This window comes from Magnolia sinica, chromosome 16, assembly GCF_029962835.1.
Source record: "Magnolia sinica isolate HGM2019 chromosome 16, MsV1, whole genome shotgun sequence".
Taxonomy (NCBI): Eukaryota; Viridiplantae; Streptophyta; class Magnoliopsida; order Magnoliales; family Magnoliaceae; genus Magnolia; species Magnolia sinica.
In genome coordinates, this window is record NC_080588.1 from 50,513,123 (window position 1) to 50,585,211 (window position 72,089).

The 72,089-nt window shown below is 40.6% G+C and overlaps 1 protein-coding gene and 1 non-coding gene across 2 annotated transcripts; one reads left to right on the forward strand and one right to left on the reverse strand.

Moving 5' to 3' along the window:
- Positions 1-11,396: 11,396 nt before the first annotated feature.
- Positions 11,397-37,998, reverse strand: LOC131228544 (uncharacterized). Its single transcript, XM_058224276.1, has 2 exons — positions 37,491-37,998; positions 11,397-12,239 (listed from the first exon to the last, which is right to left on the reverse strand). The coding sequence occupies exons 1-2, from the start codon at positions 37,773-37,775 to the stop codon at positions 11,973-11,975; spliced, it is 552 nt and encodes a 183-aa protein (XP_058080259.1). The 5' UTR covers positions 37,776-37,998; the 3' UTR covers positions 11,397-11,972.
- Positions 37,999-68,754: 30,756 nt separating this feature from the next.
- Positions 68,755-68,861, forward strand: LOC131229933 (small nucleolar RNA R71). Its single transcript, XR_009163669.1, has one exon. It is a non-coding gene; the product is annotated as a small nucleolar RNA R71 (small nucleolar RNA).
- Positions 68,862-72,089: the final 3,228 nt, after the last annotated feature.

Below are 72,089 nucleotides of genomic sequence, written 5' to 3' on the forward strand. Positions count from 1 at the left end.
TCCCTGGTTTGAATTCAGTAGTAACGCGTGAGGACAGGTCTCTGAAGCAAGACGACCCCTCATTGATAGATTGGCGGCCTTGGATTTGGTAACCCATGGTAGCCTTGTGCTCCCCGCGAACTCTAGAGAGTTACTGTGGCCAACTCTGTGTGTAAATCTTATTGAGTACACTGCCCTAGTAGCTTCATTGGGCCCTTCTGATGGATCGCGGTTTGTAAACTCTCCGGCTGCGATAAGTCCTGTGAACTCTAGAGAGTTATAGCGGCTATTTACGTAAGACCAACTCCAACTACTTATGAGTCTAAATTGTGATCGCTCCAACTACTTACGAGCCTAAACTGTGTGTGCAACTAACTGAAATTGGAACCTAGCACCACCCATCCGAGATAACACCATATAGGTAATATTGTATTGATAACAAAAGAAGATAACATGCTAATAAAAAAGACGCTATTATAGAAAAAGCATGATTGGAAGAACTGATTGTTCATGACATTTATTCATAATACTCATGGTTATCAAAGAAAAGAAGAAGAGAAACAAGCACGAAAATAAGTCATAGCAAATATCAAAAGAAATTCTATATGTCCTTTGATATTCCTAGTGCGAGCATGTATCATCATAGATCATCTTTTAACTGAACATCGACAGCTGCATTTTCAACTTCAGCGTCAACGATGAGCTTGATCTGATTAGGAGCGTCAATCAACTCTTATTCCAAAGAAATCATTGCCTCATCTCTCTTCGAAATCTCCAATTGCTCAAGACTAGTTATCTGCCTGTTGACTTTAATATCGACTTCAAGTTTACTAGTTCTCGAATCCGCTTCACGTTGCTCGACTTCTAAGTCCGAAATCTGCTGCCTGAGGATCGCAATGTTTTCAGTAATAGCTATTGAAGAACGCTTAGAAACCTTTACTTGTTCTTCTAGAGAGTGAAATTCTTTGTTGTAGCCAGAGATCGTCGTCATTGCCCTCGAGACTTTCTCTTTAAGCTGTGACAACTCTTGCTGGCTGGCGAGGATTTCAAGAGCAATGGTCATATTCTGAGCATCTCTTAGCTTGCGAAAAGTTTCACAAAAATGGGAAAGAGACTCACGCAAAGGAGATATATTGATCTTGGCAATCCGTGCTGCATTCTCCAAAGATGACAGCATTATTTTTAGATTTGACCATTGACCAGGGTCCTTAAAGATGTATATAGCTACCGACAATGAGCACCTCAATAAAGATAGTACGGGAGGGGAGATTTTCTCTAGGGGTATGACGTTTGATACAGTGGCGATGGAATTGGAGCTTGTAAAGCCGCTGGAGACAGAGCGAATTATAAAATATGAATAAAAAATACAAGTTAGAAAGTGGATTGCAGGTTATCATTATAAAGCAAGAAAATAGAATAAAGTATACCTGCAGCTGTTGAGGGCACCAGAGCAAGGATCGTTGTTTCTGTGAATTGCCTCTCTTCTAGAAGAACAGATGGTCCAGGCAAGTTAGAAGCCATGTTGACAAAAGATGGTGCCTGGTTTTTAGTACTTGAGGCCACAATAGTCAGAGTAGCAATATCGGTTGGTTCTATTGGGAAAATTATTCCACGGACCACTTTGCTGGTTTTGATTAGAAGCCTGGGAGCTCCTTAACCTTTTTAGCGGAGCGCTTGCCGAAAGCAGGAATAGGCAAAGCAACATGAGTTACGCCCATAGGAACTGGAAGGGTCTTTGGAGGCATTGTGACATTGGCTGGAGAGTTTAAAAGTGTCGTACGTGGGAGAGGAGAGTAGTTGCTGCTAAATGACAAAGTTAAGTCAACCCTGGATGTGTCTTCATATTCTCTGTAGTCGAGGGACTCTTCTTCCTCGTTAACACCCTAGTAGTGGCAGGGGGGATGTTTTCTTGGGGAATCTCTACATCGACCACAATAGTTATGTCGATTCGTTCATTATCACCCACATCTACCTCTCATTCTTCTACCTCATCCACATCTACTTCTCCTTCTTTCGCTACTTTTATTTCTTCTCTCACCTCTTCATTTGCATTCAGTTCACCCTCTTCCTCTGAATCGTTGGAAGACGACTCATGATCAGTAGAAGGGGAATCACTAGAGAAGGATCCTTCGTCTTCTTTTTCCGAGGACGACGAAGATGATGACGAGTCTAGAGATGGTTCTTCAATGACTACTTGCTTCCCCTTCCTCGTCAATTGACTTTTTTCAGTAGATGTGAGAGCTTCTGTGGCAACGGTTATTGGGGATACGGAAGACCTCGCCCGCGTTTGTGATCTAGTCACCGATGACGAGGAATCTCAGCGAGCGGATGGTGGTGGTGGAACAGATGGAGGCACCTCTTGAGCTTCTAAAGGACTAACAGCCTCTGGAACAGGAGTAGGGTCTATGGAAGCAGAGACATGGGGCATTTCGACGGCGTTCGTAGGAGCATCTTTCCTACCGGCATGTTTCTTTTGAGTTTTAAAGTGCGTTAAGGGAAACCTGTGAGCGATCCAACCTTCGAGAGTGTTGGCGGGCTTAACCTCATGAATGGGCTCTTCCATAGAAATTTTTATACACACTTTGCCAGGAGCGGGGGCATGATCTCATTCAACGAAGTAGCCTATTCCTTCTATAAGATGGCGTTTTCTAATCCGAGGAGCATGGATCCATATATGCGATTCTACCGGTAAGTATTGGCGAATGAGGAATGATTGATGCGCCCACCATTGCATCCATGGATAAGTCGTGCGGACGAAACATCCAAAACTCGGAATGATGAATTTTGAGTTGATTCGGGCTGCAAGTAGCTGTCTCTAAATTAGCCCCCAATTGTAAGGCCCTACGCCATAACTCCGCATGGTACGAGTCACCACTTCAGAATGTTTGGGGATGGTCTGATCGTATCTGAATTGCCGCGCGAACCTACTTGGATAGTAGGGCTCCCTCTAAAATTAACTACATTCTTGTAAAGGTTGGCTGTTAGATCGTATCGAGATGAAAAAGGCTCGCTCGGCCGAAGGAAGATCTTCGTCGTCAGTAGCTTCATGATCCATAATATATTAAGAAAATGAGAATTGATAGAAGTCGATAGCATTTATCGACTCGATTGTGTCGGTCACCCACTCATACATCCTCTTTGGCATTATTCTCCACTGATAATGGCATAATGGAAGTCATGAGGGATGGACGTAAGCTTTTTCGGGGTCGTCATATGTTCATGGGAAATATACACCCAGTCACCCCGAAAAAATAATGCCATAGAGTAAACGCCGAGCTGGCCTCGATAGATGGATTCTGGCAATGCGTAGCAATGTCGCCAAAGGCCTGTTATAGTGAACAGAGTACAGGGGGTGCTAACGAGTATTTTCGTCTTTCCGCCAGTCCTCCTGCAATGACGAATACAGAAGGTCTGATATCATTAGCCAATTTAGAACTTGGTAGCACGACGACACTGAGCCAGTATGCCAGGAAAGTTGCTAATTCGCCCTTGGGCATGAATTCTGAGGGGTTCTTCACCCTATGGAGGGCATTTTCCAATTTGTCAGAATGACTATTCTTAAACTTGCAAGAGAAAGAAAGGGATGAATGAGAACGATATTAGTAAAGTGCGCGAAATCATATGTAAGAAAAAAAGAGAGCGATATTAGTAAAGTGCGCGAAATCATATGCAAGAAAAAAAGAGAGAGAGAGAGAGAGAGAAGAAAGAAGATATACCGCAGCTCTTGGGAAAAGTGAGCTAGCCAGAGGAAGTGGGGGATCTTTTTGATATCAGGAAACTTAGATATTTCCTTGAAGAGTTCAACAGAAGCATTTGACACTAATGCTTGTCGCTTGGAAGAGGAGAGGTGTGAAAATTCCTCGTTGGTGGGAATGTACTCATCGAAGAAGCGACCCATTATGGGGAGTCCCACCATTCTATGTAGGTCCCACAGGGTGATACTGACTTTGCTGAGGGCAAATGGAAAGAATTGGTGGTGGAACACCAATAACTAAGAAACCCTTTATAGATCATATAATCTTTGTAGAAATACTCTGAGGTAGCCTCGATCGCACCATAAAGACCGACCTCCATAAACGTTGCAGAATGTTTGTCAAGGATGGCCTTGGCCCAGTCAATATAGTACTTGCGCGATGTTTAGAAGCAACGTGTACGGAATTCATCATTGCCCCATAATGATCTTCTTTTTCTGAAACGTTGGCTCACCGTTTCGCAGAAAACTGTGGAAAACAGCTCATGTGGATTGTAACAAGGGATAAGAAATCGCATGGGATGGACTTCACCGACATGCTGTCTCGATCCCTTTTCTTACAGAATGCCTTCTAACATTCTAGGTTCTCTCATCGACCAGTTTAGAGTGTACATCATTCGGCTCTTAGTCGTTCGATCTGTCGACTCGCTTCGAATGATGGCCTGATGAAATCGAATATTTAATGGGATCATTATTAACTCGTTCCTGAAAGGATTATTGAATTTGATATAGCCATCCTGGGCCTTCACAGTGTCCTAAGTGTTCGGGAGCTTTTTCTTCTTATGCTCCTTGATTTTCTCTTGAAGTTCCTGACTCTTCGATCTCTTTCCCTTCTTTTGAGAAAGTGATGGGGGTGGCGTATCTTCTCTCACAGGAGATCGGATGATGTCTGTGTGCAAATTAGCTGTTAGTTTTAGCCAAGATTCCTAGTCAATTTCACGACCTTGCTTCAGAGGTCCCACTATTTCTCCGAAAATGATTGCCTGACATAGTAGCCAGGACAATGTTTTGATTCTATTGGAAAAGTCAAGGATGGGCAGGACTGGCTCCTTTATATATGCGGGATGTTTCTTAGTCACTTTGATTCATTTTCGCAGACGGTCTTCATGTGTCGGAGGGGAGGAAGTGGTTATCGGAGCCGTAGATGAGAGTGCGGGAGTTGGAGGAGCTGAAGAAGGTTCAGGAGTTTAGAAAGAACCTGGAAGACTTGCATGGGAAGGTTGATCTGTAGGTGCTTCTATGAGGCGAAAGGTTCTCTTAGTGCAGGCCATGATTAAAGAGTCAGGAGAAATTGGTTAAGTTCGGGAAGTGAAGAAAATTTTAGTAGAGTTTCAGAACGTAGGTTTTTCGCACTAAATGCTGGGGAGTTGCGCAGATGAGTTGCACGCAAGAGTTTAGCAGAAAAGGGTTTCGATAGAGAGAAGAATTATTTTTTTGAAGTATGGAGTGGCTAGAAGTGCTGATATTTATAGACCAGCGGGACCTGCTGCGAGTTGCACGGGTGGGAGTTGTGCGGACCCGCACAACTTAAGACCCTGAGAAGGAAATTGATCCTTCAAGTTGACTTAGGGTGGTCAAATTTCGAATCAAGGGGGCATCTATTGGAGCATAAAAAATTTGGCTAAGGAAAGAGGCTTCAAGAGGAAGAATTGGAGAGAAAAAAAAGTAAAGTGTAGAAGTGGAAAGAAGTTGAGTTGCGCGGGACATGTGTTACACGGAACATTTGTTGCGTGGGACCTAAGTTGCGCGGGTCCGTGCAACTCGTTATGGTTGCACTGGGCCGCACAACTCTCTTCGAAAATAGATGAATTGGAGGTGCGAAGTGGGGTCCACAACACGGGATTCGATGGTTTACATGTGCGGAAGCCTATAAATACCCCTTACTCCCCTCATTTGCGGGATTGGATGTTCAAAAGACCAGTGCTTCTGACATGTATTGAAGATGGAGAGAAGGAGAGGGAGTGCAGAGTGCAGAAGGCCGGGCCGTGCCACTCCTTGTGAGTTGCGCGGGTACTCTTTGAGGGAACACTGTGCTATATTTTCTCAAGTCCTTAGGCCATTCCAGATGTTTCAAAGTGATTCAAGCATTCCCTTATCATGTCAATGAGGGACGAAGTACACGGAAAGCCCGCACAACTCATCTCCCCTGGAGACATGACTGATATGAGCCGGAATGCTGTCGAAATTTATATTTGAGCCTATTCAATACTTGCACTTTTGTATTTTCTAGAAATTCTATCTCAAAGTCAGAGGATCAAAAGGATGTAAAGAACTCAAAATGAATAAATTCGATGATTGTTCTCTTAGTTCTTTCTTTTTGTCATTACTGAGTGAGATAATTCCCCAAATCAAATGTTTTTCATTTTTGGTCGAAATAAAGCAGATCTACATGAAGCAACTAGAGGGCTATGAAGTTAAAGGGACAAAGAAAAAAGTTTACAGGCTAATGAGGTCATTGTACGACTTGAAACAGTCACCTAAGCAGTGGTATAAAAAATTTGATTCTTTCATAATGAGTCAGAAATTTATTCAGAGTGAATACGATCATTGTGTCTATTACAAGACACTGAGTTATAGCAAATTCATCATCCTAGTATTGTATGTAGATGATATGTTAATCGCTAGTCATGATATGTCTGAAATAAACGTACTGAAGACTAAGTTATCAGGGATATTCGAGATGAAAGATTTGGGAGCTGCAAAGTGGGTTCTCGGCATAGATATTCATAAAGACAGGAAGAAGAGCAGACTTTGGTTATCACAGGTAGAATAATTTGAAAATGTACTGATCAAGTATGGGATGGAACAGGCAAAGTCGGTAAGCGTTCCCCATGCGGCTCACTTCAAGCTTTTCTCATAACAATGTCCTAAATCAAATGAGGAAAAACAGGTTATGTCTCATGTGTCTTATTTGAATATGGTTGGCAGTTTAATGTATGTCATGGTCTGTACAAGACCAAACATTTCATGGGCAGTCGGTGTTATGAGAAGAGATACATGTTAAACCCCGACAAGCAACATTGGAAAGCGGTGAAATGACTACTTCGATACATTCGAGGTACAAAAAACTATGTCTTAATTTTTGAGAAGACGGGCAAAGTTGGTAGGTTATGTGGATTCAGACTACGCAGACAGTGTGGATTCTAGAAAGTCAACTTCAGGATACTCGTTTTTCTAGTGGAAAAATTAGTTAGATGTAGAAGCTTCAGTCCGTAATGGATCTTTCCACAACCAAAGCAGAGTATATGGCAGTGATAGAAGTGATTAAGGAAGGTGTTTAGTTGAGAGGCATAATAATAAATTGAGACTTCAACAGGAAGCTGTGCCGGTTAATTGTGACAGCGAAAGCCCTATAAATTTGGATAAAAATTCTGTTTATCACTCTCGTACTAAACACATTGATATTCGTCACCACTTTATTCGACATGTGCTTGAACAATGAGGTGTAACTCTAGAGAAGATTCACACCAACGTGAATCCAGCAGACATGCTCACCAAGGTTGTTCCTACAGAAAAGTTCAAGTTTTGTGCAACTTCTCTGGGCTTGGTGATGGTGTAAAAGAAGACGGAATGTGCACGAGAAGCATTGATGAAGCTATGAAGCGAGTCAGAGATAAGAGAAAAGGACAAGGAGCTACACGTTTGAAGATTGAAGACATGGTTAGGATTGTTGTATTTGATGTTTTAAATCTAATCAGATTCTACGCAGATTTTTTTTCAAAACTGCAAAATTACGAGATTTGTTTCGGATTTCGTATAGGATTCTTTCCAAGGCTATATATATGGGTATAAACGGGATTGAGATGCATTCCAATGGTTTCTAAATAGTTCTAAGGTTTCAAAGGGGTGTAGCAATGGTGAGATTCAAGGTTGTTCGAATTGGGTAAGCCTTCTCTCTTTGTAATTTCTGCTTTCATAGTGAATTTTTGTTGCTGTGCTGTGATTTTTTTCCGAAAGAGTTTTCCACGTTAAATCTTTGTGTTCTCCTTCCTTTTTGTTTAGTGCTTTTGAATTGCTATCCTAGATGATGGTTAGGTCAACAAGATGTGATCGAGGAAAGCACTAAATAAGGACTTAAAAATTTGGGGGTATTAGACGATGGGGTTATAAATGATTTACAAAACCTAAATCTGGCTATAGCAATGCATTGAATAGAAATGGAAAACTAAACTAAGTTATACTAATCAATCTAAACCTATTATAACATGATGCTAGACAATAGTGGAGAGGCTAAACTAAGATAAGCATGCATCATGTGAGATGAAAGGTTGATATGCGGGGTTGAGCTAAAAAGAGTTGTTTGATTGGATTGGTGAGGGCTTGGAGCTCTTCCCTCTATTGTTTTTATAGACTTAAGTGGTAACCTTGTGTATGGTCAATTGGCTTTCGGGATCGACGTTCACACTCTGATCATCACCCCCTTCTTGTGTTGAGCAACGCATGCTCTTTGGATACTTTGCATATGTATAACATAGTTTGGAGTACCTTTTTTGACCTTCATACATGTATGCCGACACGTGGCGGCATCCTACTTATTGGATTTGGCTGTGATAGGTCCAATGTAAACACTACCATTAAAACCTTCCAGGAGACACAAAAGTTTTGGGTCAGGCCATATCATATAAACATCATCATGGCCCCATAAAGGTTTTAAAGGTGAGTTTTATCATCTCCGCTGTTCTTATGATGTGGCCCACTTGATTTTGGATCTCCTTCCTGTGTTCTACAATACGTTAGGAAGCAAATATACCGAGGGGATATCTCACAAGCATCACGGTGGGCCCCACAGCCTGGGTCATGTTGGTTAGGGTTTGGTGATGGGTGGGAGAATGATAACAACTTTGTCAGGGTAAAGTGGACCCTAGCCATCTGTGGTTGGTGCCTCGCCCATCTCAGGATAACGTGTGAGCATTGCTTTCGAAGACTTGAAAGGCAAGACTTCTAATGTAGAGGAGATCCACCCCATCTATCATGTGCACCACCTTGTGTTTGGACCGGGCTCAAAACATAGGTAGATTCAACACTTGCATGGGCTACACCATGGAAATACTTTAGATGGGACGTTCCGCTATTAAAATCATTCAAATTGTGTGCGGCCCATTGATGTGTATGATCGTGATGGTCATTGTGGAGTTTTCGAGAAACTGATGTCCAACCTATTAGATGGTTTGGATGTCATGTATAGATGAAAGGTTGGAGTTATCTGCTGGTTGGACACCAAAATATGGTCCTGCAAGTTGGACTTTAGACCTCATTAGGGGAAATATTAGTGGACCCTCATGACCCTGGCCCTGATTTTTGATAGGCCCAACGTGACATGTATGTGAAATCTACTCTAATCATCAGATGTGTAGTCTCATGTTGAGCACAGAGGCAAAAACTCAAGCTGACCTATAATTCAAGTAGGCATCCACCCTTAATTTTTATAAGGCTTATCATAATAATTATACTAAATTCACTCCAATCATTAGATACCACGCTAAAATGTAGGCTTAGGGCACAAAATTCAGGTCCATCTGTGATTCAAGTGGGCCACACCAAAGGAAAAAAAAGTTTATAAGGTATCTTTTATATCTACAATATTACTAGTCGTGTGTTCCACTTGAGACACCCATGGAGCTGATTCTTGGGACCCGGGTGTAATGTGGGGGTAACGCCTTGTTGGACATAGTACACTATTAGACCCTTAGACATGATGGATTAAGGGGGCTGCCCCACCCCTGGTCTGATCTTTTATTTGAGCTGGCCGCTCTTATAAACACGAAAAAGAAAAGACAAAAAAAGTTAAAAGAATGTCTAAAGTGGCCTCGGCATTATTTCATTCGCCAGACAGAAAATCCCTCCAGCACTAATATTAAATATAAGTTAAAAGAAAGGAGTTAATGTGAAGGTCTAATGGTTGGGTGGATTCAACATTAACACCATAATAAGGCCCACCTAAGCCACCATCCCTTTTGGAAGTAAGGTTCGAAAAACTTTTGTCTGCCAACATATATTGGATTGATCACTCTCTCAAATTACGCCAGCTAGATAGTTCTCTAAGGTGGGAGAGAATGCCCACCATTGATTTTTTATGGGCCCATCCTGATTTGTATATAAGATCCACTCCGACCATTAGATGTGTAATCCATGCTGAATCTAGAGCCTAGAAATCAGGTTGACATATAATTCAGGCAGGCCATATTAATGGAAACAATTGTGAGAGATATCCACCCTTGATTTTTAGAAAGCCCACCATGATGAATATGTGAACTCCACTCTAACCATTAGATGCCACACCAAAAGGTAGGCCTGGGTCCCACAAATCAGGGCCATAAGGAATTTAAGTGGCAAACCTTTCCTTGTACACTATTTCCAATCATGTGGTCTTCTTGAACCACGAATGATTTTTGAACCCAGGTTCTAACATGAGGTTAGAGTATTTCACATTAACACCCAAGTCGTGACCCATTTTCCAAACTAAAGGTAAAATAAGTCTTTTGCCTATCATTTATTTGTATTAATTAATCTGTCTATTATTGGAACTAGTTTGACGTCCAACTAGTTGTTGATATATGGCATACCATTTCAAGCGCTTGCATATCGAGCCTCATATGCACCAAAGCATCGTGTAACTCAGTAGACTCTTCAACCATTTTTTCTCGTGCTCTCTTTTTTCTCCCAAACTCTAGGCTCCACCTTCCCTCCCTGATTGGTTTCCTCCTCTCAACCTGTGTAGCACCACACGCCTATTATATCATATGTAATGCAAATAGCTTTTTGGACAACTTTACCCCTATTGTTTAGTTTCCTATGCTAAAAGGATTTTGATTATTCAAAGGATATAGAAAAATATTTCAAATAAAAGTATGAGCATTTTAGAAACTAAAAAAATATAGTTGTTGTCAGTTGTATGGTTCATATTTCAGTCATATAATTCATATTTCACCTGCAAAAAACCTACAACGGCATCCACCCGACACACCAAGCAGTGCTCAAAGGAGTTTTCTGTGCGATTAAGAAATGAGGCATGAAGTTTTGTCTCATCGTATTTTTGTAACATCTGCCTTGTGAGGCACACTATGATGACGACATGATATTCACGTCATTCATTTGTCGTGTCATTGTGTCAAACCATGTTAAGATGTCAGCCTATGAAATAAGAAGATTGAATGCTTGAATAGTCAACAAAGTTGGAAACAATTCAACCCCTCAGATATTTCTCTCTACATGTATATGTATGCACTTGCATCTAGCTGCACCCTTTTTCTCCCAGGGGTGCAAACGGGTCAACTCCATCGAATGAGTTTGGTTGTTTGACCTGATAGCTAGTGGGTCCAAATTGAAACATTACAGTCATGGGGCTGCTTTGGTCCAACAGCTTGATCTAGGTTACTAAATGAGTCAGGTATGCGTATAGAGAATATAGCAAAAATTACATTAATTGAACTACCTAACCATTTGATTTTACCAAAAAATCACATTAATTGTGACAATCTAGACCGTTTAGGCTTGGGGAGGCCAGGGCCAACCACACTTGCCGCCACCCAGTCATAATCAACTGATATTTTAACTATAATGCATTCCATTAACCTAAAAGTATGTTAAGAAAAGACTCCTGCCCATTAGGAACCCACGTGCACACAAACACAAGTTACTTGATCCAAAATCATGTAACAGGCACATAAGAACAAAATTGTTCCTTAGGTGGACTGTTCTTTGTAGGGTTTGAAGTTCATAAATCACATTGATGATCCTAACCGTCCAAGAAGAAGACTTTGGCCAGATGAAATAAGACATCATTGATGTTATTTTAGTGTCCATTAGTAGGCTACCAACCAGAGGATTAGCATCATCCAATCAGTGACAGCAAATGGATTTTCCATAACAGTAGGGCCGACCTGTTGGTCGACCTAGATCTTTTTCTGCGTGTTCCATTGGTCCAATTTTGAATCAGACAGTTCACAGGAACATAGAAGACCTCTTTTGAAGATACCGTTGCTCTCTTCCTGAAATGATTTTAATCGCTTTCTGAATCTCACTCTCCCCATCTTTTGTTTCAAGTCACAAGTTACAGCAGCAATCCATGCCTTCCTGGGTGTGCCCAAAGGGGGGTGGATGCTTATATTCTCTTTCAGGAGGTGGGCCATCAAAATTTTGAGTTGGCTAAAATATTCACAGGCCCCATAACTGAATGATGGCTACTCCAAACTGGGACCTGGACAAAAAGGTATCACTACCACACCGAGAACAGATGCCCCACCTATTTCAACTCTTCTTCATCATCGGAATCCTCGTCATTGGAAGACTCTCCTTTAGGTTTCTCTTCCCCTTGAGCAGTCATTTGGTTCTTCTCCTTCTTCCTTTGCTTCTTCTTCTGGCGTTTCAATCTCTTCTTCGCAGTCCGTTCTTCCGCGGCTTTCATTCTTTCCTCCCTTCTCATAGAAAACTCAGCAATCTCTTTTCTTTTCTGGTAGTCTACATCCATCCTCGCAAGCCGATCTTGCTCTTTCCGTCGCATTTGCCGATACTGTTGGACATGAAAGTGGATAAAAATTAATAGAAACACAAGATATGGGAAATCTTTTTGAAAGTTTCTCAAGATACGAGGAATGCCATATAGATTAATGAAAAAGAAGGGATTGATAGGAGACAATGCACATGTTGGTGATCAGAGACAGGGCACGACTTATACATTCAGATTGCTACACAGGAAAATGCAGATGTTGGCACTCAAAGAGGAAATGCGTCACTTGTTTTCCTATTGCCAGACATGAAATGTGTACTGAGATCTCCCACTGTCCACTGGTGGCAGGTGGGAACCCAATAAGCATTCAAATTTCAATTTCTCACCAACTCGGAAAAGAAGAAGAAGACGAAGAAGAAGAAGAGGGAAATATGCATGGGGATTCCCACCCACAACCAATTGATGGCAGTAGATTCTGGTTCACGCTTTTCCCAAATCATACTGCCTTTTAGTTAAAAACAATCCATCTTTCTACAAGGGGCAAAACATTTCATCCATAGATGCAGGACTAACAGCAAGAAACAGAACATTTATCACATGCTATGGGACGTAGGTGTGGTAAATGAGACTGACACAATTCTTGGGGGGAGACATTTAAAACAAAGTTATGTGTATTTTAGGAATTCGAAACAGTGCACACTTAACAACATGCAATAAAGAATTCACTGCAAATACCACTCAAATGTTAAGATTCAACCAGCTTCCTTCACTTCTTTAATGCAGGTAGCCCACAGCAACTTCTCTTTTCTGCACAGCCCGCACAAAAAGGATATCATTTTGTGAAGTCCACCATGTCATTCTCCATCCATCAGGTGAGAACCATTATTTGAACCATACAAACAAATATCAGCCCGTTAAACTACTCATATAGATCACACAAATGGGACAGCCCACCAGACATCAACCTTCCTCTATTATCAAGGCTCTTGCACTGGCCATGGCACAGGCTTGGACACCAATTGCATCCCACCAAAGGTACCACCTATAGAAGCTTAAGAGCATGACTACATCCATATATGTTAGTTACTGTAGGCAGTGTTCGAAGTATCGGTATCGCTACAAGTTTCACTGGCTGGGGATATGGAAACAATATCAATATCGCCGATAACAGGAAATGCGGGGAAACATGGGGCAAACGGTGAATTTTTTCAGTGAAACTTCAGGAGATGCTAAAAATACACATATTTATATATTTAAGAATCAAAAAATTGCAAAAAGAATGCATACATAATAAGTTTCTATTTAATGGGGGCTTAAAAGCATGCATTGCCGTACGAAGTCAGTCCAACCATCCCATTCATCCCATCTATCCATCCAAATATCCATCAATATTTCAGAATATTGACAACACAAGATATTTCGCCGAGAAATCGTCGACAACTAGAAAGGAAACGAAAGATTGTGGTCTAGATATCACCCATGTTATGATAAGGATAATATCATGATATTATCAACAACAAATTGAACATTGCATACAACCATGCACCCATAAAATAAATAAATTTGAAATGATTCTTTTCTTTAATAAACAGATTTTTAATGATATTGATACATTGGCAATGTTACTGAAATATCGCCGATATCTGGAATTTCAGATACTACCAGTGTTATCGGTATCGCTGAGCTGGAGATACGGATAATATCAGGGATATTTCGATAATATAGGGGATGCTTCATACAATGATTATATGCAAGCATGATATAATATTGCGCATTTCTTTTTCTTTTTTGGATGCATCAGTTCAATGGCTTACATAACAGTATTCATCGTTTCATATAACAACAGCAATAACAATCCATGTGTGGTTATACTTGTACTGCAGAACTTAGTAATTGGTCCTGACTCCCAACAGATCAAAATGATCCTATCCTACTAGTTTCCGTATACTAAAGGAAGTATCTATTGCAAGCAGGATGCGTGAAATCAAGATATGACGCCCAAAAGCCCAATTTATGGGTCTTGTGGCCCATCCGCACAGCCCCATGTTGAGTTGTGCGTGAAGATTTTTAAGAGATAAGGATCTGTCTAATTCTAGATTGATTCTTTGAGATCTTCATTTATTAAAGGTTTTGAAGGTTTTTTAAAGAGATCAAGTCATTAATGGTTTTATATTTTAAGCGTTGTCTTAGAAGATCTTTAAGAGGATAAATTAATATCTTGGGGGATCTTTAATCCCTGTTCCATGTATTGGCGATACTAGGCGACCCCATTTAGGTGGGATAAAGCTTTGATGATAATGATGATAATGTACCAAAGATACATTTGACAATATCAGCCCACATTATGGGCATCTCACCCTACTGACACGAAACATGGGGGTAATACAAAAGTAGCAAAATATCGTGGACAATATTGATAATATCGGACGATACATGCCAATATCTCATGATATTGAATATATCATGAGATATTGGCTATTTCCATTTAGTATAAATCCACTGTTGCTGATACATAACGGTAAGTCTTGAAAAATAAAAATAAGAAAATCCAAAAAGATAAAAAGAAATCATCAATCTTTTGGATTTTTTTATTTTTGGAATTTTTTCCCAAGGGTGGTTTTAACAACTCCACTTGAGTTGTTAGACACGAACACATGATTTTGGGGGAGAAATATTTATTCGATAGCCAAATCAGGGCTGGAACTCAAAAGTGAGAAAAAGTTGTTTAAAATTCTCTTCTTTCTACATATTACCAGAGATATTTTAGAGAGTACATTGCCTGGTATCATCACCTCATGAGCTAGGCATAATATGACTGATAAGGAGCAACAGTGTCATGGCCACCCTGGAGAGAGAGAAATGATGACTTTGCATTGCCTCCATGTGAGTCTGATGACAAGGTATATTTGTGGTTCTCTTTAGTTTGTGATTATATTCTTTATGTTTTATTACTTGTATTGCATGGCATGGCATTTTAATGATATACTTTTTATTTTAAAAGCGACATTTTAATGATATAATTGCACCACCTATTGCTCACATCACATGTTTTGTCCCTAAACAATCGAAAACTACTATGCATAGTTCTCCTTTTGATCATTGGAGTCCTGAGTGTGTAATCATGTATGTTTAACATCTCATAAAGTTTCACTGAAAAATTCCACCATTTCCCTAATTTTTCCAAAATGTTTCCTCAAACAAGGATATATTATATCTACAATATGAATATATGATTGATAATATCAATACATGTTTAAGCATAAGAGAACAGACGGGAGAGAATTTAGGTAATGACTTTACACACATGCACAAACAGACATACAGGGAGGTCTCAAGCCCAATTATTTGAACCATAAGGTAGAGTCCACCCAGTAGATAACTTCCGACCTATTGAGTGCATGTGACATTCAACCCTTTCAATATGTTGGATCATGAGAATAAAGTTCTCGTTGGATCGCATAGATCACATGATCAGGCCATTGATCGCGGATCATCCACATCAGTTTTTTAGATTTTATCATATTTTAAGACTTAGTTTTGATTATTTTATGTTTGGACACCTTTATGAGTGATTTAGTAGATTCTCTTTAGACTAGGGCCATTTTTATTAAAATTTTATAAGACAGTGTTTTTTGTAATTATTGCAACTTGGTAAAGCTATAAAAAGAGGGTGGGCGTGTGACTCTCTCCCTCATTAGGTTTTGTGAAAAAAGAATAAGAGGCTTTTGCTCTTTTCTTCTTCTTCTTCTATCTTCATGAGATTTGAAGATGCTTCCATGTGATTTGGAAGGAAGATTGGTGTGAGGCTAATCTTCATCAACGGAGGTGCGATGTCTCCATCTATCCTCACAGCATCACCCTTTCATTATCCATCAAGGTATTTTCTTCAGGTCTTCAATTCTTCCATCCCAAATCTCCATCTTCTTCTAAACCGCACTTTCCCACACCCATCAATAACCCTAAACCTAAAATCCTTAACTTTTCTTATACTTCCCCAATTCCCTTAACCTTAATTTTACCCTAGGTTGTGTTAGGTCCCTATGCTAATTGGATGTCCCTACATCCATTAGATCATAGTTTCTTTTTATTTAACAATCTTGTGTTATGATGTTGGTAACTTAGGCTAGGATTATACATGATGTTCTTTTAGTTTTGTTCTTAATATTTGTGGTGTTTATGGCAATGTTTACTTTTTTTGTTAAATATCTTAATTTTGCTACTTGATCTCACATAATATTTGGTTCATGCATTGGTCCTGCATCACATAGGGGTTGGCCTGGTCCATTGACAACCCTACCCACCACATCATAAACAAAGTCGTGGGGGATGTGAGGCAAAGGTAGTTGATTAAAAGCCACCCGATAGAAATCAACTGAGGTGCTAAAAAATTTGGACATCGTTCCTTTTAAGTGTTTGGAAAGGAAATTCAAAGACGAAGTTCAACTAGGAATAAGTAATATGATCGATGTAACAAAGGAAAGTGATGGGGACATCTCGCGCACATGCACGCCCCCCTTACGCATGTACACAAGGAGGGCCCCACCTTCAGTCTTGATCGATGACGACATCCATGGAGGGCCTCGTAGTTAGAAGATTGTATTTTGGTTCCTTGGGGTGGACCCGATCAACATGTGGATCCCATCATTGGATCTCATGATCGTGGCCCACTACCCTAGGTGACCTAAGACTTTGAGTTTTGCTTATTATTATTATTAGGAATATCATGGACGGTTTAGATTGCTTTGATTGGTTGTTATTTTTTATTACTTTGTCTCCAAGTAATAGGGTGTGCACATGGTGCGAGTTTTGGGGTATAAGATTTTATTATAAATAGGCACCCTTTATAGTCTTTTTTCTCATTAAAGATTGAATAAAATTTCTGCGTTTTTCTGCTCCTCTCTGAGTTGTGAAGCCTAATTGGGTGCAAAACCCTCCCTTCTTCGAAGGGCTAACTACCGTGGTGCGAAGCCACATCCATCCCAAATCGCCCCCATCTCCTACCATCCATATTCTTCATCTCTTACAGCCATTCCCTCATCAAATACACCCATGCTTGCAGCTAATCTTTCCCCTAGAGCAGATTTCCAGAATCTTGCCCTACAGGAGGGCTGAAACTTCGGTGGAGCACCGTGTTCAAACTGATCATCCGTTTGGTCTGAAATTTGGAAGGAAGGTGGCCCATCCCTGGCCGACCAGGCCCTTGCTGGCCGATCCCAGATTCGTGGGCCCCACAAACGTGCAGGCCACCATCCATGCACGTGCGTCAGGCCAATTTGTTGTCCACTCGTGCGGGCCGATCACAGGTGCTCTCTTTTCTCTCATTCACTCCTCTCTCACCTGATTTCCCTAACCCTGACCCTAGATTGTCCTAAATCCCAATTTCTATGCCCTTTTTTAACCCTAGGTTTGCCCGAATTGAAACATCTGAATCCCTTGGATTGGGGAAATAATCCTTTGCATGTGTGGATGAATCTACTCGCCTTTGATCATTGTTTGGTCTATACTTTTAATTGATCCAGCCTTAGCATCTGTAGGCCTGAACCCGTATAGATTCTCCTTGTTGAATGCTTGACTTTTTGTGGGATGTGGAATTTTTGTGTGATTATTTCTTAGCTAGTATGATCTAAAGCCTGAAATCTTGCATAACATATCTAAATTTTCATGTCTTGCATCAAATTTGGTATCAAAGCACAAGGTTTTTTTTATAGGGGAATGCATTGCATGTTTAGGGTTTGGTTTATTTTGTCCATGATGCATCAAGTCTCATCATATAGAGCTGTTTAGAGGTCCATAATTCCTGATATAAGCTGCTGAAATTTTTGTTATCAGAAAGTTAGCAATTCACATTGCTGAAATTTTCTGTTATCCCTTTATTTTGACAGCTATATTGTTGAATTTTGGTAGCGTTGTATATTTTCCCTCATATAGAGTCTCATAGGATCATTTAGTCACATTTAGACGCATATAGTCGCATTAAAAGGTCTTTAGTTGAGTTAGTGGTTGTATGCCCACACGTACAAGTCGTGGCTTTGACTTACACCCTACACTAAACATGGAGCAATTGCAAGAATCAATGAACAAAATGACCCAACAGTTTGAGTCTTTGAGCAAGCGCTTGGAATAACGTATTAACCAACGCTTGGATCAGCTTACTATGCATGTTACTCAACTGGAGACCTCCGCCTGGGCAAACCCCAACATTGGAGAAATGGCCAATCTCAGACAAGTGGTCAGGAGGATAGACCAAGGAATGGAGGTGGCCAAAGAATCGGTTATGGGCGCACATCCGTGCACCCACCCTGTGAGAGACATTAAGACCACTATGACCCGATGTGCAACTTCTCAAAGGAGTTAGAGTAGATGCCCTCACGTTTGATAGCCACTTGGACCTTAAAGCTTTTCTAGATTGGTTGGCAAACATAGACCGCTATTGTGAGTGATACGACATGTACGACCTTGTGGCTTGAGAAAGTGTACCAGAGGCTAGTGTAGAGTTACCCACTGAGGCCATTTCGGTAGTGGATGAGTTTCGTGATGTCTTTCCTGATGATTTACCGGATGAGTTTCCCCCTATGAGGGATATACAACACACTAGGACGTGAGACACCGTACTACTTATATCCGAGTTTACGTTTAATGGTTCTGTCGATAGGTCCACAGGTCAAAGTCCTTTTGAAGTCGTTACTGCTTATAAACCTAGGAAATCTATTGATCTTGTCCCTATGTCACTGTCCCATTGGCCATTAGAGTCTGCAGAGTCTTTTACACATCACATTCACTCATTGCATCAAGAAATCAGGCGAAAGATTACTACTAGAAATGAACATTACAAAATTTATGTAGACCAACATAAACGATTCAAGGAATTCAATTTAGGGGACTCTGTGATTGTCCGCATCAGGCCAAAGCGGTACTCTCAGGGAGTCATTCGTAAATTACACGCGGGTAGCACTGGACCATTCAAAATTATAAAATAAAACGGTCTCAATGCGTATGTGGTAGATCTTCCACCTTCCATGGGAATTAGTTCCACATTTAATGTGGAGGATCTAGTTGCATTTCAGGGGACCACTGATACATTGTCCGGCCTTTCACCTAACCATCCTAATTCCCCAGACCTTTCCCTTGATCCATGGCCCCCTCCCGACCCATCTTCCCAGCCTCTACCTCCCATACCTACCCTTCCCACACCCAGAGAGGAGATATAAGATATTTTGGACCATCAGAAAATATCAATGTCAGACGGCGGATTTCAAAAGTTCCTGGTCAAATGGAAGTCATACCCAACTTCAGACAGTACGTGACTCACTAAGGAGCTTCAGAGACTTGATCCTGACGTCTTGGAGAGGTTTAGGAGTTTTATTTCGCCAGTGGCGAAATCTTCGCAACCGGGGAGAGTTAACGGGGACATCTCGCGCGCCCCCCCCCCCCTTACGCACGTATGTAAGGAGGGCCCCGCCTTTGATCTGAATCGATGACAACATCCATGGAGGGCCTCCTAGTTAAAGGACTGTGTTTTGGTTCCTTGGGTGGACCCGATTATCATGTGGATTCCATCATTGGATCTCATGAACGTGACCCACTATCCTAGGTGACCTAAGACTTTAAGTTTTGCTTATTATTGTTATTAGGAATATCATCGACGGTTTAGATTGCTTTGATTAGTTGTTATTTTTTTATTACTTCGTAATAGGGTGCGCACATGGCACGAGTTTTGAGCTATATGATTCTATTATAAACAGGCACCCCTTGTAATCTTTTTTCTCCTTGAAGATTGAATAAATTTTTTGTATTTTTTTGCTCCTCTCTGAGTTGCGAAGCTTAATTGGGTGCAAAACCCTCCCTTCTTCGAAGGGCTAACTACCGTGGTGCGAAGCCACATCCATCCCAAATCGCCTCCATCTCCTACCATCCATATTCCTCATCTCCTATAGCCACTCCCTCATCAAATTCACCCACGTTTGCAGCTAATATTTCCCCTACAGATTTCCAGAATTTGGCCCTGCAAGAGGGCTGAAACTTCGACGAAGCATTGTGTTCAAACAGATCATCCGTTTGGCCTGAAATTTGGAGGGAAGATGGCCCATCCCTGGCCGACCAGGCCCTAGCTGGCCAATCCCAGATTCGTGGGCCCCACACACGTGCGGGCCACCATCCACGCACGTGTGTCAGGTCGGTTTGCTGTCCACTCGTGCGGGCCGATCACAGGTGCTCTCTCTCCTCTCCTTCACTCCTCTCTCACCTGATTTCCCTAACCCTAACCCTAGATTGTCCTAAATCCCAATTTTTATGTCCTTTTTTTAACCCTAGGTTTTCCCGAATTGAAACATGTGAATCCCTTGGATTGAGAAAATAATCATTGGCATATGTGGATGAATCTACTCGCCTTTGATCATTATTTGGTCTATACTTTTAATTGATTCAGCCCTAGCATGTGTAGGCCTAGACCCACATAGATTCCCCTTGTTGAATGCTTGACTTTTTGTGGGATGTGGAATTTTGTGTGATTATTTCTGAACTAGTATGATCTAAATCTTGAACTCTTGCATAACATATCTAAATTTTCATGTCCTGCATCAGAAAGCCCAATGGAGGTAGTGATGAAGAGGCAATCATGGAGGAGCCCATCATATGGAATGTCAAATCTCCATGTACAAAACGTGTTGTCGTCTTCAAAATTTTCAGCATGCGAAGATTGGAGTACAGATGTCTTCATGACAACTTTGACAAGGCAAGGGGGGCGTTTTGGAAATTATGTGCAATTTGTTGAACAACAATGGCAGCTGTGGAAATTGTGTCGAAGATGATTGTAGAAAAATTAAAGATAGACATCAAGAGACATTGGGATGTGGTTTTGGAATGGGAATGAAAACAAGTTAACAAATAATTGCTTGATTTCATTTTCCATCAACAACAAGTACCGCAATGAAGTCAGGTGTGATGTGGTGTCAATGGATATGTGCAATAAATTACTTTGAAGGTCGTGGCATTATGTTTAAGACCCCATGTGGGAAAGAAAAATCCTATACGATTGAGAAGGATGGACAGAAATTCATATTGCATCCAAAGCCGGTAGGCAGCGTGGATCAAATATCAGGAACAGTCATGAAGTAAGCCAAAGATATTAGAGTATCAGGAATGGTTGTGAAGTAGGCCAAATATATTAAGCCATTGAAGTTGATTGATACTTGTCCTTTGCATAAAAGGATGAAAATTTTGACTAGGTCAAATTCCTTCCAACTAGTGGGCAAAAATCCAAATATGAACGACCGTAAGAAGTGTGTGATGAAGATGTGGGCCCCAAAAGCACAATATGTGGGTCTTACGACCCATCCAAATAGTAGTGCAAATGGCTTGGATCGAGTCAAGGGGGTCCTGAACCTGACCCATTTAAGAATCAGGTTAGAATTTCGAACTCAAGGTCCCAAACCCAATCCATAAAAATTTGGGTCGAATTCGGGTCAGGTCCAAGTAAAAGATAGCCAGCCCATTTGTTTAATGAGTCAGGTCTAGGCATAGGTGGGCCCAAACCTAACCCATTTATCACATGGTTGAGTTTGGGTTGAGAATAGAACTACATTTGAGTTTTCACACAAACAAACATGGTTCCAAACCATCCAATTATGGTGACAAACAATTTTAATGGTAAAGAATCTAAAAGCTGACAATCCAAATTCAACGAATAAAATTGAATGGTCAAGGTAGTCCATTTAATGAGACTTTCGATATACTTTCAAGGTTTTGAATAACGATATCGGTGGGTGTATCAGCCGGACCTAAAAATGATACAATACAAAGTGTACTGGGTGTCCCAAAATGGTTATGTATCAGCCGTAACGGCCGATACGTAACAGTAACAGTGGGAACCGTTACGCGTTTCGGGGTCACATCAGCCGATGCCCGATTTTGTACCCCTATCGGTCGTTACGGGCGTAACGGCCGTTACTGACCCATATCAGCTAGCTCGTAACGGTCAAATAACGGTAACCTTTTTTTTTTTCATTTTAAGCTCTGTTTTTGATGTTTTTTTGAAACCTCTTGCTTCCAAACTGTTTCTCACTCCTTCTACTAATAATTTCGACCAACCTTGGCTGGGAATTTGAGATAAAAAACACATTATATTACAGATTTTGTTAAATCAAAGCTCGGTGGGCCATTTTTCAGAAATTCGTCAAAAATAACTATTTATACTTTTTTTTTTAAATATCTTACTGTTTTAATCATGTCATATGATGTGTTAATCATAGTAGAACATGTTAATTTGCATTTTACAGATTTGGGGTGCGATTTAATAATTTTTTTATAATTTTTTCTATTTACGCATGAATTTTGGCCCTTTTTTTAAAAAATTCGAAAAATCAATTTTTAATGGTTGTTTTGCTGTTTTAATCATGTCATATGATGTGTTAATCATAATAAAACATGTTAATGTGCATTTTACAGATTTGGGGTGTCATTTAATAAAATTTTTATATTTTTTTCTATTTACGCATGAATTTTGGCCCTTTTTTAAAAAAATATTCGAAAAATCAATTTTTAATAGTTGTTTTGCTGTTTTAATCATGCCATATGATGTGTTAATCATAGTAGAACATGTTAATGTGCATTTTACAAATTTGGGGTGCCATTTAAATTTTTTTTATATTTTTTTCTATTTACGCATGAATTTTGGCCCTTTTTTTTTAAAATTCGAAAAATTAATTTTTAATGGTTGTTTTGCTGTTTTAATCATGCCATATGATATGATAATCATAGTAAAACATGTTAATTTGCATTTTACAGATTTGGGGTGCGATTTAATAATTTTTTTATATTTTTTTCTATTTACGCATGAATTTTGGCCCTTTTTTATTTAAAATTCGAAAAATCAATTTTTAATGGTTGTTTTGTTGTTTTAACCATGCCATATGATGTGTTAATCATAATAGAACATGTTAATGTGCAATTTACAAATTTGGGGTGCCATTTAATATTTTTTTCTATTTACGCATGAATTTTGGCCCTTTTTTAAAAAAAAATTCGAGAAATCAATTTTTAATGGTTGTTTTGCTGTTTTAATCATGTCATATGATGTGTTAATCATAGTAGAACATGTTAATGTGCATTTTACAGATTTGGAGTGCCATTTAATATTTTTTTATATTTTTTTCTATTTATGCATGAATTTTGGCCTTTTTTAAAAAAAATTCAAAAAATCAATTTTTAATGGTTGTTTTGTTGTTTTAATCATGTCATATGATGTGTTAATCATAGCAGAACATGTTAATGTGCATTTTACAAATTTGAGGTGCCATTTAATATTTTTTTAATATTTTTTCTATTTACGCATGAATTTTGATAATTTTTTTTAAAATTCGAAAAATCATTTTTTAATGGTTGTTTTGTTGTTTTAATCATGTCATATGATGTGTTAATCATAGTAGAACATGTTAATGTGCATTTTACAGATTTGGGTTGCCATTTAATATTTTTTTCTATTTACGCATGAATTTTGGCCTTTTTTTTCAAAATTCGAAAAATCAATTTTTAATGGTTGTTTTGCTGTTTTAATCATGCCATATGATGTGTTAATCATAATAGAACATGTTAATGTGCATTTTACAGATTTGGGTTGCATTTAATATTATTTTAAATATTTTTTTCTATTTACGCATTAATTTTGGCCATTTTTTTTTAAAATTTGAAAAATCATTTTGTAATGAATAGTTTGCTAATTTAATCATAGAATTTGATGTGTTAATTATAGTAGAACATGTTAATGTGCATTTTACAGATTTGTGGTGTTATTTTATAGTTATTTTCTATTTTCGAATTAGTGACTTTATGTTTTTATTTGCTTATATTAAACAGGTTTTGCCTTGGAGCTTTTTAGGGTTTAGTTAGAACATAAAATCATCTTTATTAGCATAGGTCATACACTCATACTCATATCTAATTATCTAGTATTTACCTAAACCTAAAGAAATGTCTGGTTCTGGCCAACAACAAGTGAGGATATTGGATGGCAACATTGTGAGAGGGTTGGTGGTACTAGGCACCAAATGAAGTGCAAGTATTGTGATAGACTAGTGACTGGTAGAATTACCCGTCTCAAACAACATTTGGCACATCAAAAGGGTTAAGTTGCACCATGTAGTAGAGTACCGAAAAAGATAATGCTTTTAATGTAAGCTAGTCTGGATGAGTTGAAGGGTAAATGTGCTGCTGTACAAAAGAAGAAAGATATTTTGGATGCAGCTCGACAGGAGGTGTTTGGTCCTAAATATATGGGCGTTCGTGATGAAGATATTATTGATTCTGACGAAGATTCAGATCGAGAAGTAATTATAGTTAGGAGAGAAAGCTTGCGTCTAGCTCGTGAAGAGGAAAAACGTCGCCACACGTTTGGCACGCATGGGTCAGTGCGTGATACAAAGGGGGGGGGGGGAGGTTTGGTGGGTTACGACGTGTGTTTAGGAGCCGACGACAGACATCTTCACGTGATGCCCTTATACGTTTGGATGAAGAAGTAATTGAGCCTAAGAGACCCTCTATTGATCCAATCCTATTTAGGAAAGAATCAACTAAACAAAAGAAGATAAAACAAATGTGGAGTAGAACTTCCATTGAGAAATTAGGTAGAGCAACAACAAAGTTATTTATACATGCCAACATACCTCCTAACGCAGCCAATTCTCCATATTGGCAGGTGATAATTGATGCAGCAGCAGAAGCAAGTGAAGGAATAAAAGCTCTCACGGCTAAGGAGACTAGGGGGAAATAGATAGATGCAGAGTATGCGGATGTGAAAGCATACGTGGCTACCTTTAAACCTGTATGGCAAGCTAGAGGATGCACGATCATGTGTGATGCTTGGACCAGCCCAACCAGACGCAGCATGATCAACTTCATGGTGTACTGTCACTTGGGAACTATATACCGTAAGTCAATTAATGCCTCAGAGGCAACAAAAAATTCTACTTATATTAATGGACTAATGGATAAAGTTGTGGACGAGATTGGAGAGGAGAATATAGTGCAGATTGTGATAGATAATGAAGCAACATATAAGCTTGCAGGACATATGTTGATGGATAAGAGAAAACATCTTTTTTGGTCACCATGTGCTGCCCATTGTATTGATCTTATATTGGAAGATATTGGGAAGAAGAAGAATGTTAAGGAAATAGTCGAAAGGCGAAGAGAAGTGACGGTGTTCATTTACAACCATAATCAAGTAGTCGCAATAATGAGAAAGTTCACGAAAGGAAGAGTTGTTGAGGCCTGCGGCGACTAGATTCGCAACAAACTTTATAGCATTAGAGAGTTTATTCCAGCATAGGGGAGAGTTGAGTGGATGTTCGCTTCCCGAGAATGGCTCAATACAAAACATGGGAAGAAGACATCAGGGACACCGGTTGAAGTTGCAAACACCATACGAGACAACAAATATTGAAAGAAGGTCAAGTCGATCCTAAAAGTGATGGAGCCACTAATGAGGATACTCCGTTTTGTTGAAACCGACGAAGCACCTACAATGGGCTTCCTATACGATGCCATGGATAAGGCAAAGTTGGCAATTCAACGTGATTGTAGAAGCTGGGAGTCTTATTGGAAGATGATCGACAAGAGATGGACAAGACAACTCCATCATGATCTTCATGCAGCAGGTTACTATCTAAATCCTAGGTATAAATATGTGCAATCATTTGTTGAGGATAATGAAGTTCGTGTCGGGCTAAACAATGTTATAAAGAGATTACAGCTTGACTTAGATATGTAAATAAAGGCGTTGAATGAATTAGATACATTTGGAAATCGCCTTGGTAGCTTTGGAGATGCTCTTGCACAGCATGTAGTATCTAGGTTGCAACAGGCCGAACGGCGGATTAATTTCGGAGAGAGTACGAAGGCTCTCCAAAAAATTACAGTAAAAGTTTTAAGCCAGACAACATCTTTATCTAGCTGCGAAAGGAATTGGAGTTGTTTTGCGCTTATTCATTCAAAGAATAGGAATAGATTGCAGACTAGAACATTAGATAGACTTGTCTTCATGTACTACAATATAAAACTAAGAATGTGGCGGCGACATCATAGAAGCATTACAGCTGTCGATGACGGAGACTACTGTCCAATAAACTTGGACAATATTTATGATGAGGATGACCCGCTTCTACCTTGGTTGGAAACAAGGGAAAAACAAATTGAAGAGGATAGCGAAGAATTGAAAATTGATGACCCAGCAATACGTAGAGCGCAACAAGAGTCGTGCAGATGTGTTGGACCCAGTAAGAGGGGCAGCGTTTATGCCAAGTACGAGTACGGCTTAAGATCAACAAAAGAGTACGAGTAATGGTAACGTGACCGTGTCGGATGATGGTGACGATGACCCCCCTGCCCTTGGTGCTGGCACTTCTGGTGTTGCTCAACGCCCTATACAACCGTCTAGAGATAGCGATGCCGATAAACATCGACGAGGTGGTACACGAGGTCGGACTTATGAGTGTACCGAGTCACGATACAGCCAGCAGGAGGGTACATCTAGTGGTGCACCGGGTTCGGGAGGTCCGGAACATCAGCAGGCTCATGGTCTTAGTTATTATAATGGATATTCTTATGGTCAATTGGAATATGATTATGATGGTTATATTGAGCCTGTTCCATCACATTCATGTTGGAGTAGCCCTCCCGATCAATATCCATATGATTATAGATATCCAGATCCAAATCCAAGTTACTCATCACAGCAGACGCACTCTCAATCTCAAGATTCTCAACAGCCTGAGTATGGGCACCAGTATGGCTATTCGACGGGCACTGGTGGATATCCTTTCTCGGGGTCAGAGTCGTTGCCTAGTCAGGATCAGTCATCCTCTGGTTTCGTTGATCTAGTATTTCCTTCTGGCACTGGATATTATGGATATGCAGCACCTACACCTATTGGATAGCTTCAGCCTGATGGTGACGATGATGATGATGTGGAGGTCGAGCAACCACAAAAAAACAGATTTTCATTTTGGTGGTAACTTGTGATTGTGAGTATATATTTGTATTAAGGTAAGTATTTGCATCAGATAGCTCACAGCAGTATTATTGCAAGAAGCCATGCAATCATGCACACGCTTGACACTGCCAAACTTGAATTTAAAATAGCTTCCCCTGACAACCAATCAAGTAATCCTTAATCAAGTTGCAGGGGAGTATATCAGACACTATTAATTATTATTTTTTAATGTTCTTGACTTGAGGATGACAGGTTATAGACAGGAATCACAGTCACGTGCACAGGTATGTTCGAGAAATTCCTCAAAAATAATTGCAAACACCTAATGTAAGATATTTTCATATTATATTCATTCTAATATATCTATCATTGATAGTAGATAGTTAGAAAATTAAATATATGAATTTTGTAGTCAAATTCAGGTTATCTGATTCATAAATTCATCAGACAGTCCGATGCAACCTCTCACCAAAGAGTGGACCGTTACACCACCATAAACATGTTCCAATTTATAAATGAATGCATATTTGGAATGCTCAAAATATTCCGAATTTAATCCATATTTTTTCATATTTTTTTGGCAAAAAAAAATTTTACGCCGTTATGCCCCCGTATCCGTATCGGTTTTGGAGGTCACCGTTACACCGACCGATACCGATACGGGACACCTTGTCCATAGTAGGGATTCAAATTATCACATAACTTAAATATAGTTAGAAAGTTGTTAGTGGAGATATATACACTACAAGTCCATAGACTACAAGAGTACAAGTACCAACTAGTGACAACACTACAAAGTACAAATAATTAAATGAATTATACTATGGATACTAGTTCCCTTAATAGAGTGGAATGGTGGAAAAGGATTCATGTAGTAGACACCAACTAGTTGGGATGAGGCTTGGATGATGATGGTGATATTATGGATATTAGTTATAAGTTATACGATGACAATGATGATAGATATCAGTTAGTACAATATGAGAATTGTCTCTAACATACTTATTCAGCCAATTGACTTACCACACCCGAGGTCAAGACTTTGAGAGGGCTCCTGAACATCAGTATCATCCTCATGGTGTGATAGTGTTTAAGTTCTTAAGTTTAAAAAAATGAAATAATGCAAAAACATTGTGTATACGCATGTGAAAGTGGGATTCATATAACATAACCATTAAGCACTACATGTTTACATCTCTATGAAAGGAGAAAAAAAAAAAAAAAAACCCTTTCGCCCTTCTTCTAAGAGAAAGGAAAAGTCCCACAAGCATATTAATATGCATTGGCCCATATTAGTCCGTATCAGTCCACATCGGCCTTATTTGGCCAATAAAACATGAATTTCAGTCATGGTTGATTCACATATAAACATCAATTTGATAGATTCAGGACATGATATGTGTCAGCCAATACACTATGTATAGACTGATTGTTTGAACCATTACCATGGTTATAATTGATGCCTTGGTTTGTCTCTAGAAAAGGAGTTCACTATTTGATGATGTCAATGCTTCAACATCCAAATTCCCATGCCCAAAATGAAAATTTATACTCAATACACTGGAAACTTCTAGTGACAAATAGGGGGATTGCCAAACCATGTATTGACATCACGATGCCAAGTAATAATTTTCTGTTGCAAGTGGAGTGTCAACACCTAAGCCTAGTGAATCCCTTGTTTTTTTTTTTTTTTTTTTTGAAAAGCCACGATATATATTAGAAAAGAAAGGGATACAAAAGAAGGAGGGAAGAGAGAACGCCGAGGAAGCAATCTCAGCTAGACTCCAAGAAAAAGAAAATCACAATCCTTAAGACCCGCAACATACACAGCCCACTCTATCAATAACCGCTTTGCCTTACTAGCAATAATCATTTCCGAGTTTGAGGTATCCCTGAAACATCTACCGTTTCTTTCTTCCCAAATTGACCACCAAATAGCAACGATTGCCATTCTCCACAAGCGTGTCTCATGATTACCTAATCTAACCCCATGCCATGCTTTTATGAGATGGGACACTGAGCTAGGAAAGCACCACTGAATATTGAAGCGGAGGAGGAATTCAGCCCAAATCCGAGAGATAAAAGGGCAAGAGAGGAGAAGATGATCGATGGATTCTTCATTCTTCATACAACAGAGGCACACATTAACTATGGACATCCCCATTTTTCTCAAGTTATCCACCGTAAGGATTTTCTTGATCCCAACCAACCAACCAAAAGAAGAGAATTTAGGGGGAATAACTCCAAACATAAAAGGGCGGGTGATCATCATTTGGAGCCAGGTCGTGGTCTAAAAAGGAGTAAAGGGATTTAACAGTGAACTTGCTGGACTTGTCAAACTTCCATATTAATCTGTCTTGAGATTGAGTATTTGGCGAACCCCTGTAAGTACGTTCAAGGAGCCCCACATATTCATCAATTTCCCAATCTTGGAGGTTTCTTCTATAGGCTACATTCCACACAATATTACTGGTCGAGAAATAGTAGCGACTTGCAACTTGGATGGCTGGATTGGGGGTGAGGCTGAAGATATTCGGGAAATCTTCTTTCAAGGACGCATCTCCCACCCAAACATCTTCCCAAAACCGGATATTATCTCCATTACCTAGAGCAAAGCCAATACCTTTGAGGACTTCCTTTTTCAAAGTTGGATCCCTTTCCACAAGGCGGAAGCCCTATAGAGGGAGGAGTCTTTGGTCCACCAGCCACCGAAAGATCTGTCGTGTTTCCCTTTGATGATTTTGTTCCAAAAACTGTCATCCTCTGTACCACTTCCCAAAAAGAGCCTTGTTCATGATCTTGAGGTCTTTGATCCCTACTCCACCTTTTTTGAATTGTTTGCAAACCTGGGGCCATCGAACAAGATGAAATTTCTTTTTCTCTTCGTTCCCGTGCCAAAGGAAATCACGTCTTAGTCTTTCAAGCTTGGACAACACTAAAGTTGGGCATTTGAATAGAGACATGTAGTATAAGGGCATATTTGAGAGGGTTGCCTTAATGAGAGTGAAATGGCCATCCAAAGAAAGATATCTACATTTCCATCTGGCCAGGTAGCATTCGAACCTATTGATGACCTTATCCCATAGGGATTTAGGAGGCAAGCCCAAGCACAGCAGAAGACCAACGAAAGAAGTTGGAAGCAGAATCGAAGAACACCCAAATAAATCTGCAAGTATAATAACCTCCTCTTCCTTCAGGTTAACCCCAAATATCTTAGATTTTGCCATATTCACCCTTAAGCCCGACACTGCCTCGAAACAACGAATTGTAGTGCGTAAATTAGCTACCTTGACAAGGTTTGCTTCGCTAAAAATAAGGGTATCATCTGCGTACTGAATATGAGATATTGGGAATGATAGACCTTTCAATTTGATACCACCTATAATTCTGGCCTCCTGACTTGATTGAATCATTCTGGAGAAAGCCTCCCCCCACGATAAGGAAGAGGAAACGGGACAAGGGGTCACCCTGACGAATGCCACGGGAACTCCTAAAAAAACCAAACGGGGTCCCATTTAGGAGGATAGAGAAATGAGCCGATCTTAAACATTCTTCAATCCACCCTCTCCATTTGGCTCCAAAGCCCATCCGCCTCATTATATATTGCAGGACGCGCCAATCCACGTGATCATAAGCCTTTTCAATATCTAGCTTACAACAAATGGTCTTCAAGCCATCTTTGTGGGAGGAATCCAAGCATTCATTAGCTATAAGGGCACAATCGATGATCTGCCACCCTGGAATAAACGCGCTCTGGTGACCTGAAATAAGATTCCCTATAAATTTCTTCAATCTAGAAGCCAAGACTTTTGCCAAGATTTTGTATGGGCCCCCTAATAGACTGATTGGTCTGAAGTTTTGAATAGAGCTTGCACCTGGGAATTTTGGAATTAAAGCTATGAAGGAGGCCCCTAGGCCTTTATACAGACGGCACCTATCATAAAATCAGTTGAAGAAAAGCATGATATCTTCTTTTATGACATCCCAGAAATTGATGAACAAGGAAATAAGAAAACCGTCAAGGCATGGGGCCTTATCGCTGGCTAGGGAGGCCACAACTAATCTCACTTTTTCCATGCTGAATGGGGCTTTTAAGGCTTTGGCATCTTCAGATGATAGGCCGACCATCTGAAGGTGGTTCAGCAGCGATCTTTTCCATCGATCTTCCCTCAACAAAGAGCGGAAATGGGCAATGGCTTCCTCTGCTATTTCCTCTTTATCTTCAATACGGTGACCATTGACTGTTATGCTGCTAATTCTGTTTTTTCTAGCGTGCATGCTAGCTATGCTGTGAAAGTATTTCGAGTTTTTATTCCCCTCCTTTAAACACTTGGCCCGAGACCTTTGCTTCCAGGCAATTTTATTTTCAAAAGCCCTGGCAAACAAAGACTAGATGAGATGAATTTTTCTGGATAAGATTTCAGTCGACACAATCCAAATTGAACTAGCTAAGATCTCAACACCCCACTACCCACGTTGTGCTTATTTGGTTCACTCATACAATCATACTAACATGAACTCGAATATCACATATCACATATTATCCAATCACCTTATCTCTTATTCATGCAAAGGAGTCATACCAAGTGATGGGGACATCACGCGCACGCACGCCGCCCCCTACGCACATACGGAAGGAGAGGGAGGGCCCCACCGTTGATCTGGCTCGATGACGACGCCCAAGGAGGGCCTCCTAGTTAAAAGACGGACTTTTGGTTCATTAGAGTGGACCCGATAATCAAGTAAAGCCCATAATGGGATCTCATGATCGGCGCCCACTAGTCGGATTAAGTTCATACTTTAACTTTTGCTTATTTATATTATTTAGAACATCACGAACGGTTTAGATTTCTTTGATTGGTTTTTATTTTAGTTTACTTCATCGCCAAGTAATAGGTTGCGCACATGATGTGAGTTTTGGGGTACAGGGTTTTCTTATAAATAGGCACCCCTTGTAGTTCTTTTAATTCAATGAAGATTAATAAAAATTGCTGCACTTTCCTGCTCCTTTCCGAGTTATGAAAACCTAATTGGGTGCGAAGCCCTCCATTTTTCGAAGAGCTAACTACCGTGGTGCGAAGCCACATCTATCCCGATTCGCCCCCACCTTCTTCCATCCATATTTCTCCTCCTACAAGCATTCCATCTGCAAATCCATCAATAGTTGCAGCCGTTTTTCTCTTTACAGCAGATTTCCAGAATCTGGCCCTGCAGGAAGGCTGAAACTTTGGCAGAGCACCACGCACAAACCGTGCATCGGATCAAGCTGAGATTTGGGGGTTTTGGAGTCCATCCTTGGCCGACCAGGGCCAAGGTAGCCTTTTTCAAAATAGTGGGCCCCACACACGTGCGGCCGTGATCACACGCATGTGCGTCTGGGCCATTATTGTTGTCCGCACGCGGGAACTGTCTTCCGGTTCAAGTTTTCTTATTTTACCCTTTCATACCAGTTTTTTATAAACCCTAACCCTAGATTGCATTATCCTTAATTTATTTGTTTATTTTCTCACCGTAGGGTTCCTTGAATTGAAATTGGTAAATCCCTTGGACTAGGGACTGATTGCTGTGCATGCGTGGATAATTACTGCTTATCTTTGAGCATCGTTTGGTTTATAATTTTAACAGATCCAGCCCTAACATGTGTAGGCCTGGACCCGCATAGATTCCCCTTAATTGAATGGTTTAGACTTTCATTTGGGATATGAAATTTGCGTAATTGTTTATGAACTAACGTGATCTTAAGCCTGAAATCTCACACATCATATTTAAATTTCATGTCCTACATCAAATTTAGTATCAGAGCTTAGGGTTCTTATAGGGGAATGCATTACGTGTTTAGGGTTTAGTTGTCTATGTCCATTATGCATCAATTCTCATCATATATGGCTGTTTAGAGGTCCATAAACCCTGACATAAGCTGCTGAAATTTTCTATTATCCCCTTATTTGAATTATTTTAGAAATTAACTTAGCTTTCTATTTCTAGGTTTAGAAACTTTCCTTTTCTGTTTTAGAAACTAATTTTTTAGAAACTTTCTTAATCAATTTTTAGAAACTAATTTCCTTTCCTTTTTCTTTTTTAGAAACTAGTTTACTTTTCTTTTTCTTTTTTAGAAACTAGCTTACTTTCTATTTTTAGAAATTTTCCTTTTTTATTTTTTTTAGAAACTAGGTTGCTCTTTAGAAACTTTCCTAATTTGTTTTTTTGAAACTTTCATAATTTGTTTTTAGAAACTTTCCTTTTTCGTTTTTAGAAACTAGGTTGCTTTTTTTTAGAAACTTTCCTAATTTATTTTTTTAGAAACTTTCCAAATTTGTTTTTTAGAAACTTTTCTTTTTTCGTTTTTAGAAACTAGGTTGCTTCTTTAAAAACTTTCCTAATTTGTTTTCAGAAACTTTCCTTTTTCGTTTTTAGAAACTAGGTTATTTCTTAAAATAAAAAATCTTATATTTTGACAACTATATTGCTGAATTTTAGTTTGCACCCTACACTAAACATGGAACAACTGTTAGAGTCACTAAACAAGTTGTCCCAGCAGATCGAGTCTTTGGATAAGCGCTTGGAAATGGACCAATGCTTTGAACAACTTGATGTGCGCATTACCCGACTAAAGACCATCGCCAGGACAAACCCCACCATTGGGGTAGATGTCCAATCTCAGGCAGGTGACCTGGAAGATAGACCAATGAATAGAGTTGGTTAAGGAATCAATTATGGGCGTGCACCCGTGCACCCACCCCATGAGGGACATCAAGACTACTATTTTGAGGGGTACAACATGAGCGGCCTTGTGGCTGGAGAGAGTTCACCAGAGGCTAGTGTAGAGTTACCCGCTGAGGTCATTCCGGTAATGGATGAGTTACGTGATGTCTTTCCTGATGATCTACTAGATGACTCCCCCCTAAAAGGGATATAGAGCACACCAGAACATAGGATACCGTTATACCTACAACCGAGTTTGCGTTTAATAGTTCTGTCGATAGGTCCACAGGTCTCAATCCTTATGAAGTCGTTATTGGTTGTAAACCTGGAAAACCTATTGATCTTGTCCCTATGTCATTGTCTTATAGGCCGTCAGAGCCTACAGAGTCTTTTATGCATCACGTTCATTCATGACATCAGGAAATCAGGCAGAAGATCACTACTAGTAATGAACATTACAAATTTTCTACAGACCAGCATAAACGTTTCAAAGAATTCAATATTGGGGACTCTGTGATGGTCCACATAAGGCCCGAGCGGTATCCTCCGAAGGTCATTCGTAAGTTACAGGTGCGTAGCGCTGGACCCTTTAAAATTATAAAACGAAACGATCTCAATGCATATGAGGTAGATCTTCCACCTTCCATGGGAATTAGTTCTGCATTTAATATGGAGGATCTAGTTACTTTTAGGGAACCATTGATACTTTGTCCGACCCTTCACCCACCCATCCTGATTCCCCAGATTTATCCATTGATCCATGGTCCCCTCCCGACCCATCTTCCCAGCTTCTAACTCTCATACCTACCATTCTCGACCCATTTTTCCAGCCTCTACCTCCCATACCTACCATTCTCAACCCATTTTTCCAGCATCTACGTCCCATACCTACCCGTCCCAACCCATTTTCCCAATCTCTACCTCTCATACCTACCATTTCTAACCTTTCTTCTCAGCCTCTACCTCCTATACCTAACCTTCACACATCCAGAGAGGAAATAAAATATATCATGGACCAACAGATGGTTTCAACGTCGAATGGCAGGATTCAGAAGTACCTGGTTAAATGGAAGTCACGCCCAGCTTCAGATAGTACGTGGCTCACTGAGGAGGAGCTTAAGAGACTTAATCCTAACTCCTGAAACTCCTAGAGCGGTTCAGGAGTTTTATTTCGCTAGTGGCGAAATCTTCGTAGCCGGGAAGAATTGATGGGGACATCATGAGCATACGCGCATGCACGCCGCCCCTTACGCAAGTACAGAAGGAGAGGGAGGGCCCCACTGTCGATCTAGCTCAATGACGACGCCCAAGGAGGGCCTCCTAGTTAGAAGACGGAGTTTTGGTTCATTAGAGTGGGCCCGATAATCAAGTAAAACCCATCATGGAATCTCATGATCAGCGCCCATTAGTCGGATTAAGTTCATAATTTAGGTTTTACTTATTTATATTATTTAGAACATCATGAACGCTTTAGATTTCTTTGATTAGTTTTTATTTTAGTTTACTTCATCGCCAAGTAATAGGTTGCGCAAATGATGCGAGTTTTGGGGTATAGGGTTTTCTTATAAATAGGCAACCCTTGTAGTTCTTTTAATTCAATGAAGATTAATAAAAATTGCTGCATTTTCCTGCTCCTTTCCGAGTTATGAAAACCTAATTGGATGCGAAGCCCTCCCTTCTTTGAAGGGCTAATTACTGTGGCACGAAGCCACATCTATCCCAATTCGCCCCCACATTCTTCCATTCATATTTCTCTTCTCCTACAAGCATTCCATCTGCAAATTCATCAATACTTGCAGCTGTTTTTCTCTCTACAACAGATTTCCAGAATCTGGCCCTGCAGGAGGGCTGAAACTTCGGCGGAGCACCACTCACAAACCGTGCATCGAATCAAGCTGAGATTTTGGGGTTTTGGAGTCCATCCCTGGCCGACCAGGGCCAAGGTGACCTTTTTCTGAATAGTGGGTCCCACACACGTGCGGCCATGATCACACACACGTGTGTCTGGGCCATTGTTGTTGTCCACATGCGGGAACTGTCTTCTGGTTCAAATTTTCATCTTATTTTACCCTCTCATACCAGTTTTTCATAAACCCTAACCCTAGATTGTATTATCCTTAATTTATTTGCTCATTTTGAATTGAAATTGGTGAATCCCTTAGATTAGGGACTGATTGTTGTGCATGTGTGGATGATTACTGCTTATCTTTGAGCATCGTTTGGTTTATAATTTTAATAGATCCAGCCCTAACATGTGTAGGCTTGGACCCACATAGATTCCCCTTAATTGAATGGTTTGGACTTTAATGTGAGATATGAAATTTGTGTAATTGCTTCTGAACTAACATGATCTTAAGCCAGAAATCTCGCACATCATATTTAAATTTCATGTCCTGCATCACCAAGTTAGTGGGCTTGCATTGTGATCTCCCTTGTGTCTTCTCAATGTTCTCATTCTAGTACAGTGAGTTTGGATGCAAAATTTTGAATTTTGACCATTCAGTTCAGACAAGATGAATCTGTCAATTGTAATGATGTTGGTATTCATCGTATGGAAGTAGATCTAAATTGGTTACATTACTTTCAAGCCCATCTAAAAGAAACACCATCACATTGTGAAGGCAAGCAGTTGAATATGAACCATAAGAGATGGGTGATTACAATTTGGTCATTCCCACTTTGCAGCTCAGCTCAATGGTGCATCCAAACACAGCCAAAATATTCACAAAAACCACAATGCTGTCCAGACTATGGTGGTAAACACAGTGTATGACCAATACTCAAATGATGAACTATAATTGCTCAGCCCAAACTACCAGCATTTCATTCAGGCTTGCTTTCTGCACAGGTGAGGTCCATCTTTCGATGATCCAAACCGTTCATTTGGCAGGCCCAACTCTCAATAGGCCAGCCTTCAGAAAAATTCTTGCCTACCGAAACTCGATGGACTATGCTACAAAGGACTCTTCACCAGAAAGTCCTACCAGTTAATTATTGGGTAGCTAAAAGTAATGTAGCCAACAGTCGACACGCAGCAAGAGAAAAGGGACCGATTGTCAGGATGACTGTGACCCTTAAATTGAGACAATTCTCAGTCCATTGCTCATCCAAGGCATGCCCAACCAATTGAATGGCCCAGATCACTCAATTGTGGATCCCACTCGTTGACTCCCACTTAACATGGAGAAAAACAATCTGAATTAGGTTTTTGGACAGGACTGACAGTCAGGATGACCAAGAGCATTCAACAGAAGCAATTCTCAGTCCATCACCCAACCAATTAAATGCCCGGATCACTCAACTCAACTGCGAACCGCACTCGTTAACCCCCAGTAAACATTACACAGAACAGAATGTAGAAAATTTCTCCCAAAACAATCTGAATTAGGGTTTTCAACAGGACTGACAGTCAGGCGACTGAGAGGAATCCACGGAGGCCACACTCAGTCCATCACCCATCCAAGGCATGCTTAACCAACTGAACGAACCTGATCACTCAACTGCAGGCCCTAATCCTTAATTTCCACTTAAAGTTACAGAAAACAGAGAGAGAAAATTCCCACCGGAGGGGAAAAAATCTGAAATAGGGTTTTGGACACTGGAAAACAAATCAGGGGTAGGAGCGGAACCTGGTGGAAGTCGCCAGAGCCGGAACCGGCGGAGCTGCCGGAAGTGTTGCTGACACGGACAGGGACGTGGTCAATGATCCGACGCAGCTTCACCTCCAGGTCTTCGTCGTCCTCCTTCAGACCGGTGCCTTTCTTGTACTCCACCAGGGCGTTGGATTCCGCCCCAGCAGCAGAAGTAGAGGTTAGCGGGAGCGGCGGGAGAGCACTGGTTTTCGTAGGCGGCTCCAGTGGTATTGCTACCATCTGCAAATCCCTCTCCAACTTTCGTTTGGGTCGACTCGCCATTCTCCGAAAACCCTAGAGGCGATGATGTTCGGGACAGGAATTTTCACCCTTTAAAGAGAGTTACAAGCTCCAAGTCACTTACATAGCTTTTGAAGCTTTTGGATTCGTTTGAGAGGTTGGATTTCGAGATACTTGGATTCGGAGGTAATCTGAATCCCCAGTTGAAAACATAGCGTTTGGCATAGAAACCGGAAAGAGAAACGGAGAGAGAGAGACAGGGTAGAACTATGAGTAGGGCGTTTTGTTCGAGTCCTCAGCTCAAACCGGACGCGGATATCCCACTCCGGTTTTTTTGTTAGCTTGTTAGTGCACTGTTAGCCACCCCACTAGGGATCGATACCCAGACCTCTGGCAATTTTCAGCCTGTTTGGGAGCGTGGAATTGGAACCGCCTGGATTCGGAACCCCCAGGACTAGAAACCCCCTCCCCCCGTTGTATTTGGCTCCTTGGAGTGTGAATCAACTTTAATCCAAAAGTACCTGTCCATGGTATATTTATAGGGTTTAAATTTGATTACTAAATCAACTTTAATATCTCTAATTAGTGAAATATGTAATTTTTTATCACAATGGTTGTGATAAACCCGCTGAAATATTTGCTTTGCCTGAAAATGATGAAATTCCAAGTCTCGGATGGGGCACAAGCACAAGATCATGTTTGAGTAACTAACCAATGATTTTTAATTGTTGATTTACATGGACAATGTTTGGACAGTGACTAAGCAATGATTTTTAATCGTTGATTTATATGGACAATGTTTGGATAGTGCTAGATAATGTTTGGACAGTGCTGATTTAGATGGACAATGTTTGGACGGTGTTGATCATCATTAGTGGGCCATATGCCCAATAGAATGATAGTATATAGTGACAGAGATGTTACACCCGCGACTATTGAAATGATTTTAGGTGGAATCTAAGGTCTCACCGTGGATTACAAACCCCCTCAGAGAGGGGATTGGAAACCCCCTGGATTTGAAAACCCCCCATTGCTTTATGCTGCAAAACAAGCAAGGGATTTGAAACCCCCTCCAATCCACAGTGCCAAACGACCCCTCAGTCTACCACTTGAGCTATGGATCAGGGTGTTACGCGTATTGCCCACTTACGCTACTAGTAGACAGTACTATGTGGGCCCACTATGATGTATGTGTTTTTATCCAGGCCATCCATTTATTTTTTTCAGATCATATTGAGGAATCAGTTCAAAAAATAAGGCAGATCCAAATCTCATGTGATCCACACCATTAGAAAACAACAGTGGTGTAATGTTTATTTGCCATCCAACCCGTTGATTAAGTCATACAAGTTCTCGGGCAAAATATTCACACTCTATATTCATGCTGAATATCAACATGACATGAAACATATGGGAGATTGACAATAGTGATTTTGGTGAAAATAAATAATGAGTCCCTTTCCAGTAATTTTAATTGGGCTCTTGTTGAAAGTGTACGATGGATAACTTGAAAATCATAACAAATATTTATTTAAGATTGTTATAGTGTTATTCTAAGTTTAATAATTCTGACTTTTTCCTTCTAGTTGTATTAATATTTGAACATCATACATTTTTGGCCCAAATGCTATCATTATAATGAAAAGCTAGTATATAAACAACAGAGATGGTTACACGAGTGATTTTAAAATGGTCATTGTGAGTAATAAAATTAGATATGAGAAGCTCGTATCAAAAGTACACAAGATTATGAACATAATACCTGAGGAATACGATATCAGAATGAAAGTTATTTGCGCTTCGCTTAGCACCGTATCACTTCGTCCACAAATTATCATAAACGATGACAAAGTCACGGCATATATAATTATCTCAAGCTAGAACTCCTTAGTTCAGTTATTTGTGTTTATAGAGAAAGTTAGACGTATAAGTGCACTCCAAGAACCCGTGTTTATAAATTTGAATGAGCTAATAACAAATGTGGATACCTCTATATATAGAGAAGATTGCACGGGCATTCCTTCACCATATCATGTAGACATCACTGGCCCATCAAGCAATACACCCATTCAAGATGCTAGGCCTGATAGTTTTGACGCGTCGACTTTTAACAGTCCAGGTAGTGAAGAGCGCACTAACATCGCCCCACCAATTGGTACACATGTACATGGCCCCATTAAGTAATGCACATATACATGTTCCGTTGTTTGACGATTTTGATGCGCTAACTTTTCAATTATTGGATAGCTAAGACTGCAGGGACATCCATTCAATAGATCGTGCAGACATCCCAAGCCCATCAACCAATGCACCCATTCAAGATCCGAGGCTCAATAGCTTTAACGCTCCAACTTTTCATTTTTCATCTCATGAAAAGTGCACTAACATCCCCTATCAGTTGGTGCAGATGTACATGGTCCATCAACTAATACACACACACATATATATATATATATATTCCGTTGTTTGACGATTTTGACGCGCCAACTTTTCAATTGTTGGATAGCCAAGATTGCACGGACACCCCTTCACCGAATCGTGCAGACATCCTTGACCCATCAACTAATGCACCAATTTAAGATATGAGGCTCAATAGCTCTGACGCACTGACTTTTTACTTTTGGTCACATGAAGAGTGCATTGACATCCCCCAACAATTGGTGCAGATGTACCTGACCGATCAACTAATGCACCTATACATGTTCCAATGTTCAAAAGTTGGGAGTGGCTATTCACTCCACGGAGTGATACAACAATGGATGTTGTGGTCACACCATCTGAAATGTTGCCAATTAACATGCGCACGAGGATGTTGCATTCATTAACGTAGATTATTCGGGATATCTAGATTTTGTTGACGATCCTAGTGAAATAGTCATCGGACAGATGTACAAGGACATGGCTCGACTTAAGGATGCTATTTGCAAATTTATGATGCGAGAACACCTCCGATATAAGGTTTTGAAATCAAACAAGTAGATATACACAATTAGATATCTCATTGAAAGTTGTAGTTGGATGTTACATGCATTAAGGCTAGATGGTGTTGGTACTTTCAAAAAAGATATAATGATCCGAACACACATGTAGCCAACCTTCCAAGGCGATAGCTTAACTTCAGGCACATTCTGTGGAGAGCGATTGTGATAAATGTAAAGCAACTTTTAAAGGAATGGGGAGACATCATCGACAGACGATCAATAAGATATGCAACAAGTTGCCGTTATTTATGTGAGAAAGAGTCTAGCATGTAGGCCAACCGATATACAAGATGAAATGTTCAATAAATACAAAGTTGATGTCAGTTATTTGAAAGTGTATTGTGGTAATGTAATCAAGCCTAAATATTACAAAATTATCCTCTCAATTGCACTAGTTTTAGATACATTCAAATACTAAATTAACAAATGTCTTCTACATATGAGTTAATTTTAGATCTAAAGTTGAATACATGCTAAAATGGATAAATTAAAGCTCAAAAGGAGATTAAGTTTGAAGGCAATGAAGAATTGGAAATTTGGAGAACAATATTAAAGAATCAATGTGCCAAAGATGAAGAAAAGAATGAAAAATCAAGCTCTCGAATAACATAAATAACATATTGTTTGGTCCCACCTAAGGTTGGCTCGGTCCGACCGAAAGTGTCAAAAACAGTCTAGAAAGAATTAGTGATTTTCATACTTAATTCGGATAAACAATTAAGTGTGACCGAAGTTATGTTCGGTGCCACCGAAGGTGAGTTCGGTGCGACCTAGAGGGAACAAAATTCAGACATATTTTGGAGAAATTCGACTACAACTGAATGAATGTCCGGTTGGAATTGGTTCAACTTCAGACATTTTGGTGCGACCGAAGGCCCACTTCGGTGCAATCGAAGCGTAACAAAAGTGCGGAATTGTAAAGTCGATGCGAAATTTTCCTATATGAAAGGGGTGATTTAAGCCGTTCTAGAGGCGAATTAGGGTTTGAGAGAGAGACTAAGGGGTGGCAGAACTTCTATGGAGCCGTTATTCTTCTTCTTCAATCCCACAGTTCTAGTTTGTCTTTTATTTTTGTTTTAGGATGTTAGCTATGTTAGGCTAAATCTCTTAGCTAGGGCTAAGAGGTGAAGCTTGTAGTTATTTTTAATGTTTTAGTTTACTTTTATTCAAGTTTATTGGTTTGAATGATGAATAATTCATTGATTTTAGTTTGAATAAAACTTTAGTTTTAGTTTACTTTGATCCATTGTTGACTCCAGGAACTTTAGATGCTTAGGAAGGCTAAGATTGTTGGTTTCTCTATTTTACATGTGATCGATTTGTAAAATTCATGGATTTATCGTAGATTACGGGCACGATAGATACTTTGAATTCCCTGCGATCAATAATTTGTGCTTCATGCGAGAACTGAATCGATTGAAGTTAATATTTATTTTAGCTTGTGAATTTTAAATTAATTGCTCTATCATCCGATTGGATAGGATGAGACTTTGATTCCAATTGTGTTATCTAATTGAATCAAGTGAATTAGGCATTAAGAATGGCTAGAAATGGATCATTGGTGCTCTAGTGTTTTATTTTATTGATTTCCTCTTCACATTATTTAGATTTCTATCATTGCTTCTTCTAATTCGAGTTTCATATTTAATTCTAATTTTAGTTCTATTTCTAAAGTGTTTTTGAGAATGCACAAATAAAAGTCCCTGAGGATTCGATCTCAATCTCATCGAGTTATTATCGCATCGTCGCCCTACACTTGAAGTTGTCAACCCTTGGGTTCGATCAAGTTCTTGGTGCCATTGCCAGAGACAATTATACTGAGAATACTTAGGTTTGGATTAGGTTTTGTTTCTAGTTCTAACTTAGGGCTTAATTTTTAGGATTTTGGTTTTAAAAATTCTAGTTAGGTTTTTTGCAGAATTTTTATTCTCTATAACACTAACAACTTTTTTTTTAGTCTTGTAGAATTCTCTAACATTAGTTCTTTTAAATCGTTAATCTCGTTCCCCACCTCTTTTAGTTGCTTTCTAGATTTCTTAATTGTTTTCTAGTTAATTCAATTACCTTAGAATTAATTTTCATTGTAGTAGTTAATTTTAAAGTTAGGTTTAGAACTTAGTTTTCTGTGCGTGATTCATGCCCAAGTGGGTAAGGGACCATGCACAATGACTTTTAAGCGAATAAGGTTTAGTCGATAGGCTTTCTATCCACCATCAAGTTAGAAAATGTTTGAGTACTCTTGAACCATCTCAAACCATCGCTGCGAATGCTCCAAACATGCCTGAGCATGGGCCACACTTTGATGAGAATGTTAATGTTGAACCTGTGTAACATCTTGGATTTTTCTCAACTTGGCAATGGACGTCCTTGGACGTAGAACTGCCCTAGGACCTTATTCTATTGTAATTAGGGCGTACTTTTGTTAAGTATTAATAGCTTGGATCACTTTCTATACAAACTACAAAGGCCCAAGTACCACCTCAGGCAAAAATCAAATAGGACCAAATCCTTTGGAAACTAAACGAAAATTAATTTAGCGCTAAACTAGATTCTCTGTGCAATGGGCCCTAATCACTTTAAATACAAACTGCAAGACCCAAAACGAGTAAAATTGATACCGCTACAATACCCTAAAACTTAGGATCAATCCCAATCCCGTTTGCTCTCGGGAGCACACTGAAACTCCGTATCGGATCTGGACTGCACGTCGAAAGTCCGGTTATTGCGAAACCATACGGTTAGGACCGTCTCACTGGACTTGACATCTACCTCAGAAATCAAGTCCTAATGATACCCAGAAATGCACAACTTGAGTCTGGAGCGAAGTGCGTGAGAAACGTGGATATCTTTAGAAATAAAATCCGAATTTAAGTAATCTGAGTCGTGTCGCTTACAGGCCAAATATAAGGATTCAGACCGTCAGAATCTGACTCAAATACACCCTCGGATCAGGGGAAATGTCCCATACATGGCAATGCACTTGTGGCCCTGATTGAGTGCCAGTGACTGTTGAACTGAAACTGGTCCGCCACGGTCGATCTGTAAACCCGATCGGAGCGAAAACTCAGCCTGACCTAGATCCAAGGTCAGGGAGCTTAAGTCCGACTGCAAGCAGAAAAGGGGCCTCCAGAAGTGCTCCGTTGGATCGGGACGAGCGCCCTTTGGCTATAACTTAAGTATACCAAGGCCCTGGGGCTATTTTCGTCGGTTTTAGGCCTATATAAGGACCTTAAACCCTCTCTCATTCACTCCATACGAATTTGAGAAAAAAACCCTAGGAGAGAGAAGAGAGTAAAGAGAGAGAAAGTGAGAGAGAACTTGGAGAAGATTCCTGGTATTCTACCCTGCCTCTTCCCGTGCTTATTCATCGCTACCGGATCGCTATTCCGGCGAATTCCATTCCACTATTGGGTAAGGAATCCTAACCCTAATCCGTTCTAGGGTTTCCATTAGTTAAAGTAACGAAGTAACTAACTTATTTCATGAAATAGGTTGTCGTGAATGAACGAACTGAGTTCGTTACGTGTCTACCGGCGTAAGGTGCGGACTATAGACGTATAGGTTATGGTTTTCAAAGCTTTCAATGTCGGTTAATGATTTATAACTGACGTGGGTGCTATTTTACATGCAAAATGCGTCGTCTGTTTCGTTTTACAAGTATATATGAACTATGTGGCATATAGTGTATTCTATGTATATGTTGTGATGTTTGAATATGTATGGAATTTGGATTTGTGCCTAACATGATTATCTGTCGTGGATATATGCTTGTTATATATGCGACAACTCCTTAGCGAAAGGACTTGCCCTAAATCACGTCACAACCAATATACGTTATATATGTTAAAGTGTGTAGCCTAAGTGTTTGTGGAAATGATTAAATGAATATGGAACCCGGATTCATGCATGCCATGATTATCCGCCATGGGTATATGCGTGTGGTATACGGGGCAACTCCCTAGTGAAAGGATTTGGCCTAATACATGTGTGATCAACATACATCATGTATGAAGATGTATGTTGACTAAGTGTTTGTAGAAATGTCTGAATGAGCTAGTTGTTACTAAGGAGTACTTTGTATGAGGGTTGATATATGAATCTCGGCTACCTTAATTATGTGTACGATTTCCTCCATGTATGTTACACTATGATGTCTGTTTCATTATGGAATGAATGTTTGTACACTCATGTTTACGTTGCTTTCCACTACATGCTCATATGATAATAGAAATTGAATTATTGTCCGTTATTGCTTTGACGATCTCGTATGATTACTTGTGGAAACTGAATGAGGTTGGGACTATGATATAGTCCAGGCAATCGGTAATAGGCCCTGATTTGGTGGCTGAGGTTGTTTTCGCCACATTGGACATGTTAGGTGAACCCAAGTCGTACTTGGTCGTCGGCAGTGGTTAGGCCACACAAAGTGCTTACGCACTTCATGTCGATGGATTCGATGTGCGCTCGTACTAGTCGAGCTCGTCAAGTAACTCGATTGGCCCTATTATATGTTCACCATGTATGGACGCTACTGTTTGAACCTAAGGTACCAAACTTACCAGTGAAACCCCGTTAATCTTGGTACCTCGATATGCTAAGACTCATGAGGCAGACATGGTGGTATGGGACACCGTGGTCGAGCTGTCGGCCTACGCTGGGGCAACGAGCCTCCCCGTACTGTCCATTGAGCAAAATAGACTCGTGAGCCGAATACGGTGGTATGGGACACTGTATTTGCGTTGTCAGCCTACACTGATAGGTGACGAGCCCTTTGTAGTGACCACGAGCATACTTTGAACCAGCGGTGAGGCGACGAGCCTTTTCGTAGTAATCAAAATATAACTAGGCCTGCACTGATCTGGTGACGAGCCCTTTGCAACGACCTAGAACCGCAACATCATATGAGATTAACTAGGACTGACAACCCTAGAATGGATCCTTGTTTGGGAATGATACAAGAGAGGTACCTTAGATTCTCAATCCTGCTGTATGAAAGGGACTAATAATAACTCGGTAATCACGCTCATTCCATCACACTGCATGTGTCCCGGGTTGAAGAACGTAGAGGGAAGAAAGCATGCTGCGACCGTAAGATGGTGTCGCATGAGAGAGTGTAGGCGAGGGCATGCATCATGCTTACATTTCATCCTTGCATTAATAAGAGTATCTAGGAATGTCTGATATGTCTGCTTTATCATTACTGCTTGATTGAATTGATAACATGATAACCTTTGCTCTATGGTTCCACTGAGTTGATCACTTACTCCCACGTTATGGGATGGTGTTTTAAACACCAACCAGACTCTGTCTCAGTTGCAGGTGATGGCGATGCTTATGAGGTGGAGCTAGACTTTGAGGACGATAAGGAGGGTTTCTCCTATATGCAGCTATCAGGCATGTCTATGTAGACCGTGTTCTAATCGACGGGGCTTACATGGATGCTCACTAGATATCATTACACTCGTTATGATTATATTTTGGAGCACACATGTATATTCATTTTGTACATTTTGGGAGTATATATGTACATATTTAACCTAGTAACCTGATCATACTTCGGAGACTTACTACAGTTTATATATCTTATACATCTAATACAGTCTTCCACTTGTAAAATTCACTTGTCTCTGGAGTATGATATGTTGTTTTGGTATAATCCCTACCATGTTTAAGGCACTAATACGAACAACATTTAATCATTATAATCTATGTTGCATAAGTGATGCGTTGGAACTCAGGAGTCGAGTCTATGCTCGACCCCCGATTTTTAGGGCGTTACAACCTGACTCGTCACTAGCTAGGATGGTGCATGATGAGAACGAGGCATACTACATTCCCCCTATTAGAACATTGAGAGACTACCTACAACTGGCAAAAATAACCATACCATCTTATATAATTTTCCCGGTTAATGTTGATAATCTAGATTTCAAACCAAGAGTGATCCAACTCCTTCTAAAATTTTATGAACTTTATTCAAATAGTTCATATCTACATCTCAAGGAATCCAATGATATTGTAGCAACCTTACATTATAATAACGTCTCTCAAGACATAATCTAACTTAGGTTATTTCCCTTCTATTTAAAGGAGAGAGCCAGGTCATGACTCCATTTGCTGAGACTGAGCTCAATAGGCACATGGGCTGAGATGACTCGGGAGTTCCTTAAAATCTCTTCCTAGTTCTAAGACCAACACTTTAAGGCAAGCCATCATGAATTTCTCCTAAAAGGAAGACGAGACATTTTTCTAATGTTAGGAGAGATTCAAGGAACTCTTACTCGCATGTCCACACTACGATTATGAAATTTGGTGGGTAATTAGTTTATTCTATGATGAACTAAACTTGAATATGCGTCAATTTGTTGAGATGATGTGCAATGGTTAGTTCATGACCAAAGATCCAGAAGAGGCATGGGATTACTTTGATAGGTTGGATTAAACGCACAATCATGAGATACCACCAAAAAATCAAATAATTCCGAGCCCATGCCTAAAGAGAAAGAGGGAATATATGTCTTTAAGAAGGAGGTTGATGTTAACACTAAGATTACGGATCTTACTCGAAAAGTTGAGGTTATGGAACTAAAGAAGGTAGAAGCGATCCGACCCATCAATGTGGTTGTTAAGAATTATTGGGCATATGCAAGAGTGATGCACACCTTACAAAGGATTGTCACACAATCCCAGCTTTTCAGAACGTGTTGCAAGCTTAAGTAAATGCCATGAATGCATATCAACGCCCATTTAGTGCGTCGAATTCTAACACATATAATTCTTATGGGCAGAACCATCCTAACTTTAGTTGGAAAAATGGGCCAACCGCTAATGCAAGGACTCCTCCCCAAGGACCAACGCCTACACCTTAAAGCTCACCACAAAAGCAACTATAAAAGGACCCTTGAGGACATGCTATAATAATTCATGCAAGGGAAAATGCAATTCAATCAAACCACTATGCAAGGCATAAATGATCTTAAAATGTAGGTTTTGAGGATTAAATCACACTTGATTGTTAAGGAGAAATGGACATTTTTTGCCCAACCTCAACCTAACCCAAAAGTACAATACGAAGTAAGTGATTCAAATCCTCCTAACCCATATGTGGAACAAACCAAGTCCATCACCACTCTTAGAAGTGGAAAGAAAATTGACAAGAATATCCTGATGAATGCCAACACGCTAAAGGATCCAGATAAATTCAAGGATAATGATACAATATGAAGTAAGTAATTCAAATACTCTTAACCCACATGTGGAACAAGCCAATCCATCACCACTCTTAGAAGCAGAAATGAAATTAACAAAACTATCCCGATGAAGGCTGGCACACCTAAGGATCTAGATAAATCCAAGGATGATGATGGACCAAGCACTATTTCACATGACAAACAGTCGGTGCATGAGTACAAGCCCACATATCCATTTCCCCAACGCCTTGTCTCATCAAAACGCCCGTCCGAGAACCAGGACATCTTATGAAATTTCCAACAAGTCAAAATCAACATTCCTATGTTGCATGTGTTTAAGTAAATTCTATCCTATTCCAAGTTTCTTAAGAACCTTTATATGGTTAAATGCAAATTAAATGTACAAAAGAAAGCCTTATTGATGGAACAAGTGAGCGCGATTATCAAACAAAATACTCCCCCAAAATATAAAGACCCGGGTAGCCCTACAATATCATGTATCATAGGAAAATTTCGGATTGAACAAACCTTGTTAAACTTGGGGGCAAGCGTTAACCTCATTCCTTACTCAGTGTACTAACAATTGAGGCTTGGTGACTTAAAACCTACTAAGACATCCTTACAACTTATCGATCGATCTATTTGTATACCGAGAGGGGTAGTTGAGGACATGTTAGTCTAAGTTGATAAGTTCTACTACCTAGTATACTTTATCGTCTTGGACACATAATCGATTATAAACACTAGCACTCAAATTTTGGTCATCCTAGGACGCCCATTCCTGGCAACTTCAAATGCAATAATTAATTGTCAGTATGGAGTGATGAAGCTGTCTTTTATGAACATGACATTTGAGGTGAATGTATTCAATCTTTGCAAACAACCAGGGATGTAGATGAGACCCATGAGTTAAACATGATTGACACACTCATGGAGGATGGACTTATACTGACTACAATCTCCGACCCCTTAGAAGCCTATCTTGCTCACTTTATGGATTCCAACGACCACATGATATTGGAGATAGTGAATGCTTTGTTAGATTTTGGGCCAATACTTAAAACTAAATGGTGGGGCCATGCTTTGAAATATTGCCCCTCAAGGACTCAAAGCCTTTACCATCTAGCATCAAGGCACCAAAGCTTGATCTAAAACTATTGTTATCCGAGTTGAAATATATTTATTTAAATCAAGGAGAAACATATCTAGTGGTGATTTCTTCTCACTTAGAAGATGAGTAAGAGAGTAAGCTAATTGCTACTCTTAAGAATTACAAGAGTGCATAAGATGGACTATTGCAGATCAAGGGAATTGACCCCTTGAATTGCACTCACCGAATACACCTATAAGAGAATGTCAAAACATCGAGGCAACGACAAAGCTGATTAAATCCAAATATAAGGGACATGGTTAAGATGGAGGTGTTGAAATTGTTGGATGTGGATATCATCTACCCTATTGTTCGACGTTATTTTCTCACACAGTGTGCGGGCGTGCCAGAATTGAATTTACAGCTCCAATTTGAAATGAATAACAATGACCCCGAGCGCTGAGATAGGCAGACACGTAGTATATGACTGAGATCTGGAGAGATTAGTCGCCAATTCAGCCATTCGCTCAATGTGTAAATTAGATCAGCCGATATTCAAAGGGTAGGGTTTGTCATCTGATGATAGGTTACTCCTTTTCCTTCCGTATGAAAGGACTTTTCAATGCATATAAAATTGAATGGGAAAGAGATCCTTACAGTCGATCACGAAGAGCAGCTACAGAACTTCTTTCCGATAGATGGACTGAGTTTAACATGCTAGCATAAACTCAAATTACAACTAAGGATTATCAACCACTTGATTATCACTACAGATTACATTACAGAATGTAAATCAGTAGGCTGAGAAGTAAAGGATTACGCTAAGAAATGTAACTCGCTTAACAGGAAAAGTAAAAAATTACACTATGGAATGTAAATTAACTAGTAATTGAAGGATAATTGAAAGATAATACTAGGTTTGTTTGGTTTGGTATGAGACCCTTTATTATGCTGCAATCTCCTTCTATTTATAGCTCTAATCTAGCCATTCTGGATTCTTCTCACGTTCTGACGGTTATGATAACTGAAAAAGCGAGCTATCGATGTCTTATTGGGGGGGTGAATAGGACAATTGCAAATAATTGAAATAAAAATAGAATATATAAAAAATATAAAATCTCAATCATCTAAGTATTGAAACCTTGATTCCAATAATTCGTAAGACAACATTCACCTAAAATATTAGGCAGGACAACCTTATTTCACGAATGTCTTTAAAATCAATCTTTCAAACTGGCAAGAGAAGATAAAATAATTACATCATTCACCACAAGAATGAAATAAATAACATTCACCATAAAAAAAAAAACATTCACCGCAAGGCACAAGAGGTTATAGTGGTTTGATGCTTTAAAAACCACACTACTCCACTCTTAAAATTGCTACCCTCTCAATTTTGGCTTTCACTAATTCAAGATTTTCATAGGTTCACCTTAACAACCTTATACAGTTCCTTGTGACTTTTACGAGCTCACCACAATAAAACTTTTTTTTTAATGATTTTCATGGGCTATCACAAACAAAAACTCACTTTTTGATTTTCACGGGTTATCACAAATCAACCCACTGAGATTTTCACCGGCTATCTCAGAATAACCTAAAATAAAATAAAGTAAAATACTTATCTTCAAACGTAGATTTGAAGATGCAATAGAAGCTTTTAGCAAAAATCTTATTTCTTGTATGTAAATAAGGCAATATTCGCTTGACAGAAAGAGTATAAGGTTCTAAAGTATTTTTGAAAAATGAAAAACCCAAATGCTATTAATTCAATTCTCTTAAATCTCAAGAGGAGTATATACTACTCTTTAAAATGAGATTGAAATAATCTTGAGAAAGTGAATTGAATAAGTTTAAAAAGAATTTATAAATACTGCACATTTAGTTTGACGAGGACCTGAGCTTCTCTCTCACTTGCAGAAGGTTTAGAGTGACTTTTTGTTGTAATTTAGAATGAGAAAAGGCCTCTATTTATAGCAAAGGGGTTTGAAAATTCGGCTAGCCTAAAAATAGGTTCGGCTAGCCGGATTCCACCGAATTCGTTCCAACGGCTATCAGATTGCGCAGGATAAGATTTATCTAAAATTCAGTTAGCCCGAAATGAAATTTGGCTGGCTGAATGTCACAATTCGACTGGTTGAATTTGCCAATTGGTTGGCCAAATTCTTGCAAATTACAAAATTTTACATTGATGGAATTTGACCCAAACTTCACTTGGGTTGGCCGAATTTAAAGTTTAGGTTGGCCAAACTCCAGGGAAAATATACTATAAATAACCTAAAATGAATGAATTTTTGAAAGTACCTAACCTAAGGTCTTTCTAGGGTTATATCACCTGTTATTTAACAAATACGAAGTTCAACTAGTCTTGAAACTGAGCGACGTCTTCTTGAGATGATAAGTCGATCTTGAGCTAATCTTTAGATATGTAGAGTAGTTACGATATAACTGTACTTGCAATCTGACTGGTATCACTTTTAGCTCACGAAATTTGACAACCTTATGTGTGCTAAACATATAAACACTTACAATAACCACTCTTAATCACTTGGATTTTAGATGCTTCTCACGTTTTGCTTCTTCGACTACCTTGGAGCCAATTGTCACATAACCATTCGAGCTTGATCACTACTCCTTATGTCACATAATCATCTGAGCTCAGTCATTTTCCTTCTCAACCGCTTTAGTAATGCTCGGTGATAATTGATAAATTATAACTCTGCTTTTTGAGGATTCACCGTACATATCCACAAGAAAATGTCTCGGCACACCATGCGTATCCGTACAGATCCCACGAACTTACTCTGGTTGGCCAAGGTAGACTACGACTGAAATAGGTACAAACATTGCCCCCCTCGTCGTTGTCCTTTCGATGAAGTAACAACGACATTTGAGTCCTTATTAATATCACAATAAATGTATACACGTGCCACCCAAATGCGAACAGTCTTCGACCATATTTGTCAGTATCAGTTGCTTCGAATCAAGGCATTGGATGAACCTGGTGCTTACACGTGTCAACTCTAATTATGGGCCAAAACAGTAATAATGCTCTAATAAATGCTCTCTCTCTTTCTCTCTTGGGCCAATATAAGCACTACTTCAAACATTTTCCACTTATGCTTTTCAAACTTCCTTCCTCCTTGCAATCTTCTTCCTAAAACTGTTGTTTCTCACCTTTTCCTTCTGCAATGGCTGCTTCTTCTTCCTCTGCTCCTACATTCAATCAATGTGACATAATGGCTGTCATGGAACTTTTGTGAAGAAATGTACTGAACATACAATCTTCAAATCTCCTCTGGGTGATGAGATCCTCTGCCTAGGTCTGACATTTTTTGCAGAAGTTGCAGTTGATGAGGTTCAACCTCTGAATCCCTTTTTTTCGATTTGATCGAGAGAAGAGAATTTGATCCAATCTGGATCTATGCCTGATGTTGCAAATGCTCTGAAGACTCCTCGGACATAGATGAAGCCTCTCCAAGATTGGGACAAATGGTTCATCCGAGTATCCGCCCAATATGAAGCATCATGGAGGAACATGGGTATTTATGAATGTATAAAACTCTTCATCTGAGAGTATGCGATCGAACTAACCCTTCTTCTTGCTCTTTCGTCCTTTTGGAGCACGTCGACTAACACCTTCCTCTTTAGTTGTAGTCCGATGAGTTCCACCATCAAGGACATGTCACCTGATCGAACTACTACCCTTCGGTATGACATAGTATGCTGGTGTTGTTTCTAGATAGCGCAAGGACTTCCCAATCAAGGCTCATAAGGCCTACACTACTTCATGAAGAACTACCGCAAGTTAGAGGGCCTAGTCGATGATGATGAACACATGACCTTCCTTCTCATTTGGATCTAACGACACCTTCTTTGCATAAGTGCTCAATAAGTCACTACAGAATATGTTGCTCTGGCCGAGCAACTTGCTCAGGGCCACAGGATTGCCCTCGCACCATTGTTCTCGACCACTTATATCGAGGCCTCTATGAGACTATCACAAGGGACTACATTCTGCAGGAGGGCTATTGTGGCTCCTGCAGATGTGGTTCTATGCATATTTTCATCCTACATTCTTCCATCATACCATGCACAAAGGGAAACCGTACTCTTCCTTTGGCGATTGACTCTTCCATACCTTATTAGAGAATCTTACAACCAATCAATATCTTCACAGCTTCTTCCTTTTTAACAAACATAGAGAGGACCAGTTCTTCATGCCTTTCTCAAACGGAGAGACATATGGAGCAGAATGGCTCACTGGACAGTTCGAGCCAATGGATGCATATTCGTCTGGTCAATCGCACCAAGCCTGGGCCAGTTATATTCTTGGCAATTCAGCCTCATGCAATGTATTCCATGCCCTCTCACCCACAAACCCTACAACCAACCTCCCTACGATCGCCTTATAGCGACCGATGTGAGGCCTTATAGCGACCGATGTGAGGCTTTATGTGTCTTTTAACAACACATACCGCAAAGAAGAACTTGCCATGGTAATCCCCAGCTAGGGGTGTACACGAACCGAGCTAGCTCGATTAGCTCACTCGAATCAACTCGAAAAAGCTCGATTCGACTGGGTTTGAAGCTGAATTCGAGTCGAGTCGAGCTGATTTTTTGAGCTCGAAAATGAATTCGAGCTGAGTTCGAGATCGACTCGACTCGGATTGAACCAGTTCGGTGACTCGGTTACTTTGCCATTGATGTTGCTCACCAACTGTTTGATAAAATGACTCGACAAAATGTGGCTGGTGGCAAGGAAGGTATGTACATGAAATAAATACAGATTCGTGCTGTTTATTTCTTCTCTTTTCTTTCTGATATCAAGGCTACAATTTCTACTGAGTAAAGTAGATATTGTTAGCAAGTTGGCAAAACAATTGCTTTCTACTTTCAAGTTCCTCTCTTTCATGGTAAAAGTTTCAGACTTGAAATTTTGGTTCTTCTGCAGGGAAGAGGAGAGCACTGATACCTCCCACTATTGGATATGTCAGCGATATCTTGTAACCGATCCCTAATGAGTTTGGTCCTCGCCGGAGCCTTCTAGCTCATGTGAACAAGCCATTGGTGTTTGAAGTTCAGCTCTTGAAGGTGCTGTGATTATCTGTGTAAGACCTGTATCCTAGCTCGTATTGTTCTGTAGGCTTCCGCGATCCTCCCGGTCTAATTTCGGTGACTCGCGATCTTTTATCGGTAGTTGCGCGCGACCCTGAGTCTTATCTCGTATTCTAGAGTCGGCTTGACCTGAGACTTGTACTGTAGCGACCACATCGTCGCCATGGTTCCGACGCCACGTCTCGCATGCCGAGGCGATACCCGGACCAAGAAATGTGGGCCCGCGTTCAGTTCGAGGAAAAATGTCGTGCATTGCAAATCCCAAGAGAATATGTCCCATCAAATGTCAAGTACACACCCCATCACTCCCATCACTCACTCCCATCCCTAAAGTCAACTTTATCTTACAATAAAGTAACCCATCACTCACCCATCACACCCCATCCCTCTCTCTTACAACCTCTCTCTCTCATCTCTCTCTCTTATTCTCCAAGCAACCCATGTCCCAACCTCCATGAGAGAGCTCGGTGTGGCCCACCTTCCTACCTCCCATCTCCACCATCTAAGCTTCATCTCAACTGTTAAAATTCACCCCTTGGAGCTCTAGATCGTATCGGTGGAAGGAGGAGTCCGAGAAGATCAAATGTGGGTGATTTTTGTGTGATTTTGATGATTAGAAAACCCACATATGGTGGGACCCATCTGATGTATGATTTGTATCAAAGAGGGGCCCATAGTGGTGGGGTCCCTCCGCTACTCCGATTTCTCTCTTTTTTTCTCTATCTCTCTCTCCCTCTCTTTCTCTATTTTCCTTTTGATGTATGGCCCACCTGACGTGTGTAGATTTCATCCACACCGTATGTCCTTTTGGATGTAACCCACCTGATGCGCGGGAGGAATCCACACCGTCCGTCCACTTACCGGACGTGATGGACGGTGGAAACCCCCCACCATTGAATGGGTTTTATCTAAGTCGTCCAGGGCATGGACGTGTGGACCCACCTGGATGGATGTGTTCACACCGTCTATCTGTCCAGACGTGGTGGTGGACCCCACCTATGATGTACATATCCAAGCTGTCTGTACGTGGGACCCACCTAAAGTATGTGTTGTGTAAGGCCTGTATCCTAACCCGTACTGTTCTGTAGGCTTCCGCAATCCTCCCGGTCAAATTTCGGCGACCCTTGATCTGTTATTGGCGTTTACGCGCAACCCTGAGTCGTATCTCGTATTCCAGAGTCGGCTTAACCTAAGAGTTGTACTAGTGCGACCGTGCCGTCACTGCGGTTCCGATGCCGCGTCTCACATGCTGATGCGATACCCTGTCCAAGAGATGTGGGACCGCGTTCAATTCGAGGAAAAATGCCGCGCGTTGCTAATTTCAAGAGAATCCATCACATCAATCCCATCAATCAAGTACACATCACACCCCATCACTCCCCCATCCCCAAGTACAACTACCCATCCCCAAAGTCAACTCTCTTCATCACCCATCACTCACTCACCATCCCTCTCTCCCATCACTTCTCTCCCATCACCCCTATCTCTCTCATTCTCTTTTCACTCAAACAACTCTCAAGAGTAGCCAACGTCCAAGCATTTCCAAGCACCATGAGAGCTAGGTGTGGCCCACCTTCCTATCTCCCATCCCCACCATCCAAAGCCTATCTCGACCATTGAAGTCTAACCATTGGAGCTCTATATCGCATTAGTGGAAGAAGAGTCCGAGATCTGACGGTGGGTGAATCTTCATGGTTTGTGGGTAATTTTATTGCTTGATTTTGTGATTTAAGGGCCCACTTGTGGTGGGACCCATCTTGATGTTTGTGTTGTAAGAATGGAGAGACCATAGTGGCGGGGTCCCTCCACTACCATCCGATTCCTCTCTCTTTTCCTCCATTTCTCTCTCTCTCTCTCCCTTTTGATGTGTGGCCCACCATGATCTTATCCACCCTGTCCCATTTGTGGGAGGGCCCACCTTACTGACATCCAGTGGCGGGCCATCTGTCTGCCGCTTGGATAGACCTGGTAGAAGGGAAAATATATATCAGCTTGATCCAAACGTGTGGCCTACTGGGTGTGGGACCACCGCGATTTATGAGTTTCATCCCACACCGTCCAGCAGGTCTGGACGGTGGGTCCCACTGCATGTCGTCAGCGGTGGTGGGCCCTGATCACGTGGTACGTGTTTTATCTCAACCGTCCACCCACCTTGGTATATCTATTATATATCCACACCGTCCATTTGCCCAGGACGGTGGGACCCCTCAGGATGCATGATGCATATGCCATCTGTCCTGGACGCTGGAAGTTTGCTTTAAAAAAAATTTAAAAAAAAAGAAAAAAAAAATAATAATAATAATAACAACAATATTATATTATATTATATTATACTAGATATACATACATGTGGTGGGCCCCACGTGGGGACCCACCTGTTGTGGTATATATATATATATATAATATGCTGTATGTCGTCATATCTCCTCCGTCCATCCACTGTACGTGTGACCCTTACCGTCCATTCCTTGTAAATATCTTTTCACGGCAGTGCAAGAGATTGAGAAAGATCTGAAATTCAGATGGTCCCACACGTGGTGCACGTGTATGGAATCCAGGCCATACAGATTATGGAGGCCATACCGTGATGTATGTGTTAGATCTCAACCCTCCATGGGACGTGGACCCACACCAGCTAACCGGCTGCTGATGCACGTCAGCAGTCCTTTGGGCCCACTTGATGTATTGTATATCCACCGCCCATCCATTTTAACGTGGCCGCTCCGTGATGAAAGTGTTTTATATCCACGTCGTACATCTGCTGGCCCAGCTATATAGCTGAGGTATTGACGTCAGCGAATTCTGTGGATCTGATCGTGAAGTATGTATGATGTCCACACTGTTCAGCGTGTTGTGGACCTCACATGATATATGTGTTACATCCACCATGCATCCCTACGGGGCCCACCATGAAATAATGTTTCATTCACACCGTCTAGCGAATCTGGACGGTGGGCCTGACCTTGATGTATTTATTGTATCCACATCGTCCATCCCTAGGCGTGGGGCCCACCTTGGCGATGTATCCGCCGCACCATCCAGCATGGGATGGTGGGCCTACCATGATGTACGTGTTACATATGATGCAGCCCGTTGTTATGTATTTGAGGCCCGTGCGATGAGGCCAATGTTATGTATTTTAGGTCCATGTGCAGGGCCTACCAGTTGTGTATTTGAGGGCCATAGATGAGGCCCAATGTGATGTATTCGAGGCCCATGGGTGAGGTCTAAGGTGATGTATTTGAGGCCCGTGGGCGAGGCCCAAGGTGATGTATTCGAGGTCCATGAGAGAGGCCCATTGTGATGTATTCGAGGCCCATGCGATGCCGCCCACTTGATGTGTATATGTCCCTTATGTGAGGACATGGGCCCACTATATACTATATCTGGCTCCATGTGGGCCACTCATTGGGAGCAATGTTGGTTAAATGGCCACATTGATGGGTAATGATGGTTAGATGTCCTCATTGAGACCTTTCCTTAGGCCTTGTTAAGCCCATTCTTATCGATCCCCCGATTGTCATGAACGATTGCCGATTCCGATTGACGTGACTGATTTGCCGATTCTGATTATCGATCGATTCCGATTGTTGTGACTGATTGCCGATTCTGATTGACGTGACCGATTTGCCGATTCTGATTATCGATCGATTCCGATTGTTGTGACCGATTGCTGATTCTGATTGACGTGACCGATTTGCCAATTCTGATTATCAATCGATTCCGATTGTTGTGATTGATTGTCGATTCTGATTGACGTGACCGATTTGCCAATTCTGATTATCGATCGATTCTGATTGTTATAACCGATTGCCGATTTCGATTGACATAACCCATTTGTCGATTCTGATTATCGATCGATTCCGATTATTGTGACCGATTGCCGATTCCGATTGACGTGACCGATTTCTCGATTCTGATTATCGATCAATTTCGATTGTTGTGACCGATTGCCGATTCTGATTAATGTGACCGATTTGTCGATTCTAATTATCGATGGATTCCGATTGTTGTGACCGATTGCCGATTCTGATTGACGTGACCGATTTGTCGATTCTGATTATCGATCGATTCCGATTGTTGTGACCGATTGCCGATTCTGATCGACGTGACCGATTTGTCGATTCTGATTATCGATCGATTCCGATTGTTGTGACCGATTGCCGATTCTGATTGACGTGACCGATTTGTCGATTCTGATTATCGATCGATTCTGATTGTTGTGACCGATTGCCGATTCTGATTGACGTGACCGATTTGCCAATTCTGATTATCGATCGATTCCGATTGTTGTGACTATTTGTCGATTCTGATTAATGTAACCGATTTGTCGCTTCTGATTATCGATCGATTCCGATTGTTGTGACCGATTGCCGATTCTGATTGACGTGACCGATTTGTCGATTCTGATTATCGATCGATTCCGATTGTTGTGACCGATTGCCGATTCTGATTGACGTGACCGATTTGCCGATTCTGATTAACGATCGATTTCGATTGTTGTGACCGATTACCGATTTCGATTGATGTGACCGATTTGTCGATTCTGATTATCGACCAATTCTAATTGTTGTGACCGATTACCGATTCTGATTGATGTGAGCGATTTGTCGATTCTGATTATCGATCGATTCCGATTGTTGTGACCGATTGCCGATTCTGATTGACGTGACCGATTTACCGATTCTGATTATTGATTGATTTCGATTGTTATGACCGATTACTGATTTCGATTGACGTGACCGATTTGTGGATTTCGATTATCGATCGATTCCGATAATCGAGGCCGATTCTGATTTGTCGAGGCCGATTGTATAGGCCGATTCCGATTGTCGAGGCTGAGTATCGAGGCCGATTTTGATTTGTCGAGGCCGATTGTATAGGCCGATTCCGATTATCGAGGCTGAGTTTCGAGGCCGATTCTGATTTGTTGAGGCCGATTGTATAGGCCTATTCCGATTGTCGAGGCCGATTCCGAGTGTCGATTCCGATTGTTGAGGCCGATTTCGATTGTCGATGTCGATTTCAACTGCCGAGGCCGATTGTCGAGGCCTATGTGATGTTTATACCGCCTATATTTGAGGCCCATTGTGATGTGTATTCAGCCCGTGTTTAAGTTTCAATGTGATGTATATGAGGCCTATGCGATGAGGCCCATTGTGATGCATTTGAGGGCAGGCAATGGAGCCCATCGTGATGTATGTTAGGCCCATCGTGATGTGTATTAAGCTCTTGACTGAGGCTCATGGTGTTGTATATTTGACCCTTGTGTGAGGCCATGGATCCACTATATGTTACGCTCTATGTGGGTCATTCCTTGGAGGCAATGATGGTTAAATGTCCACATTGTCGAGGCTGATTGTTGATGTCGGTTATTGATATCGATTATGAGTATGTGACAACATATCATCATGATACATGCCCATACGCATCGTCTGCATGTTTGTTATGCGATGTGGTTGACCATTGCATATGTCATTGGGCAAGTTGTTATGAGACTCCCTGATAGGCGGAGGTTATTCACATGAGCGCATGGTATGCGCAGGATTGATGCATGACTGGATTGTATGACTCATGCATCTTGCATTGTGTGTTGTGATTATTGTATGCCTTAGTGACATCAGGGCCGTAGCCTCTACAGGTATTTCGTGGATGGCCAGATGAGACACCGAAAATCTGTTCTACATAGGGTGCTATAGATATCCCTGGGTGAAAGTCCCTAAACCCCCTTGGTTCCAGAGGTTGCTCCAACGTCTAGACCGAGTGGATGCATGAGTGCATGAGGGCCGTATACCGATAGACCACGTCTCCCACTGTATCGTGGTCGGTTGGAAGGGGGTACGGCCTTGCCTGCTAGAGAGGCGGGGGCAATACTAGGCTGAGTCTGACCAACTCGAGGAATGGGTCCGCTATCGACAAGCCGGGCCCGATATTGGCAGGCGGATAGTGAGGTCTCTTCCACTCACCTTATTGCACGCGATGGGGTGGCAACCTGGTTTGGAGTGTAATAGACCCCGGTGATTTCCCAAAGAGTAACCGTACTGATATGTGGACTTATTGAGTAGGAATTGCATACTCATTCATTCATTCATTCACTATCCACTTGGGCTGGTTGTGCGCAACTATTTGTTACGTGTACCTTTGCATGGCCAGGATTTCGATTGGGCGCGCGACTAACTTGATATCAGGAGTTTACCACATTGAGTTTGGCTATCCAAATTTAGGTATGGGATTGGTTTGGATAGAAGTCCCTTGTGATGGACCCCGTAGCCTGCGATACTACGTACTATCATCCCGACTTCACACTCCAGTATGGTCATTCCATTCACACCACATATCGCATTACACCCGCAGCATATGACATTTTGAGTTACTATGTTTCTGCATTTATATGGCCTAGATACGACTGACGGTATTCGTAGATGATGTTTTATTTAAACCAACCTGATTTAAATGATTTTAAACTCGCAGGTATACGAATCAGATGTAGATATGGTACGTATTACGAGATCGTTCCCACGAGGACTGGTTGTCACAATTCAAAATTAAAGACTCTTCTTAACTAATCCAACAAATATTTGAGCTAGTAATTGAGTAAACTAAACAAAAATCAATGGAGAAATAACCAAGAGCAATAAGGAAAATCCAATCAAGGAGAAGACTAGGACTTTCGAATCCACCTCTAATTATCATAACCTTGTTCTACCTGTTGATTCACCCCAATTCAGATTGATATCAAAATAAATAAAGCGCACTCTATGTCCTTGGTCGGGCACATAGAATGTATAATTCCTTAAAGTATATGGATCATATCTTTCCATCCATGGTCAGGCATGTAGAGATGTAGATTCCTGTTTCTTCCTCTATAGGAACCTGTTCATGGTCAGACACAAGCACCTAGAATAATATTCCAAACAACAGCTCTTAGAATGGAGAAGTACGGAAATTTCAGTCAAGTACACTAGAGAAAGAAACAAATCAATCAAGTTAAGATTAAATCAACAAACAAGGATCATTCAAGTTGGAGGCTTCATCTCAGCCCTAGTTAAGGAATTTAGCTATCCATGTGATCAATTAGAAAGTAAGAAAAATAACATTGATGAAATGAAAACATCCTTCTCTCCTCTTTCTTCTCTTTTCTTCTCTTTCTCTTCTCTTTTCTTCTCTTTCTCTTCTCTGGATCTGTTCCATGGCTCTCCTCCCCTCCTTGTTTACGTTTTGCATCTCTTCTTATAGCTGCTGGAGTGGAGAAAATCGGATTTGGAAAGTTGTTGTATGCGTAGCGAAAGCCTTTTCGCAGCAAACTTCTGTACCTTCATAAGTCCCTTGTTTTTTGTACTTTATCCGTAAAATCAACGTCTCCTGGAACGTTTTTGGCTGGTCTATATGATGGACGGATCAGATCTTCCATCTGATCAAAGATGGTGGGCCACAACTGCCCGGAAGTCCACTTTTCGCGGACGTGCATAAGCCTTTGCACGTCCAGCGCTGCGATGCTCGGTGGGCCCCACATAAGCGTTTTCGGGGAAATCCAAGCCGTCCATTGGATGCACGATGAAATTTCGGTCAGATATGGATGGTTTTGAACATCCATTGATGCGACCCATAGAAGAAATTACAATAAAATCAATTTTGAACGTCACAGGACAGTCCACTTGTGGCCTCTGTATCTCACACGTGTGCACGTATGGGCACAAAATGTAAACATAGTTTTGTAGTTATCGAATCCTTCCACACGATGAACGGCTTGGATCAGACGTAAGTGCCATGGGTGGGCCCCACAGAGGTCCGCAAAAACGGACTTTCCGTCCGTTACGCAGCGCCAGAAACGGAAACATCCGTTTTTTAGGAAGGAAGTCGGGTCAGCGCTACTGACCGACGTAGTTCATTCGGTGCACGGGCAGTGCACATGTGCACTATGCACATGTCACACAAGGTGGGGTCCACTACAATGTTTCTTTCAAAATCTAATCCGACCATCTGTTTTGTCTCCTCATATAATGGGTTGAGACCAAATTTGATGCATATCCAGAGACCAGGTGGGCCCCACTTAAGGAATTAAAGGGCTGATTTGGCTGTTGGGCCACTTCCCGAGATATGAAATGGTTGAAATTTTATGTGTACGGTTTATTTATGCCCCCCATCCCATGTATGAAGTTTCGAGTCAATCGGATGGCGAAAACCATGTGATCTTGCATTCTGGACCATTGTTGGGCCTTTTTAATATAAACGGCTTGATTTCCTCGAATCCCTGGCATGTGAATTCTTCAGTCTTAGTTCTCTGGAGTGCGTCTCTTTCTCTGGTGACTTTGGAGTGTCAAATCCATGCTTGTAATACTCTTTTTCCATCAACGCTCCTGATTTCATCCTGCAACAAAAATATAATTAAAATACTCCGTTAAGTATTATCATATACGTAAAATCAGGTAATAATTGGGGTCTGATATGTAATATTCGACCGTCATCACAACCCCCAACCAGCATTTTACTAATCCCGAGCAAAACATGCGAAAAATAATTTTAGAAATACACAACAATTTCTGTAAACTTGAGTGACTTGTGAACAAATCGTCGAGGCGTGAGAATTCTAAGATTCATGAATGGTGCACAGAATTTTTTTTTTCTTTCTGGAATCAAGCTCACGATAAACTTCATAATCAGTTTCAAAATATTAATCCATTAATTAGAATATTCTAAACATTGAGTTCCATGAGTGTATAGTGTAATCTCGACTTACTATCATTAAGAGATCCAATTGTCAATTTCATGATATCATTAGTAATTAACAACAGAATGCATGACAACTAAAACCAACACTTGCCTTACAGATTAACTTTTCATTCTATCAGCTTTTGATTTTTTCGTGAACAGTAACGCCAAGGAAGGGGATCAAATCCTCACCTATAGGGAGCAAACCTATGGTAAAGATTGTACACCTAACCATGGGGAATCGAATCTTCATATATAGGGAGCAAACCTATGGTGAAGATTATATGACTTACGCTTTCTCTCAATTCTTAGTTATAGACCAAAGCTAAAAATTTCAGGCTGGTTCCTTTCATGCTTAGTGATTACCAAGTTAATCATTCAATGTTGAAACGGAACCTTAATGTGCAACCGAGATGTGATATGTGAGATCATGACTCAATCAATGTTTAAAAGTTCTAATCATGGGTTAACAATTCAAACTTAACTGTGAAATCTAACGGATGGCTGAATCCAAGAGTTCTAAATTACCGACATTCTGTACCTTGCAATGTTAAAATCACCCTTATCCTTCACAATCACTTCAAATGCATAAGAAATTCCAGAAAAATTTAAAAATTTTCACAATTTGTGCTCAAGACCAAGAAAATACTGATGAGGTAATCTAATCGCCCACCCCCAACCTAAAATCTACATTGTCCTCAATGTAAAAGAAATAAACATGCAATGCATATGGGACAACGAAAATAAAAGAGGAGTGATGGAAAGATATCAGCGTAAGAGAGAAATCAACAAAAGCAAAATGATAAAAATGCAAAAAGAAAATCCTACCTATACCACTTTCGCAGGTGCTCTCGATTGCATTTAGCGTATGCAACAAGCCTTTAAACCCCTAGGTTGCCCCTAGTGGACGAGTTGTAGTCTCGTGAGGGTTTGCAGTAATGTTACCCACAAACATTGAACTAACTAACTAGGAAAATAAAATAAAATGACAAGATGGGTTGCCTCCCAGGAGCACTAAGTTTAACGTCTTCAGCCAGACAAGAATGGACCATGAACTAATCAATCTTGATAACCTGGGTCCGCCAAATAAATTTCCTCCACATCTTTGTTCACCAAATCATCTAAATATGGTTTCAGCCGTTGACCATTTACTTTGAAGATATTCCCGTCTGTTAGATTTTGAATCTCAACTACTCCATGAGGAAATACTTTTACTACTCGATAAGGACCATACCATCGCGAACGTAGTTTTCCAGGAAAGAGGCGTAGCCTGGAATTGTACAATAATACTTTCTGTTTCGGTTCAAATGTCTTGCGAAGAATCGATTTGTCATGGAAGATTTTTGTCTGCTCTTTATAAATTTTGGCATTCTCATATGCCTCATTTCGAATTTCCTCTAACTCATTGAGTTGAAGTTTACGGTGTGATCCAGCCTTGCTTAAATCAAAATTAAAAGTTTTGATGGCCCAATAAGCATGATGTTCTAATTCCACAGGTAAGTGACAGGCTTCCCAAAGATAAGCCTGTACGGAGACATTCCAATCGGGGTTTTGAAAGCCGTACGATATGCCTAAAGAGCATCATTCAAATGTTGCGACCAATCCTTACGATCGGGGTGAACCGTTTTCTCTAAAATTTGTTTAATCTCCCGATTTGACACCTCAACTTGACCACTTGTTTGTGGGTGATATGGTGTTGCAACTTTATGAGTGATGAAATATTTCTTCATTAAAGATTCAAACGGTTTATTGCAAAAATGAGTACCCCCATCACTTATAATTGCTCGAGGAGTGCCAAAACGAGAAAAGATATTCTCTTTTAAGAAACGGACCACAACTTTGTGATCATTCGTTTTACATGGCACTGCTTCAATCCACTTAGAGACATAGTCGATGGCCACAAGGATATACATATAACTGAATGACGGGGGAAATGGGCCCATGAAGTCAATACCCCAAACATCAAATATTTCAACAATGAGAATATTGGTAAGTTGCATCATGTTCTTGTGGAAAATATTACCCGTACGTTGGCATTTATCACATGTTGAGCAAAAGGCATGGGTGTCTCGAAACAGTGTAGGCCAATAAAATCCACTTTGTAAGACTTTCGCAGCTGTTTTCTTTGAACCAAAATGACCACCACATGCATGATCATGACAAAAGGAGATTATACTATGAAACTCACTCTCAGGCACACATCTCTTAATAATCTGATCAGGACAAATTTTGAATAAGTATGGGTCATCCCAAAAGAAATGTTTAACCTCAGCAAGAAATTTGGATTTATCTTGTTTGGTCCAATGAGAAGGAAGTTGACCTGTAACAAGATAGTTTACAATGTCTACATACCAAGGTAATTGAGAAATAATTAGAAGTTGTTCATCAGGAAGGACTCGTTCATTGGCAAAGGATCCACTATGGACTCTAAGACAAGTCTAGACAAATGGTCGGCTACCACATTTTCGGAACCCTTTTTATCCCGAATGTCAATATCGAATTCTTGTAACAAGAGAATCCACCGAATCAATCGAGGTTTAGCGTCTTTTTTAGAAAGAAGATATTTCAATGCTGCATGATCTGAGAACACTATAACCTTTGACCCTATGAGATACGACCTGAATTTGTCTAGAGCAAATACAACTGCCAACAATTCTTTTTCAGTGGTAGAGTAGTTGAGCTGTGCATCATTTAGAGTCCTACTAGCATAATAAATGACATGAGGCATTTTGTTCAATCTTTGTCCTAGGATGGCTCCAACAGCATAATCAGAAGCATCACACATAAGCTCAAAAGGTAAACTCCAATCAGATGGTTGGATGATTGGAGCAGAAGTCAGTAAATGCTTCAACTTATCAAAAGCTTGCCGACACTCATCATTAAGGACAAAAGCAACATCTTTAGCTAGTAAATTGTATAAGGGTCGAGAAATTTTGCTAAAATCCTTAATGAATCTCCTGTAGAATCCCGCATGCCCTAAGAATGATCTAATCTCCTTAACCGTTCTGGGTGGAGGAAGACTAGAAATTAAATCAATCTTGGCCTTATCAACTTCAATGCCTTTACTTGAAATAACATGCCCGAGTACAATCCCTTTTTGAACCATAAAATGGCACTTTTCCCAATTCAATACCAGGTTCGTTTTTTCACATCTTTCCAAGACAAGAGATAGATGGTATAAACATTCATCAAATGAAGAGCCAAAAATTGAAAAATCGTCCATGAAAATCTCAAGGAAATGCTCAACCATGTCTGAAAAAATACTCATCATGCATCGTTGGAAGGTCGCAGGCGCATTACACAACCCAAATGGCATACGCCAATAGGCATATGTACCAAAAGGACATGTAAATGTGGTTTTCTCTTGATCCTCGGGAGCAATGGGAATCTGATTATACTCGAAATAACCATCCAGGAAACAATAATAGCTGTGCCCTGCCAATCTCTCAAGCATCCGATCTATGAAAGGAAGAGGAAAGTGATCCTTCCTTGTGACCAGGTTTAGCTTACGGTAATCAATACAAACTCGTCAACCCGTAGTCATGCGAGTTGGCACTAACTCATTATCCTCATTCTTTTTCACTGTAATCCCAAAATTTTTGGGAACAACTTGAACTGGGCTGACCCATGTGCTATTCGAAATGGGGTAAATGATACCAACATCTAACAATTTTAGCACCTCAGCCCGAACGACCTCTTTCATGTTAGGGTTAAGCCTCCTTTGCATTTCTCGCGATGTTTTTACATTTTCTTCAAGATGAATACGATGCATACACACCGTGGGGCTTATTCCCTTTATGTTCACTATTGTCCACCCAATAGCTGCCTTATGTTCTCTAAGAACATTAAGCAAATTACCCTCCTGTTCTTTATCAAGGTTAACAGCTCTGATGACAGGCAGGGTTTTAGAAGGTCCTAAAAATGCATACTTGAGAGTTTCAGGTAATTGTTTAAGGTCGACTTCGGGTGGTTTCTCAATAGACGGGACCAGTTTAGACTCAGAAGGTGGAAGAGGTTCCACTCTAGCTTTCCATTTTGTTGTATTCATTTCTGGATTAGAGTCAAGCAATGCATTGACTTCTTGGATGAAACTTTCTATGTCAAAATCCATGTCAAAATGTGCTAAACAAGTCTCAAGAGCGTCTTCGGAAGATTCAAGGAAAGAGTCATGCACTAGACTCTCAATCATGTTCACTTCAAATATATCATCCGAGTCTGACATTTGTTTGTCCAGCATTGAAAACATTGAGTTTGATCTTCATGTTACCAAAAGATAGCTTCATAACTCCGTTCCTGCAATTTATGATTGCATTAGATGTGGCTAAGAATGGACGTCCTAAGATAACCGGGATTTGACTTGTAGGATTCTGGACAGGCTGAGTATCTAGAACGATGAAATCCACTGAAAAATAAAACTTATCAACCTAGATTAGCACATCTTCAATAATACCACGGGGCACCTTGATAGATTTATCAGCTAGTTGTAATGTTATTTTAGTTGGTTTCAGCTCACCAAGTCCTAGCTGCTCATAGACCGAATATGGTAACAAATTAACACTGGCCCCTAAATCAAGCAACCCTTTCTGAACCTTATGCTCTCCTATGACAGAAGAAATGGTAGGAGCTCCTGGATTCCTAAATTTAGGAGGGGTGTTGTGTTGAATCATGGAGCTGAGTTGCTCCGCAAGGAAGACCTTATGAACATTCATCTTACGCTTTTGAGTGCATAAATCTTTAAGGAACTTAGCGTAAGCAGGAACTTGCTTGATAGCATCAAGCAACGGAATATTGATTTGCACTTGCTTAAACATGTCCAATATCTCATTAAGTTGTTTCCTTTCTTAACCGGTGTCAGACGTTGAGGAAAAGGTGCTTTAGGCACACAAGATGGCACATGAGTGGTTTCTGGAGAGTCAGAGTGTTGTTGGACTTTGGATGCACTAGTATGTCTCTCCATTTCATTTTAATCTTCCGCATTGGACTTTGATTCTTCCCTAGGCATCTCTACTTTGTTCTCAATCTGTTTACCGGACCTAAGGGTAATGATTGATTTGACTTGCTCATGATATTGTTCTTGGTTTGAATTAGAGCCAATCTCATACTGTCCTTTTGGATTTACCACAGGTTGACTAGGGAACTTGCCCTTCTCTCTCTCACTCAATGTGGCAGCAAGTTGACCCAACTGTACTTCCAACTTAGCAATAGATTGCGCATTTGCATGTAAACTCTATTGGTTAGCTAGTAAAGTATGTTGGGTGTCTTTTTGAAATTGAAGTGAACTCTGCATAAAAAGATTGAGTGTATCCTCAAGAGATGGTTTCCTAGATTGTGGAGGTACTTATTGATACTGTGGGAACTGCTGAGGTTGTTGACTGCCAACTTGGGAGTAAGGTTGCATAGGAGGATTTTCAGATGGTCCTCCTTGTTGTGGTCCTTTTGCCCAAGAGAAATTTGGATGTCTAGCCCACCCTAGGTTGTAGGTGTTTGAGTAAGGATCATTCTCAGTTCTCCGAAAGGTGTTCATAGCATGTACTTGTTCAGAGAGAAATTCTGGAAATGCTGAACTAGATGGACAAGACTGCGTAGGATGGGCGAGACTAGAACATATGACACATGACTCAATTTGAGTTGTTTGTGGAGGTCCATTGTTTAACATTAAAGCATCCACCTTCTTTGTCAGGGTATCAATTTGGGCATAAAGATCTAACGTGACTCCTACCTCATATGTACCCCCTTTCCTTAGTGGTTGAGGGCTTCTTTCACCTCTATTTGAATAGTCCCATTACTGGGAGCTTTCACACAAGGTTTCAAAGAAATTCCAAGCTTCGACATCACTTTTGGTCATGAATGACCCTCCACTGGTGGCTTCAACCATGCGACGGTTCTGGGGTGTCAGACCGTCATAGAAGTATTGAACCTGTTGCCACTTTTCAAAACCATGGTGTGGACATTTAAGAAGTAAGTCCTTCCATCTTTCCCAACATTCATGAAAGTGCTCACCCTCTTTTTGTGTGAAATTCGTAATTTCTCTACGGAGAGCATTAGTTTTGTGAACCGGGAAGAACTTGTTTAAGAACTTCTTAGACAGTTGGTCTCATGTAGTGATAGACCCAACTCCTAGAGAATTCAACCATGCTTTCGCCTTATCCTTCAAAGAAAAAGGAAAAAGGCGCAAACGGATCGAATCGTCTGAAAAGTTTTGAAACTTAAAGGTGGAGCAAATGTCTAAGAATTCTTTCACATGATGATATGGATCCTCCTTATCTGAACCATAAAAGGAGGGCAACAATTGTATGACCCCAGGTTTAAGTTCAAAGTGTGCTGCCGTGGTGGCGGGCAACATTATACATGAAGGCGCATTGAATTGGACAGGAACTGAATAATCTCGAAGAGCTTTAGTTCCATTCTCTTCCGCCATTTCAAATAGGATGTTTCTAAATCTTCTACGAAAGGTTCTTTCTATTTCAGGATCAAAAGATGCTAGTTCTATGTTCAGAGATCTACGTCCTAGCATAAACTATGTTATTACAATATAAGAAAGAAAACTAAACTAAGATGCATCCTAAGAGAAATAAAACTAAAAATAAAAATTATGAATTCCTAAAAATAAGAGAAAGCTAATTTGGCATCCGTTTTTTAGGAAGGAAGTCGGGTCAGCGCTGCTGACCGACTTAGTTCATTCGGTGCACGGGCAGTGCACGTGTGCACTATGCACATGTCACACAAGGTGGGGTCCACTACAATGTTTCTTTCAAAATCTAATCCGACCATCTGTTTTGTCTCCTTATATAATGGGTTGAGACCAAATTTGATGCATATCCAGAGACCAGGTGGGCCCCACTTAAGGAATTAAAGGGCTGATTTGGCCGTTGGGCCACTTCCCAAGATATGAAATGGTTAAAATTTTATGTGTACGGTTTATTTATGCCCTCCATCCCATGTATGAAGTTTCAAGTCAATCGGATGGCGAAAACCATGTGATCTTGCATTCTGGACCATTTTTGGGCCTTTTTAATGTAAACGGCTTGATTTCCTCGAATCCCTGGCATGTAAATTTTTTAGTCTTAGTTCTCTGGAGTGCGTCTCTTGCTCTAGTGACTTCGGAGTGTCAAATCCATGCTTGTAATACTCTTTTTCCATCAACGCTCCTGATTTCATCCTGCAACAAAAATATAATTAAAATACTCCGTTAAGCATTATCATATATGTAAAATCAGGTAATAATTGGGGTCTGATATGTAATATTCGACCCTCATCAGTAGACTCATCAGGATTTGCATATCGCATTGCATCATCGGTATTTGATATTTGACTTGTTGTTTCCGCATTGCATAGCTGATTTACATTGCTTCATTAGTATATGATATTATTTTTATTATATTTCTGCATCGCATAAACTGGATAAGGCTGATGGTATTTATGGACCTATCAGTATGTTTTCGCATTACTCTGATATTGTATGATTCATGATCTTGTCAATATTTCCGCTTACTCTGATTATTCTGATATTGCTTACTTGGCACTTACTTTGTGCACACACTTTCACCACCCACTAAGCTTTCTATAAGCTTATGCACGATAGATGCGTGCATGTGGCGTTAGGTTGCAGCAACATTGAGCTTAGAGCATGCAGCGGACTTATGGAGCTTTGATTTTTATCATATGTATTTCGCTTTCAGCACTGTATTCAACTGTTTATATTAGTGGATATGTGATGATGTTGATGTTGCCTTTATGATTTGGGTATACTTATGGTTATGCTTATTACGAGATAAATGTATACTGAAAAATCTTCCTTATAGGATCCCAGGATCGGAATCTGGCGTATAGGTACTAGAAGCCGAGAATGGGGTACTACGAAGGCTGTCAACACCAAATTCGGCGATCGGGGTTCTTGTGAGTTCAATCTCCAGATTTGGGGCATGACATGTTGTATCCACCATCCAGCAGCTGGACGGTGGTACACACCATTGATGTATGTGGTTTATATCCATGCCACCATCTGTTTTGAGGTGTGGGCCCACCCCACACGTGTGGGTAGGCGGGACCCACCTTGATTAATGTGTTTTATATTCACGCTATCTAGTTGTATGAACGGTGGGACCTACTACTGAATGAATGATCAGCACCATCCATCATCTGGATGGTGGTAACCTGTATGATGTATGTATTGTATCCACGCTGTCCAGCCCTGGACACTGGACAACAGGAAAAACACTAGTATCAGCTTCATTCCAACTGGTGGGCCACACATGTGGACCCACCTGATGTATGTTTTGCATCCACCGTCCATCAAGGATGGTCGAATTCACCGTGATTTATGTATTTCATCCTCACCGTCTAGCAGATCTGGACGGTGAGGTCTGCCAGATGAATGTGGTGCATTCACACCGTCCACTCATGTCGGGTCCACCATGACGCATGTGTGGTATTTGGGCCGTCTAGCAACGCTGGATGTGGTCCACCTTGATGTAATTATTTTGTATCCGACGGTGGGTACCTACCATGATGTACGTGTTTCACCACATAGTTCAGCCATTTGAGATGGTAGGTGAGACCCACGTGATGTACCTGTTTCATCCTCACCGTCCATATATCAGGTGGACCACACTGTAGAAAACAGTGGTGAATTGAACGTCTACCATTAAAACCCTTTTTGGGTCACAGAAGTTTTGGATCTATATGAAAATTGTTTTTCCTCTTAATTCAGGTATGTGTGACCTTATCAACAGACTAGATGGAAGATAAACGTTATGGTGGGCCCCACATGGGACCCACCTGATGCGATAGTGGATTGGATGGTGTACACAAACACCAGCTATATAGCTGTTGTACTGATGTTCCAAGATCTGTGGGTCCCAGCAGCCCCTGCTACATCACGCCAGCAAGTGGGCCACACCGTGACATGTGTGGGGCCCTACATGATGTATGTATTTTGTATCTGCACCATCCATCTGTGGACGGTGCCATGTGGGCCACACCGTGATGTATTTATTTCATCCACACCATCTAGATGTGCTGGATGGTGCTGGGCTATTTGGACGGTACTGCCATGAACGGCCCCACCGTGATGTATGTTTTATATTCCAGGCTGTCCATACATGGATGGTTCTGTGGGACCCCACCATGTTGTATGCATTTCATCCACACCATCCACATATCTGGATGGTGCTAGACAATGTTTGGATGGTGTTGATTTACATAGACAATGTTTAGGCGGTGCTGATCATCATTAGAGTGCCATGTGCCCCATAGAATGATAGTGTAC

Bases quoted from the DNA above. Each gene is read 5' to 3' on its own strand.
- LOC131228544 (XM_058224276.1), bottom strand. From the start codon at position 37,775: ATGGCGAGTCGACCCAAACGAAAGTTGGAGAGGGATTTGCAGATGGTA. The intron at 12,240-37,490 runs GTTCCGCTCCTA...CATGTCCAACAG, and splicing joins GCTCTGGCGACTTCCACCAG to TATCGGCAAATGCGACGGAA.